Consider the following 70,271-nt stretch of genomic DNA (forward strand, 5'->3'; position numbering starts at 1 on the left):
AGGATAGAAGTGACCATACCATCACTGCTCTTCAACATTGTGTGGGAGAATTTAATCACCACAGTGTAGCAAGAAAAAGGAAAAAAGGACAGGAAGATACCGCACTGTCATGACTTACAGACTCTATGATTATTTGCACAGCGAATTCAAGAGAACCTACAAACTTAATAGAATTGAAAAAGAGTTCAATTTTGCTGGCTATAAGATTACATAAAAACCAACTGCATTTCAATAGCCATCTGTCAATTATAAAATAAAAATTTGAAAGTACAATTAACAATAGTTCTAAAAATTGTAAGATAGGAAGGACTAAGTCTGACAAAAACACCAAAAGAATTAATCCATCAGTTTTTATTTGGTGGATAGAAGCCCTGAGAGGGGAAATGACTCTTTCAAGGACACTCAGTAAGTCAGAGACAATTCTGGATTTTCAGTGGCACCAAATTCTGGAAATCTGAGTATTGGGTAATTTTGGTATTGTCTTCCTATTTAAACAAACAAACAAACAAACAAACAAAAAACCAACAAAACCTAGAGTGCAGAGGGGCGGGGTGGGGTGCAAAAAAAAGAAAAACCAAAACTCACTGTATTTTTCTGATTATAAATTCAATACTCATGTGTTCTGATTATAAATTCAATATGCATGAAAATTCGGAAGAACACTAAGAAGCAATGTCATTAACATTCCCATACTATTATCTTGAACATGATGATCAACGGTTTGATATATTTCCTTCAAAATTTTTGTCTGTGTATATTTATGTTTTAAAAAATAAAATCAGGATTATATCATGTATACTAGTTTGTGTATTGATCATTTTCACACACATTTCCCTGTATTCTCACCTACTCTTTGTGAAGTTGATCATGTAGCACTCAGTTATGTTGATGAAGCATATGTCATTTATTTAACCTATCAATTTGAGCTTTTGGAGAAAAATCAAGTATCAAATATGACTGTGATGATGCTGCTGATACAATTTCAGTCCCAGAGCCAGCTCACACACATGCAGATGTGAAACCCAAGTGAGTTTCTAAGGCCAGTGGTTATTCTGGTGGAGAAGCGGAAACAGCAAACCCACCATCAGGGAACTGGCTTCACCGGAAGGGGACAGCGATCTGGCTAGCAGGAAGCGAATGAGACTTGGAACAAATGGACGCATGGAGACCAATGAGCCCTGAGGCCTTAGGAGCTGCCCATCCTCTGCAGCCTTGGTCTCCTTCCTGGTGAAGTGGGGACAATACCAGCGCCGGCCTCGTCTAGCGCGGAGCTCCTCCAGGCCCCAGAGCCTTTGCACAGGTCGTTTTGTCTGCTGAGGTGGCTCTGCCCTCCTCTCCACTTGGCTGCCCATATTGCTGAGCCTCTGGGCCCAGCTGTTCTTTGCTGTTCTGCCCTCCAAGCCAGATGGGTGGCCCTGGAGGCTTGCTCACAGCCCTCATCGCAGGGTGGTCTCCTCAATGCAGGGCAGGCAGAAGGGGCTCTGGCCGCAGGTCCGGGTCCAGGTCTTCCTTGGCGACTGCGTTTGAAGCAGAGGCCCCCTTCCCTTCTGCTCCATCAAATCCTCTAATCACTCCCCTTCCAACACTTCTGATCATAACCTGTCATTATTTTGTCTACTAGCTGTTTCCTTGAGTCTTGTCTGTCTTGTCCTTCCATTAGGACCCGCCTCCGTCTTGGTGGGCGCTATATCTCCTAAACCCCCAGGCCTGAGATATAGTGGGGCCCCATACAAGTTCGTGAAATGATTGAGGAGAAACAGCTGTGCAGACACCAGCCCTAAGGACGCAGTGGGCCTGGGGCTGGGCGGACCCCAGGCTGTGGGCGGAGGCTGGACGTAGGGGTGGGGTTTCGGGGCGGAGCCTAGGGCCCCGGACTGGGGCTTCGGGGCGGGGCTTTGGGGCTGCGGTGGTGTGGTCTTAACCGCGCGGCTCCGGCTGCGCTCGCTGAGTTCCCCAGGCCGCCGGTCCCTTTAGCTTCCCGCCCGCGCCGCCGTTAGGGGGCGCCTGCGCTCGTGGCGCCGCGGCTCTGCTGGGAAGGCGCCGCCCGCGCCGGGCAGCTGGAGCCGCAACTCCGGGCGCGGGCTCAGTCGTCCCTTCTGCCGCCGCCGCCGCCACCGCCGTCGCCGGGCGCGGGCTTGCTCGTCCCCGCGCTCGCGCTGTCCGGCCGCGGGCAGCTCCCGGCCCGGCCGACGCCGCCGCGCAGTGAGTGGGGCTGGCGCTGGGCTTGCGGGGCCGGGGCTTGGGAGGGCCAGGTTTCCGGAGATGCCTGAGCCGAGCGGAGAGGGGAGCGGGGCTGAGGAGGATCTGGCCGGGGAAGCCTGGAACCGGGCGGCGGTGGAGCCGCGCTGAGGGGACCGCGCGTCCAGAGGCTGGCACGAGCCCGCGGCGGAGGTGCCCGCGGTCGGGCCTGGGCGGGGGTTCCGGGGCCCGCCCGGCGGGGACGCGCAATTTAGGCGCGCCCCTCGTCCGGGCCCGGAGCATCGCCCGCCCTACCCCTGGTGGGGTCGGGTTGCGGGGGCTTTGCTGGCGGGGCAGCAGCGAAGCGCAGCCCAGACGGGGACATTCGGAGTGTGCTCGCAAATGATTGATTTTGGGAGATGGCGCTTATTAGCCACCAATTGCCCTAGTTTAAAGCGTGAGGCAGGGCTCAAAACCCTGCCTGTGGGATTTTCTGCCCTGAAGAGACACTCAGATTGCAGCTGAGTTCTTTATGCTTAGATTTGTGTGTATGGTGGCATTTTTAATGCTTGATGTCAGATGTGATGAATGACCGTGGTAATGGGGAGCCCCTGCAGCACCTGCTGGACTGACAGCGGTGGAGGCTGTGTCTGGGGGTGGGACGGGGAAATGAAACGTGACAGAGATCCTGTTTGGATATTCTGCTGAAGTTATCATGTTTCTGTTCAAGTATACCAGTTCTAGAACAAGTTGATGGATCCAATTTTAGGACTTTGTGATAAAGGAGGTTTGGGTGGCAAAGTGGCCTGGGATGACCTGGCTCGGCTAAGCAGATTTGGAGTAGCCCAAGTATCTCTCCATATCCCCCTGGCATGTTCTTTTTTTCCACTGTCACAAATGCCCTATTACTTGAATCATCCTGGGTTAGGAAAGAAGCTTGGGGACAGCATGTGACACAGTCCTGAGCCCAAGATTGAGATGTTTTCAAATGAACAAATGTGTACCTAGGAAAAGGAAAATGTTTTTGTCAGCAGGGTTGGTAGGTTGAGAGAATTTTCTCTTTGGCCGAAAACCATCAGTCCATACTGATACTTGATTTTGTGCTTTGCCTTAGATATGAAGGATGCAGTGGTCAGGGTAGTCATGGATGCTATTCCTAAGTTTTGTGATTTGAATTTTCATAAATCATATTTTAACCCAAGTATCACTACTTAAAGGACTCTTAGGGTGAACCCTATGAATCCTTCAGTGTGTTTGGATTTTGATGTTTGGGTCCATTTAAAATGGAGTACATGTATTTATTTGGATTCAGCTTTACGTTGGAGATAATCCTGAGTCATGCTTTAAAGAAGTTCCTTCTGAGATCTAGAACTCAGATGTCTGGTGATCTCTGGAAAAGCTAGACACTCCCCTTTACCTGTATGTACTTCTCCCTTCTGGAGCTCTGGGAAAAGGAGCACCTAGGGAGATTTGAAGCAAATTAAGAGGCTGCCTCCTCCATATTTGCCCTGTCTCCAGGCCAGTGCTCTAAATTACTTGTGTTCACACTCAGGTTTCTCATGTTAACATAGAAATTTTGTTTATGCTGCTGCCACTAGTGTTTTCATATTTGTTTAATACTTGCCAATTTACAGATGGTTTTACATTCATGATTTCACTTATTTCCTCCATTTCCCCAAAGGAGAAGTTGGGCATAAAGAATGATTTTCTTAGGGTCTCATAATCAGTAATGGAGCAGAATTCGACCTCCCAGGGAACTGTTCTTTTCTTTGTATTGATATGTTACTCTTAGAGGCCAATTTTTGCCTTTCTTTTGTGCCTAAATGGTGTAATTACTTTTGAGAAGGTGGTATTATCCTGTTTTTTCTTGTGGAAACTGAGAGTTAAAAGGAGTGTTATGATTTTGTGACTATCTATGACAGTTTTTTTTCATATTAGGTCACTTTTCAACCTATAGCTCCTCTCTTTTAGACCACATGGTTGAGAGGGGAGAAAGAGAAAATGATTACTTTTCCTGCAGTCATATGGTTAAGGATAATCTAATACCGTAATCACATTATCCTTGTATGCCTGGCTACTTGTGCTGGCCTGTGTGTGAATGTTAACCCCAAAGACTCCTTTAGATGTCGCTGAACTAGTTACTATAAAAAGTATTTCACTTTCAAACTCCCACATTTCGAGAAGAGCAAAACTCAGTACAAAGGCAATTTTGAAGGTAAGTATAGAAAGAGGAAGTTTATTGAGTCTTTTCTGAATGCCAGACGCAAAAAGGTTTCAGTAGAAAAGCATTTTAAAGGGCTGCCTGGAAACTCTGGGAAGGTAGTAGTTGGAGGTTTTTATTATTCATTGAAGTTTGGAGGTTTATATTGCAACATGTAAGTTGTTACATAGGATTAGGACTTTTGCCCTGGAGAATTCTTAGTCTATAGCAGAAATGATAAACCCAGAATATTTTTGTTAAGTTAGTTCATCATAACCTTTAAGCCTGTAATTGCAGTTTTACAGTGGTAGGGAGAATTGCATTTAAGGGTTCTTAGGTTACTTTTTAAGCTATTAACTTATTGAATTATGCATTCTTCAGATATGCTACTTTAGAAAATTAATACTTTCTTTTAAGGCTTCTATAAATTCTTCAGTATGTGTTTTCTTAAGCTTAATTACCTGCTAACATGACACCGTCAGAATTTATACATTAGTCGCGATAACTTTTGAAGCTTAAACATGGGTGAATTTTCAGCACTGCTTTATATTCTTTGGGGAATGGTCGGTGGTGTTTTCACAAGAATTTTATTTGCATCAAAGGTTAAATCTTTTCAGGTGAACTGATTTTACAGCGTCAGAGACTTCTTTGAACTTTGTAGCTGTTTGTGCTTGGTTGCATTTGCTGTCTTTCAAAACCATCATTAGTTTTAGTAAGGAAAGTCACTGTAAAGGAAAGTTTTTTCATTTTTCATTTGTTACCACTTCTGGCAGATTTTCTGAAATATTAGATATTTCTTTGCCTTCATCTAGTAAAACAGGTCTGTTTGATGCCCATTTCAAGATCTTCCTTCTGCTGCCTATCTTGTGGTCATTTAACTTCTCATTAGCCCTCCACTGGAGACTGTGCCAGAAGGGAGAGAAGATGAAAAGCAAATGAATCATTTTCTAATTGTTAGCAGCTCTGGAAAATGATTTAGTAGAAGAGATTGAAACCATTCTGGAAATTCTTTGGGATTATGTTATATTTCATTCATCTGCATCATTTCAGAGATGTTCCTAATGGTCATCAATTCAGAATTCAGAAGCTGATTATTATCCAGCTATTGAATAATAGCTTTGTGCCTTTTAAAAAATTTGTTTCTTGCTGTATTTAAGTATCTCTACAGAAGATATTTAGAAGCAGGTAGAGATAAAATTTAAACTAATCAATACTATTTTTGCCCTTTGAACTCTTTAATGAACAATTTGATTTCTTTAGACAGTTTAGTCATTGTTATTGGAAATAACTAATAGTGACTTTGCTTCAGTTTATTTTGATGTATCTTATATACAAGTATAGGAAGGCTTTTGGGTACTTTTTAAGAAGTGTGGGCTCTAGATTCCCATAATTGCTTTCCTGATTTATTAAGCGTGAGGTTTCATTACATCTTTGTACCAGAACTTTTGCTTTTGCTGTGGATCAGATTCAGGGACATCATCTAATTTTCTTTTCTTTTTCTTTCTTTTTTTTTTTTTTTTTTAATAACTGCTCAAGAAGTTACCTTGTTTTGATTTAGCAGTAAAAAAGAAAAAAAAGATTAATAGTAGACAGACTTTTCATTAACAGCTGTAACATTGATGTATGCTTTTTTTCTTGTCTTTGGTCTTCTGTTTCTCATTTAATCATTTGGATATTCATGGATTGGAGTTCTTTATTTCTGAGACAGAGTCTCGCTCTGTCACCCAGCTTGGGTGGTGCAATCTCGGCTCACTACAACCTCTGCCCACTACAACCTCCACCTCCCAAGTGATTCTTCTGCCTCAACCTCCTGAGTAGTTGGGACTACAGGCGCATGCCACCACACCCAGCTAATTTTTGTATTTTTAATAGAAATGGGGTTTCTCCATGTTGGTCAGGCTCGTCTTGAACTCCTGACCTCGTGATCCACCGGCATCCGGCCTCCCAAGTGCTGGGATTACAGACGTGAGCCACTGTGCCCGGCCCTGGATTGGAGTTCTTTATGTCACTGCAGACAGAGGATGGCAGCCATTTTTCACACTAATTGAATGGGTTCCTGTCTTTTTTTGTGGAGGGGTTGCTCAGGAGAATTTTTACAAACCCATGTGTCTGTTTAGTTAGGCTGTTACTGTAAAATTTGTAAATAAAACCCTACTGGGTGGATAGGGTTAATAGATGGCTATTAGAGAGTTTAAAGTTAATCTTTTTCAATTTCTTGTCTCTTGGATTTTGTTTTTTCAATTTCTACCCTAGGAGGGGATTTATGGAAAAATCTAGACTAAGAGTCAGAACATGCAAGTTCTTATCGAGTTACTTCCCAGCTGTGATGCCTTCAGCTAGTCACTTAATCTGCCCTGTTTCTCTGTTTTGCATCTCTAAGATGAGGATAGTAATCTATGCTCGCCTACTGGTGTCAGGAATGTTGTAGGGGAAAGAAAGTCTTTCATACCCCTGTCTATTAAATTGTTTCTTCATTCTAGAATCCCTTAGGTTGTCCAGATTTTCTTTCAAGGATTCAACTGAGTGAACTCTTCCCAGAAGTCCTCCATTTTCCCATTTGGAATCTCGCTTTTCCCCTCTCATGGGCCTCTGCTGGTCCATCTGTTATATGGCACTTTGAGTTCTGTTCTGTACTTCAGTCATTGCATGTTGCCTTCCATTATAGATGGAAAGCTCCATGAGGGCAAAGACTGTACTTTTCCTATTTCTGTGTGTCCATGTTGCACATAGGCACCCCCTCCACCCCAGAGGTGATCCGCAATAATTGTTGGCTGAATGAATTATTATTGAGGCTGTCAGGAATGAATACTTTGGATGATGAGAAAATGCCAAAGATGAGCCTCTTACCAGAACTTTTGGATGAGTGGCCTTTTAAATTGCTCAGTTACTAATCTGTTGTTATCAGTAACTGAATCAGATCCTGGCAAGACAAATTGGCAAAGCCTGTTTCTTGGTTCTGTTTACTTCGGATACTATTTGTGAAGCAAGTCAGAGGAATGAAAGACTGCCATAACAATCTTGAATTTGACATTTGTTCCATTTCTTGCCCCATAGCATGTGGAGGCCTATCTATATCCAACTGCTCTGTGTAAAGAATAAAAACTGATTGCCCAGAGCCTGGTCCACATTTTAGTTTGTGTGCTTTGAAGAATTTGCAAGGTAGAGAAATAGATGCTTCAGGCTCTGATTTCAGCCCATGCTGTGCTATGCAAATGTTCTCTACATGCCTGAGTGACCTTTTGAGAAAGAGCCTTTGTGATCTTCTGTAACCAGGGCTTGTTCTGGGAATTCTGTGCCAGATTCCTCTAAAAGTGGGAAAAGTGGATCTGTTCAAGGACCACATAAAAAAAAAACTGCTTTTCCTGGATGAATACCGATAAGTCCATGTTTCTTACCATCTCTTGCCAGAGCTTTTGAAATTTGTTCTGCAGTTTGTTTTGCAGGTTGATTTGGGATTGAAGTGTGTGAGAGGGAATTGACTAAGGCAGTACAGTAGCTGGGAAACTGTTTGTTTAAGTGCTTTTGAGTTGTAGGTAAAAATAAATTCACATTGGCATCATTAGTATCTGAGCATTTCTCAGCCAGTCTTAAGGCTGGCTCTCCATGAGTGCTGGCTGATTGACTCTCATCTATATTGATAAGGTTCTCTTTGCCCCAAATTGTGCTCTTAACAGTTTGGCATTTAAATTGCTATTTGTTTTAATTATTGTACAAAGAGAAATACATTATTATTTAAAAACATCATATTTCTTAATATTATAATACACTATTCTGATGTATTTCTCTTGGAAAGGGATGCTGGTATCCTGGGAGGTTTATGATTTTGAAGCTTTTACTCAGATGATTGGTTTGTATATAGCTGGAATGCTGATGAGGAGAGGTTTCCCCTTCTCCCTTTTTCTTAAATGACCTCTTTGGTGAGGACCATTATAGTTTTGTACCAGGATAAGGTTGTAGAGTTAATCATAATGTTCTCTTATATAAATTCTAAAAATTGATTTTCCAAGAAGAGAGGTAGAATTTGAATGACCGGGTTACTTCCTAGACTATTCCTCCTACTCTTAAGTACAGGAAAGTTCTTTCTCTGAAAATCTTCAGTCTGTTAGTTCCAGATGGGTTCTCTGTGGTAAGAATACAGGACACGTAGAAGGCCCTAAGGGAATGCTTTCTTTCCCAGATCTTTGCCCTGTAGTAGGTTTCAGCTGAGCAAAGATGAGTAGTTTTTCTGGTGTTTGGCCTCCTTTGTTGGGTGGAAAAAACCTTTCTTCTCTATTTTCATAGTCATATATGCTATCGTATGTCTGTTTTTCTCCTCTTGAAGTTTTCCTGAAACCTGGGCTCCTGAAGACGCAGCACTGGAGCAGATGGATAATGGAGACTGGGGCTATATGGTGAGTGGTTCTTGGAGATGTGTTTTAAAGGCTGGGGAATTATTTTTCTGTGTCTTTTTACCCTTATGTATTTTTAGGTATAATATATCTTATAAGAAAAGAAAATTGTGAATTTGTGTAACCTCTCTGCCCCCTTTTACTTAGTTTAGATGTATTTTTGGGGCATTTTTGTCTTGTGTGGGTTTCTTTTTTTTTTTTTTTTTGAGGCAGAGTCTTGCTCTGTCGCCTAGCCTGGAGTTCAGTGGGGCAATCTCGGCTCACTGCAGTCTCAGCCTCCTCGGTTCAAGCGATTCTCCTGGCTCAGCCTCCCACGTAGCTGGGACTACAGGTGCGTGCCACCACATCTGGCTAATTTTTGTATTTTTTATTAGAGATGGGGTTTCACTATGTTGGCCAAAACGATCTTGATCTCCTGACCTCATGATCCACCTGCCTCGGCCTCCCAAAGTGCTGGGATTATAGGCGTGAGCCACCACGCCTGGCCTTGTGTGTTTTTTAAAATTTTTTATGTGGAGTTTCACTCTGTTGCCCAGGCTGAGGTACAGTGGCGTGATCTTGGCTCACTGCAACCTTCTCCCAAGTTCAAGTGATTCTCCTGCCTCAGCCTCCCGAGTAGCTGGGATTACCAGCGTGTGCCACCACATCCAGCTGATTTTTGTATTTTCAGTAGAGATGGGGTTTCACCATTTTGGCCAGGCTGGTCTTGAACTCCTGACCTCAAACCATCCTCCCACCTTTATTTGGTGTTTTAATGGAAGCAAACTCAAAATTGATTCTCCAAATACTTTTTATAATCACTGGAGAGATAACGTGATTTTTTATTTTTTAAAGTATGTTCCTCTGAAAACGCTCCATGAATGGTGACTACAAAAGCATCTAGTGAATAATGATATGAGGATATTTTGTTGTGGTTTGGGAGTGCCTCCTTTCCCACATGCATTTTTTGTGTGTGTGCATATGTCTCCCTATTTTTCTATTCCTTTGATGTAAGGTATATTTTACTTGCCTAGTACTTGAAGTCCTTTCTCTCTCTCTCTCTCTCTTTTTTGACAGGGTCTTGTTCTTTTGCCCAGGCTGGAGCGCAGTGACGCTATCTCGGCTCATCACTTTACAAGCTCAGGTGATTGTCCCACCTCAGCCTCCCGAGTAGCTGAGACTACAGGTGTTCACCACCATGCGTAGCTCATAGTTTGTATTTTTTGTAGAGACGGGGTTTTGTCATGTTGCCCAGGCTGGTCAGGAACTCCTGGGCTCAAGTGATCTACCCTCCATGGCCTCCCGAAGTGCTGGGATTATAGGTGTGAACCACCACACCTGGTCTATTTTTTTTTCTTTTTTTTGAGATGGCGTCTTGCTCTGTCACATAGGCTGGAGTACAGTGGCACAGTGTTGGCTCACTGCAACCTCTGCCTCCTGGGTTCAAGCAATTCTTCTGCCTCAGCCTCCTGAGTAACTGGGATTACGGGGTGTGCCACCATGCCCAGCTAATTTTTGTAGCTTTAGTAGAGACGTGGTTTCGCCATATTGGCCAGGCTGGTTTCAAACTCCTGACCTTGTGATCTGCCCACCTTGGCCTCCCAAAGTGCTGGGATTACAGGCATGAACCACAGCCTTTTTCTTAAATAATATTTCTAAAACTGAAGGTTTGTTTTTTAAGAGAAGCTTGCTTCTCAAAAATTAAAGGGCAGATTGCAACATTAATGCTACAAAAGTGAATACACTATCAGATTATGAAATGTTATGGCTGCTGTTAGCCTTTGGGTATGTGATGCTTTTGTGGCTAGGTTGTATTGACTAAACTGTCTGTTTTAACTTAGCATTTGAAACTATCACTTCCATGAAAAAGTTACCAAGATTAGGTCTGCACAATTTTTAATTTAATTTAATTAATTTATTATTATTTTTTTGAGATAGAATCTCTCTGTGTTACCCAGGCTGAAATGAAGTGGTGTGATCTTGGCTCACTGCAGCCTCTGCCTCCCGGGTTCAAGTGATTCTCATATCTCAGCCTCCCAAGTAGCTAGGACTACGCATGCACCACCATGCCCAGCTAATTTTTTTTTTTTTTGTATTTTAGTAGAGATGGGGTTTTGCCGTGTTGCTGAGGCTGGTCTTGAACTGCTGAGCTCAGGCTATCTGCCTACCTTGGCCTTGTAAAGTACTAGATTACAGGCATGAACCGCTGCACCCCGCCCAAATTTTTATTTTAAAAACAAATTTCATAGTTTGTTTCTTTTGTTTGGGGGGGGGAACCCAAAAATATGTCTATATTATTAGATCATTTTAATTCTATCTTATGTTAAATTCAGAAGAATGCAAGCCTTTAAAAACAAGTCAGAAAAAAAAAGTATATTTTAACTTGGCTTTTTCCTTCCCATAATATATTCTGACCTGAAAACTCTATAGATAATGGGCCTGAAATGATGTGACTCTGGAAGTCATGCCCTGTATTCTTAGAGTAAGTCTTCAAAGAATTGGATTTATCCTTTATTTTATTTTTTTATTGAAAGCAAATGTCAGATTTTTTCATCTGGGTGGGTTTATTGCTGGAAGTAAAGTCATTTTGCATTAGAGGATTACTAAATAGATTATAGCCTGAAAGAATCTTAGGCTTTGCTCAGTATCACTTATTTATTTATTTATTTTTTGAGACAGAGTCTTGCTGTGTTGCCAGGCTAGAGTTTGCAGTGGCGCAATCTTGGCTCACTGCAACCTCCGCCTCCCCGGTTCAAGTGATTCTCCTGCCTCAGCCTCCCGAGTACCTGGGACTACAGGCGTACGCCACCACCCCCAGGCAATTTTTTGTATTTTTAGTAGAGACAGAGTTTCATCATGTTGGCCAGGATGGTCTTGATCTCTTGACCTCGTGATCTGCCCGCCTTAGCCTCCCAAAGTGCTGGGATTACAGGTGTGAGCCACCATGCCCGGCCTCACTTATTTTCTTAAATTGTCAAAGTTAGTATTTAAATATTTCAGATGACTGATCATTTCTTTAAAAATTTCAGATGACTGACCCAGTCACGTTAAATGTAGGTGGACACTTGTATACAACGTCTCTCACCACATTGACGCGTTACCCGGATTCCATGCTTGGAGCTATGTTTGGGGGGGACTTCCCCACAGCTCGAGACCCTCAAGGCAATTACTTTATTGATCGAGATGGACCTCTTTTCCGATATGTCCTCAACTTCTTAAGAACTTCAGAGTTGACCTTACCATTGGATTTTAAGGAATTTGATCTGCTTCGGAAAGAAGCAGATTTTTACCAGATTGAGCCCTTGATTCAGTGTCTCAATGATCCTAAGCCTTTGTATCCCATGGATACTTTTGAGGAAGTTGTGGAGCTGTCTAGTACTCGGAAGCTTTCTAAGTACTCCAACCCAGTGGCTGTCATCATAACCCAACTAACCATCACCACCAAGGTCCATTCCTTACTAGAAGGCATCTCAAATTATTTTACCAAGTGGAATAAGCATATGATGGACACCAGAGACTGCCAGGTTTCCTTTACTTTTGGACCCTGTGATTACCACCAGGAAGTTTCTCTTAGGGTCCACCTGATGGAATACATTACAAAACAAGGTTTCACGATCCGAAACACCCGGGTGCATCACATGAGTGAGCGGGCCAATGAAAACACAGTGGAGCACAACTGGACTTTCTGTAGGCTAGCCCGGAAGACAGATGACTGATCTCCGACCCTGCCACAGGTTCCTGGAAATAGACTCTCCAGGAAATGGAAGATACGGATTTTTCTTTTTTTAATCACAGTGTGAAATTTTTTTTTCTTTTAAATATTTGTATTTATTTGAAAGCAGTGAGGACTAGAAGGAAGTTTTGTGCTTTCGCAGACTCCTCCATGTTTTCTTCCCTTCCCCTTGAGTATGCATGTGCCTGTTCAGAGTCTCCAGATACCTTTTTTATAAAAAGAAGTCTGAAAATCATTATGGTCTATAATCTACCCTTAACAGAGCTTTTTTTATTACAGTGCTAAAATGATTTCTGATAAAATGGTCCCTAACTCAACTAGAAGGCTAAACATACAAGAATGAAAGAATAAGTAGAGTACTCATGATGCCTTTGAGAAAAATCAAAAGATCATGTAGGGTGACCTAGTTTCCAAACCAATAAGTAGTATTGTAATATTAAAGGAAAACTGTTCCAATCATTTAAAAGTACTTATTAAGTACTGCTTTTTACAGTTATGACAACTGTTTCTTTCTATGCATATAAATCAAGGAACCAAATATCTGTAGCCATGGAAATGTCTGACTAGAAATATTTATATTGAATTCTGAATACAAAATGTCCCTGTGGTAGAAATCTTACTCTTTATGCCTGGTGCAGTATAATTCTCAAGTGTACTGTCTACCAGAAAAAAAAAACTAATAAAAAATGAAATATGAAAGTTAAGTTTGTATTTATTGATTATTATCACTTAAGGGGGGGAATCATATTCCTTGTCTAAAAACTGCCTATAGCACATTAGTATTTGATTTGAGAGGACACAGTGGGACCTTAGGTTGCAGTTTATAGGAACTCTGTTGCGTCATTGAAGTAAGGATGGATGGAATTATTAATTTTGACTAAAAGGGCACATGTTTGAACAGTGAACATACAGTTTTTCACATTTTTAAAAATGGAATTTATGTTGAAGATTACAGATTTTTCTTTAATTGCCCACAGTTCTATGACCATTATTTCAGTTTTGTGCTAAGCACAGGGACAAAATGACTCTAGCTCTTTATGCTCATGTTTTATGGTAACTCACAAATGTATTTTGTTATCAAAGTTAAGATTATTTCTGAAGAGAAGAAACAAACTGCAGTGAATGAAGGACCTAGAACACCTGGAGAAATACACCTACTTTTATTTATTTCACGGTAGTCTTATTTTGCATGGATCATTTGCTTCTATTTCTTGAAAGTAACTCATGGGAAGGATCATTTTAATTATACTGAGACTTCCTAGTTTGTTAGACCACCATATTAAAGGAAGTCATGTAATTTATTCCCTATTTTCTTGGGGAAGAGTGGAGCTCTGAGGCTGTGTGCCCTGAGGCAGGCAGGCCACTCCTTTTCTCTTTCTCTCTTTGAGAATATTCTGAGGTTCTTTCTCTGCAAGGAAGATGACGACACTTCCTTATGTCTATTTTTACCCATGTCTCTGAAAATTTATTTTAAAATTTGACAAATGACCAATATCCAGAAATCTATAATTACCCTATTTTCACCATCTTCAAACTAAGATCCCTTGATTTTTTTTTTTTTTTTTTGGACTCATCTGAATTTAATAATAATTTTGGGGGTGCTTTGTCCTGGGGCTAATTTTAGGACAAGTTCTCTTTTCAGAAAGAGAAACACTAGGTATGACTAGTATCCCTTTTGCATATAATCACTTTGTGAGGTGGCAGATAGTTCTAGGTTAGGAGTTCCCAAGCTCTAGTCTACTTTGAACACTCTTCAGACCTTAGTAGGAAGTTAGCCCTTTTCTAAGAACAAAGTGGGTGCCCAGGAACAAATTCAGGTATGTTTGGTCAAGATAGGCCTGCTCAAAGCAATGCAAATGGCAACTAAAAGGGACAGCCAAGGTTGTCACATAGTGATCAAGATGCTCCGTCTACCAGTTACATAGATAGAAAAGTTCACTTTCATGCAGTTGGTTCAGTCCTTTGGGGTTAAAGGCAGATAAATAGTGTCTTCCTTACTGAACAGGCCTGTTAAGTGAATACCTTGGAAGCTGGCTTTTGCTTTCCTTTCATTTCAGTTAGCATCAGGAACTCACTGTTACAGATCTTTGGGCTCTAGACCTCATTGGGCTAGATCTTTCCCAATTCTGTCTTCAGAAGAGTCTGTTACTAAGAAATGCTTAAGCGTCCATTTTTTTAGGTGACTGAGAAAAGCAGGAAAATTAGTGTTCACAGTAAGAAAATACTGTCATTGTGCTTCCACGTGTTCAGAGTACCCCCTTTCCAGAATGAGTTATTCAGCTGTGTGGGAATGGCTCTTGTTCATCCAGCTTTGGCAAGGGGATATTACCTGGAGGGGCCACAACGTACTCCTCCACGACACGATGGGAGTTTTGTAGTAATTCATCAGCACAGTTGCCTTCTACTACATTGCCGGATCTCAGGTATAGACATCTGTCCTCCAGGACCGACTCCATGGGCTCCACCCCGGCAGTGTCCACGGCGTGTAGCTGGTCGGGGAAGGCAATGGCTTTCTCCAGCCGCGCTACTGCCTCCCGGCCGCTGAAGTCCACAAGTGCTAGACGCTCCAGGTGCTCGATCACCTCGGCCATGATTCGGCCACTGCCCTTAGGATCTGTCTTAGAGGTGAAGCCCCGGGGCCCGCCCAGCAGGGCCCGAAGGCCCAGCCACAATGCCCGCACCCACATTTCTTCCTTCCTTGGCCCCTGTAGTGCAGATCCTTTGATGTTATTGACAGGTTGCTGTGGTTTCAGTAAATCAATATATGAGTACAAATTTATCATTTTGGAAAATTATCTTGTATTTAAAATTGATTGATAGTTACCTTAAAAAAAAAAGGCCCAACCAGTTATGTGTTGTTGAGCTTGCTGAGGTCAATATGAAATAAAATGATTTGGGTTGAAAACAGGTGTGGAAATAGGAATAATGCTAGTTCCCAGTTTTAATTTTAATTTTAATTTATTTATTTTTGAGATGGAGTCTCATTCTTGTTGCCCAGGCTGCAGTGCAATGGTGCCACTTGGCTCACTGCAATTGCCTCCCAGTTTCAAGTGATTCTCCTGCTGCAGCCTCCTGAGTAGCTGGGATTACCAGCATGTAACAGCATGCCTAGCTAATTTTTGTATTTTTAGTAGAGATGGGGTTTCACCATGTTTGCCAGCCTAGTCTTGAACTCTTTTTTTTTTTTTTCAATGCCACTAATATCCCAATGGGTCTTGAACTCTTGACCTCAGGTGATCCACCTGCCCTGGCCTCCCAAAGTGCTGGGACTACAGGCGTGAGCCACCGTACCCAACCCAAGATTTTAAAAGTTAAAAACTTATCAGGCCTCTTCCTTGTCCTGCTTACTGGAGATGTTTGCTTTTGGTAAATTTTCTCAAATTTACTAATTATTAACAATAAAATGATTGTTTATATGAGTAAATTAGGAAAACTAGCCAGCTGAGATTTTTTTTTTTTTTTTTTTTTTTTGCCGTTTTATTTGTCTAATGACATTTAGAGTGTTTTGTCTAGTTGGGTAATTGAAAATGATATGAAAAATGTAGCTTGATTACATTTGGGTAATTTGAGACAGTTATGTCTTTTAATGAAATTTTAAATCATTTTCACTGTGGAAGAGTTGATTTTTAAAAGTTGATACTTAGTTGCATTCTTAGAGCTGTATTTTATTTAGATTACAGCAAGTATAATCACTTAGGAGGATTGTGTGTGTGTATGTATGTGTGTCCCTTTAAACCCAAGGATACATGTCTGCTAAAGAACACAGTGACAACTAATGAGCCTATTGGCTTTTGCCAGATCTAAAGCAAAATCCTGGTATTTAACCAAATAGATGCTGTAAATGGATAGTGGTACTGTTTTTTACTGTGGGAAATTTCTTTTTCTTTTTTGAGACAGGTTCTTACTCTGTTGCCCAGGCTGGAATGCAGTGGTGTGATCATGGCTTTCTGCAACCTCAAACTCCTGGGCTCAAGCAATCAGCCTCCCAATAGCTGGCACCACAGGCATGTACCCCCATGCCTAATTTTTTATTATTATTTTTGTAGAGATGGCATCTCTCTCTGTTGCTCAGGCTGGTCTTGAACGTCTAGGCTCAAGTGATCCTCCCATCTTGACCTCCCAATGTGTTGGGATTACAGGCATGACCCATTGTACCCCACTGGAAATTTCAAACACATTCAGAGGTAGAGAGAATAGTGTAATGAAGACCCATGTACCTGCCCGTTGACCAGCTTCAACAACTATTCACTTTGCCTTTTTTCTCCTATAGATTATTTCAAAGTAAATCACAGATATTATTTCACATCAGATATTATTTCACATATATCACTTCAGACTGTATCTAAAAGATAATGACTAAAACATAAATATCTAATTTAAAATTTTAATTTTGCATATATGCCATAGTACCATCATCACATAATTGTGCTGGTTGCTTCTTGAATACTGTTGGTTATTTCATAGCTTGGATCTCCAACTTTGTAATAGTGGTCTTATATATTCCTCATAGGCAGGGTTCTCCTGTTTGTACAAAGAAACACGTTATTAAGACAGTGCATTTCTGCCAGGATTAATGACTTTTTCTTTCAAATTAAGTCTTTAGCTTCAAAAAGTAACATTACATAAGATTCTTAATTTTAAAAATTATTTCTAAAACTCATTTTGTGTGAACATATGGAGAAACATTTTTTCCAAAGGGCATCCTTCCTTTTCTCATGCAGATTTTAAATTGTGGATGCAGGTGGCCAATTAAAAACACAGCTTATCACTTGCTTTTGGAATTTAATACAAATAAAAGGCTTGACTCTTTGAGGCTCTCTGAAATTGAACATTAATCGCAAAGCAAGGAACCAGATAGTGGGATCACATAAGCAGTATTCTAGGTCTGACTAGGTTATCCTCATTATGCTGTAATTCAGTGTCTTGATTCTTTGTTTCTTAGTTCTAGTCTCATCTTTTATAATATTTACTTTGTGTGTATGTGTGTGTGCCTGTCTACATTAAAACTGTAAGCTCCTTGAACACTGGGCTTATGACTTTTTTTTTTTTTTTTGAGACTAGGGTATGGCTCTGTTGCCCAGGCTGGAGTGCAGTGGTGCGGGGATCTTGGCTCACTGCAACCTCTGCCTCCCAGCTTCAAGCAATTCTCGTGTCTCAGCCTCCTGAGTAGCTGGGATTACAGGTGTACACCATCACACCTGGCTAATTTTTGTATTTTTAATAGAGACAGTTTGGCCAGGTTGGTCTCAAACGCCTGACCTCAAGTGAGCCACCTGCCTCAGCCTCCCAAAGTGCTGGGATTACAGGTGTGAGCCACTGCATTCAGCCTAGGTTTATGACTCTTGTTCTGCAGTGTATCTTCAGTATCTAGAATAGTTTCTGGCATAAACATGTACTTAGTAAATATTTGTTGAATTATTGAATGAATGAATCAGTAGATGTATTAAATGCATCTTGGACAAATTTTTACAATAGAATAATTGGGGAAAAACAAGATTTTTGTTTTGAAATTATCCCCAATGATTACTCCCTTAAACCAAGAAAGCATATCATCCTCTCCAGGGATAAAGCTCATCAGTGCCCCAGATAGAAGAGAGCCTCTCATTTGATTGTAAGATGTTTACCTTAGCATAGAACTTTTCTTTTGGTAGAAAAATGTCAGTGAAATTTATTCCTGTTTGTACTTTTGTGTTTACAGGGCATGTTTCAACACAGCTGCTCTTTTATTTAAAATATATGCCGGGTGTGGTGGCTCATGCCTATAATCCTAGCACACTTTGAGAGGCTGAGGCAGGTGGATCATTTGAGGTCAGGAGTTCGAGATCAGCCTGGCCAACATGGTGAAAGCCCGTCTCTACTAATAAAAAATACAAAAATTAGCTGGATGTGATGGTACGTGCCTGTAATCCCAGCTACTCAGGAGGTTGAGGCAGGAGAATTGCTTGAACCTGGGAGGCCAAGGTTGCAGTGAGCCGTGATTGTGCCACTGCACTTCAGTCTGGGTGACAGAGCAAGACTCCATCTCAAAAAAAAATAAAATGTATACATAAAATATCTGTAGTGTGCCTTTATTAGTGCAAATGAGGAAAGCATCTCTTATTGCAGGTTCAACATTAAGGCATTATATCTTAAGGGTAGGGTTAAAAATTATCCACAGGAGATTAGAAAAATACATTTTAAAAGTACTATTTTGGTGATCTCTAAAGGAGCCGGAAATGTAAGATCATGTGGCTATATGTCAGCAGGCAGCCTCGTGTCATTTTAACTAACTGGAAACAGTTCACTAAGATCATTTGTAACTTCACATTCCCAAATTGTCACGTGTGAAAGATCCAGTGCTATACCTGTCACCTGTTTAGGAAGGTAATATAAGCTAAGATGACAAGAGTCTGTGGCACTACGTATGCAGCAGGTTCCTTCTTCTCGCTGCATAGGTCATAAAACCGTGTTCATTTATTCCATAAACGTAGAGTGTCTACTCCGTGATAAATCCTGGCATTGAACGGTGAAGACACCGTTGTTGTTCAAGGTCAAGTGGAAGGAGATAGAAGTGAATGGGATGACGTGCATCAATGTTTTCCCAAATGTGTTGAGCCTCTGGGTCAGTCATTCCTCTCGTTTACATAAACATGCTCTCATGTACTATCCAGATTAAAGTCTTTAAAAATAATATTAAAACCAAACTAAAACACAAGAAAGCCCCCGCCATTCTCTCTAGAGAAGCCAGAATGTTTCCTGTGCTGCCAGTAAAACAGGTTTGAGCTATATCTGTCAGCATTTCTGACAGGTGTTATAGCAGGGCGGGTTTTTCTCTGGAGCACCAAAGGGCATACATTTATCTTTAGACCATGGGAGCTAGTCTGGAGTGGGAGGAGTGCTGTATTTTTATGCCAAGATTTAAATGTTAGAAAGTAGATCTAATCATTAGAAAAAGTAACACACTGGAAGTAGGTTAACTACTAAAGCTGTGAATGTATACCTTCCTTAGGTAAATTGTTTCTATTTCCTTGAGTTAAAAGGATGTCTTTCTGGGGACAAGGAGTGACCAAGATGGGTTGGTTGTGTTGTAACTTCAGATAATCATGTTAAATTAAGCTATGTGGTATGACAGGCTGCAAATTGTTAAGAGCAAGTCTAACACCATGCTAAGTGTGAATGAAAGCTTGAGACTTGCCAATTTGATGTGGCGTTAAGACACCTTTTCTGAAATTGGACCAAAGAGGTAAGAAAGGAAGCTTCACCAGCTGAATAATATATTTGCACTATAAAATTTAAAATAATCTGTTGTGTACCTATAGACTTTGTTTTGATCATCTGTGTAAAATCTGCTATTAAATAATTGGTTCCTCATATTCTAAATACAGGGTTTATTTCTTCACTCCTGTTAAACATATTCATTGACATTTGCAACTTTTCCCAAAGAGGCTCATCAGCAGAGAGCTGTGAGCATACCCTGGCCCTAGAGTGTTGGGACCTTATGAGTCCTCCCTGTCTTCTCGCTGTTAATGATGTAGAGTTCTGGTGTGCTCTCCTAGGATGGCTGGGGATTTTTTTGGCATGACCCTTGTAATTGTCACTTATATGGCTTTCCTGGGCTACTGATGTCAGTGCAACTGCTTTTTTGCTCCTTGAATTGTATTCCTTAGAGTGAAGAGGAGAGGGTATCATCTCTAGCAGGCAATCAGGTCTGAGAGAGACATTCCTCAAGCTTCCGATCACTTGCGAATACCCCCTTTTATCTACACAAAACTGAAAGTTAAAAGGCTGAAAATAAGGTAGTTAAATCACCGCAGTGATTTATCTCCTTCTTTTTGTTACTTAAAAGCCAGTTTACTACTCTGTGTGTATGCCCTTGGGTCTGTCAAGCCATGATTTAGCACGTCGGCCTTCCTCTTAATTCCCTTTACCAAGTTCTGAGCAGTGCATTTTGCTGATTATAGCCTAGGCTCAGAGTTCCTGCCAGGCCATACCACCACTCCGGGTTTCTTTTATGTGTTCTCTAAAAATATTTTAGACAGACATGCTACGCCAAGTGATTTCCAACCTAATGGGAATCAGTTAAAATGGGAAAACATAAAGGTGTATTCACTGCCTGTTCTCTGCTTTCTTATGTAATTTATAATTCCACTCAACTACCTGAGTATTGGTTGGTGACTTCTGAGCCCACTGGAACAGGCGTTCATAGACATTTCCATCATAACAGCCAAGCGCTGAATTTAAACACTCATCGGTGAAGTCAAAAGCATCAGTTAACAGGATGGCATCCTTCCTGGGAGAGGAAACAAGAGTTTGTGAGTGTTTCAGATTGCTCTTATGAATCAAACTAGTCTTGGATGGTGAATAACAATATCTAATTAAAGGTTGTGTGATTATTTGATTTTCAAACAATTCAGCATTTAAAAAAGTTTTTAAATCAGTTATATATATATATGCATAGTATAATGAGTCAAAGAGTTCCTTAAGGCTTGTTTAAAAAAACGCTGTCTGATTTCCACTTCTTTCTCCCCAGAGGCGATTTCAATCTTTTAGATGATATTTCAGTATTTATCTGAATGTCGAAATATCTTGTTTATATTGCTGCTTCTTGATGGTTCAGTTTTAGATAGTATTTGTTGATTCTTCATTCAAAAGGTAAGGATTTATATTTATCACCCTTCTCTTCACTCCTACCTCCCCCTGTTCCCACTCTTCCCCCTCCTGGCTTCCCGGCCTGCCAATATAGTTATAATTTTGGCCAGACCAATATTCATTATTGACATTATCATGACTGTGCGTCATTAAAGCATTGGAGGTAACTTGGATACTGTATCCAATTTAATCCTTTCTTGATGATCCCCATCACATTTGAGCCCTATTGCTAATTGAATGTCCCCCTGCCCCCTTGTGGTCTCACTTCATTCCTTATCCAGCTGAAATTCCATGCTTTATTACTCTCTCAAAAATATATTCGACAGGTTGGGTGCGATGGCTCACACCTGTAATGCCAGCATTTTGGGAGGCCCAGGTGGATGGATCAGCTGAGGTCAGGCGTTGGAGACCAGCCTGGCCAACATGGCAAAACCCTGTCTACTAAAAATACAAAAATTAGCTAGGTGTGGTGGCTAATTTTTCAGCTGTAGTTTCAGCTACTGGGAAGGCTGAGGTGGGAGAATCGCTTGAACTTGGGAGGCAGAGGTTGCAGTGAGCCAAGATTGTGTCACTGCATTCCAGCTTGGGCAACAGAGCAAGACTCCCTCTCAAAAAAAAAAAAAAAAAAAAAAAAAAATACACACACACACACACACACTCACAACAGTTTTTCTTGCTTTGTCATACCTGTTTAGCAAAATGCATACTTCTTTGTCTTTAATTTTCCACCCACTTTGTGCCACCACTTTTGTAGCTATACATGGCTGGAAAAACCAATCATAACTGGGGTAATAAGGGCTCAGGTGGGCCCAGTTGCAGCTCAGCAATCGTATTACATTGCTATATTTACTCATTGTTCACTTACTCTTTCCTTCTCCTAGATGGTTATTTCATACCATCTCTTTGATCCTCAGATCGACACTGTCCACCTTTGCCATCTCTCTTGCCTGAATGGCTTTGCATCCTATTTCACTGATGAAGTGGAAAAGTAAGAGAATCTGTATAAGTTCCCACCTTTGCATTTATATGTACAGTACCTTCTCTCTTAGTACAGGTTAGCTGTCCAGGCTCCCAGCTTAGGCCTCAGTCCCTCCTTGTCTACTAGATGTCTTTTCCTCTTGCCTACTGGAGAACAAAATTCTCCTGCCTTTCCCCTATAACATCAAAATTCCCCTCTCAGAGGTGAATGGTTAGTGGAAATGCCCTTCTTTTGTTTTTACTATAGGCCTGGCTGGTTGCTGTCAAAATGGGCATGCTCATGAAACCTGGGAAAGTGGTACTAGTCCTGGCTGTATGCTATTCCGGACGCAAAGCCATCATTGTGAAGAGCATTGATGACGGCACCTGAGTCCATTCTTACAGTCAGGCTTTGGTAGCTGGAACTGACTGCTAGCCTCACAAATTGACAGCTGCCATAGGCAAGAAGATCTCCAAGAGGTCCAAGATCAAGTCTTTTTCAAAAGCTTACAACTGCAGTCACCTCATGCCCACAAGGTACTCTGTGGATATCCTCTTGGACAAACTGTCAACAACAAGGATCTCTTCAAAGACCTTGCTCTTAAACACAAAGCCTGACGGGAGGCCAAGATCAAGTTCAAAGAGAGGTACAATTAAAAAAAATCCCCTCTCTACTGGATCATTTCCTTCAGTATACAAACAGAAAGTCATTTCTGCCATCTTAAACACAAGCTTTTGACTCTATTTCCTTCTCCATCATCTTGGCTCCCCTTTAGGACAAACCTCCCTGAAAGTGTTATGCCTGTTTATTCTCTCGTGAACTAGATCAATTCATGTAAAAACATGACTTCATGACTCCACAGAAATAGCTCTTGTCATTGTTACTTCCTTACTATCTTTTGAGGGTCTGACGACTCAGTACTTGGACCTCTTCTCTTCATGCACTCCTTGTGATAGTCCTCCTCATGGCTTTAAATATCAACCACATGCCAATGACTTCCAAATTCATTCCTCCAGTGTCCCCTGCTTACCAACATCTGTACTTGGATTTCTGACAGGCTCTTCAAATGTAATGTGTCTGAACCCAAACTCCTGGTTGGCCAGATCTTTCCTGTCCATCCTGCCCAAACCTGGCCCTCCTGTAGTCTTCCCCATTTATGGTAAATGGCAGCTTTGTTCTTCTGACCAAAAACCTTGATTCCTCTCCTTTCTTACCCTACATCTAATTTGTCAGCAAATCCTGTTCTGCCTTCAAGATATATTCAACCTTCAACCACTTCCTACCACCTCCATCACTATCACTGGTCCAATCCACTACCATCATTCACTTGGATTATTGCATTAGCCATTCAGCTGATCTCCCTGCTTTTCACTCTTAGTTCTTTTTTTGTTTGTTTGTTTTTGTTTTGAGATGGAGTCTCACTCTGTTGCCAGGCTGGAGTGCAGTGGTGCAATCTTGACTTACTACAACCTCCACGTCCTGGGTTCAAGAGATTCTCCTGCTTCAGCCTCCCAGGTAGCTGGGACTACAGGCGTGTGCCACCACATCTGGCTAATTTTTTTGTATTTTTAGTAGAGAAGAGGTTTCACCACATTGGCCAGGATGGTCTCAATCTCTTGACCTTGTCATCTGCCCACCGGGGCCTCCCAAAGTGCTGGGATTACAGGCGTGAGCCACCGCGCCTGGCCTCACTCTTAGTTCTTAATATGGCAGCTGGAGAGGGCCTTTAAAAATATTCATAAGATTCTTTCAGGTTGTATCTATCCAATACTCAAAACCCTCCCATTCTATCCCGTGCTCAAAACCTTCACATTGTAAGTCTTTGCAAGGATCTACCTTATCCTCTCTTCCTACCCCCACTGTACTCCCTTAACTCTCTGCCCTCTGCCCTCATTTTCCACCGCAGTCATGCCATTCTTGCCCCTGTGACCTCTTCTGTGTTCTCTGGATGGATATGCCAAGCACACTCTGACCTCCAACATTTGTACCATCATGCACTGCATAATGATGATGTTTTGGTCAATGATGGACCGTGTATATGATGGTGGTCCCATGACATTATGATAGAGCTGAAAAATTCCTGTTGCTTAGTGATTTATGTTAGAATTGCCTACGATATTGAGTATAGCCACATGCTTTGCAGGGGTCAGCCTACGAGCAATAGGCTATACCATTTAGGCTTGGGTAAGTACACTCTGTGATGTTCACACGATGGCAGAGTCACCTGAAGACACATTTCTCAGAACGGATCCTCCCATCGTTAAGTGAAGTATGACTGTATGATGTTCTGCCTGTAATGCTCTTTCCCTAGCAGCCACAACAGCTTCTCCTTACCTTCTCCCCAGGTTTCTCCTTAACTGTGACCCTCTCAGGGAGGCCTTCTCTAGCCTATTTAAAACTGCAGCTCCCCCTCCCCTCAACTGACCTCCAGCATTCTTTCCCCCGCTTCCTGCTACCCTTTGCTTCATAGCAGGTATTACCATTTCACATGGTATACAGTGTGACTTATTTTATGCATATGTGTGCCTGTCTCCTCTCCTCTAGTCTGTAGGTATCTGTGATCCTTTTTAACCTGAAACTCATATCCTTCATTTGAGGAATGTTTTCTTGAATTGTTTTATTAATGATTTGCTTCCTTCTGTTTTCTCTGTCTTCTTTCTAGACCTGTTCTTCAGATGATGAACAGCTAAGATTGGTCCTCTTACTTTTTAAAAGTCCTATTTTTTTGTGTTTTTCTTTCTTTCTGTGAGATTTCTGCAACTTTATCTTCCAGTGTTTATATTGAGTTTTGATTTCCACTATCATTTTTTAATTTCAAGGAGCTCTTTTTTTAGGTTCTCTGAATATTAGTTTTAAATAATGGCATTTAGGTTTTTATTTTGTGGTTGCAATATCTTCTCTTAACTCTGAGATATCACTGTTTTTTTTTTTTTTAAGTTTTCTTCTCCCTGTGGATTCTCTGGTGTCCTCTGAATTGCCTTGTTTTGCTTGATTTGGTCTCCATTTTTTATGTTAGGGGCATTCTTCAGGTGTCTGGTGATCCCTGAGTGTCTGATCACAGCTAAGAGTAAGACATTAACTAGCTGATTACAAACCTGTGGCTATGCTTGCTAATGTGGGGTTCACTATGGAGTGAATTGGGTAGACCATTGGGAGACTCTGATGCCAGTGTCTTTAGCTCCTTCTCCTTGGGTTGGTCAGATTCTCCAGAGAAGAATCATCTTATCATCTTCTTGCAGGGTACTAGTCTGGCTGGCAGTTTCTTAGGAACCAGTGGGAAAAAAGGTCTGGGGAGGGAGGTGTCAGCATTTGGCCTATAAAGACCCCTGTCTTCTGAAGGTTAGTCTTATTATCAACTATGCCTGATGCTCCCTAGTCCACAGACCCTCCGTTTACCCTTCTGCCAGGGCAGAGTCAAGGAAAGTCTTAAAATTATTCACAATGGCCAGGTGTGGTAGCTTATGCATGTAATCCCAGAACTTTGGGAGGCTGAGGTAGGAGGATCCCTTGAGCTCAGGAGTTTAGGACCAGTCTGGACAACATAGGGAGACCCCATCTTTAAAAACAAAAACAAAGCTCCTAAATAAATACTCACAGATGAGGAGGGGACCTGGGGATTCAGCTCCTTCTGAAATAGACTTTTAACCCCTCCTGTCATTCTTACCCTCACCCCCACTGCCAGAGGTACACAGTGCTGCTAGTTCCTGGGGTTCTTTGGTGTAACTTGTCTGCTAAATCACTAGTCTGCCAAGTATGTCCATCTATTCTCCAGCTTTCATGTTTTCTCTCCTGTTCTCTTTCTCTTTGTGGGTGTGTGCCTTTTAAAAAATTTCAGTCCATTCACTGATGTTTCAGTAGGGTTTCAGGAAAGAACAAAAGTGAATGCGTATGTTTAATCTGCTATCTTTACCTGGAAGTCTCCCAACTGAGGTTTTAGGACCACTTAAACAACTAAAAACTGTTTGGGTCAGTTAACATTACAGAGAGCTGGTTCTTGGCATCCTTAGAATACTATGCCACCCTTCATTTTTCATCTCAGAAATCTTAGGGAGATAGTGACTAATCAAGGCAGGGAACTGTGACCCCGAATAATGATATGCATAGAATCTGTTATGTACCTAATTACCCTGCAGTAGTAAGGTTACTTAGGAACCATCATGTAAGTAAATCCATTTCTGGGTTTGATGCATGAGTAAGTTGGCAGTTTGCATCAGGGCTGTCTATCTTGTCTTGAATTGTAAGTTTCTGGAGCCAAGGCAAGCACTTAGAAATGCTGTTTGCAAATTAAAAAAACATGCTTATAGGGTATTAAGGTGATCTTTTGCATCATCATTGTTAACCAGAGCTCGAACATTATTTTCATGTACTTTTAAATACCGAGGGTTTCAGAAAGATAGACACCCTTGGGCTTGAACTGTGCAGTACTTAATTATGCTCTTAATAGTTTTCACCACTGGATTCCTTGTATTAGGGAAAGTTTAATACCTGGGACATAATTGTATCAAATGTATTTTTTGACAGTTTTTGATGCTTTAACTGAACAAACTTTTTTTTTTTGAGATGGAGTCTCACTCTTGTCACCAAGACTGGAGTGCAGTGGTGCAGTCTCGGCTCACTGCAACCTCTGCTTCCTGGGTTAAAGTGATTCTCCTGCCTCAGCCTCCCAAGTAGCTGGGATTACAGGTGCCTGCAACCACACCTGGCTAATTTTTGTATTTTTAGTAGAGACGGGGTTTCAACCATCTTGGCCAGGCTGGTCTCAAACTCTTGACCTCAGATGATTCACCTGCCTTGGCCTCCCAAAATGTTGGGATTACAGGTGTGAGCCACCGTGCCTAGCCTGAACAAACATTTTTTTAACCACCAGCTATGTGTCACATGCTATGAGTAGTCATAAAGGGCATGTAACACATTGCATATTGTTAGAAATAAAAGGAATTTGGTCTAGTTTTTAAAAAACCTGTCTTAAAAATCTTATTTTTAAAATTACAAATCTTATTTTCTTTATATATATGTGTGTGTGTTTGTGTGTATATGTATATATTTAAATTTTAGAGATGGTGTCTCACTGTGGTACCCAAGCTAGTCTTGAACTCTTTGCCTCAAGTGATCCTCCCACCTTGGCCTCCCAAAGTGCTGGGGTTACAGGTGTGAGCCACTGCTCCCAGCCTCTTTTTTCTTTTTATTAGTCTTGTTTATATGAGAATTATTGGAAATTCTAGGAGTCAACCCTCACCCCATGCAATAGGCATCATATTTTCTGCCTAGTGAGGTCTCAAGAAGGTTATATTCTCAAGTTAGTCCATTTTTTTAATCTTACAGACACTGGTAAATAATTTGCAATGTTTTCTTTTCTTTCCTTTTTTTTTTGAGACTTTGTTGCTCAGGCTGGAGTGCAGTGGTGGGATCATAGCTCACTACAACCTCAACCTCCTGGGATCAATCAATCCTCCTACCTCAGCCTCCCGAGTAGCTGAGACTACAGGTGTGTGCCACAATGCTCGATTCATTTTTTTGTAGAGATGGAGTTTCTCCATGTTGCTCAGGCTTTTTATTTTTCTTTATTGTTTTTATTTCTATTTTTTCTAGAACCCTGATCAGGTTGGGCTTTGGTTTTGAGATGTTTTTACAGCAATCATTTAGATTATAGAATAACAGTGTGAAGGCACTGCATTAGTATTTCATGACCCTACATAGCACTGCATTCATGCTGCATTTAAAAACTTTGTGTTATTATTTTACAAATCAATATATGAATTACAGAGTTTTTAAAAAATTTCATCTTGAAGCTGAGGGAGGATAAGGTAAGTTTACTAATTTTGGTAAGAATTTGCTTAAGCACATTCAACAAAAAGACAAGGATGTGTTTGAAGTAAGTAAGACCTCAACCTTAATTTTAACATACAGGTTAAGAGTGCATGCTCAGGGGCCAGACCTGAAATTGTAACCGGCTCCTCCTCTGGCTGATTGTGTGACACTGGGCAACTTAACTCCCATCAGCCTGAATTTCCTTTCCAATAAAATGAGGAGATTAATAGTACTCATTTCAAAGGGCTATAAGGATTAAATGAGATGTATGTAAGTTAAAGAGCACTTATGAGGGACAGGGCCTGTCACATAAGTGCTCTTTAAGGGTTAACTATGGCTGGGAGTGATGGTTCACACCTGAATCCCAGCACTTTGGGAGGCTGAGGCAGGTGGATCACTTGAGGTCAGGAGTTTAAGACCAGCCTGGCCACCATGGTGAAACCCCGCCTCTAAAAAAGAAAAACAAAAAAACCCAAAAGAACCCTGCCTGTAATCCCAGCTACTCGGGAGGCTGAGGCAGGAGAATCACTTGAACCAGGAGGCAGAGGTTGCAGTGAGCTGAGATCATACTACTGCACTTCAGCCCGGACAACAGGGCAAGACCCTGTCTCAAAAAAAAAAAAAAAAAAAAGGCTAGCCATGATTGAGACTATTATCATTAGCACATTAGCACATATCATTCATATGTAGCATGCTTTGTGTTATTCATTTTCCTTAGATACTGTTCCTATTTCCTTGACAATGTTGAAGAGTTCAATTGAGGTAGCTAATTTATTCTTAAGTATTTTTATTATTTATCACTTTTCCCATTGTTTCTTTCATTAATTCATAATGCTTTATGTTGGTGTAATGATAATAGGGTGTAAACCTCTCCATGGCTGTTGCTGCTCTGCCCATTAGCAAGGGTTTGGAGTTGGTAGTGACCTGTGAACAAGGGTGTAGGGTTATTCTCTGAAGGCCAACATGGTTTGAAGCCTCAGCCACTCACCGGATCAGGCAGAGCAGGTCCAGGTAGGCTGTTCTTGCCATGTCCACTTGGGCACCAGACAGGAAGGAATCATGGAGAAAGTCACCCGAGTTAGTCAAGATTCCATGTATGGCATGGAGGTCACAGAGACGCTTGAGCACCTGCTGAATCGCTGGTTCATTTTCTAGTTTCTCCAGAGCTTCTGCAAAACCCTTCACAGTGACATAGTAGCAGTGTGCCTACAAACACACAAAGAGACGTTCTCCTGATTTCTGATTTTCTACTCTAGAAGTCATCCTGTAAGCTTGGCCAGATGGCTGGAATAAACTTGAGGCAGGCATGTGCTTCCCAGCAGGCTGATGAGCCGCTGCCTTTTTTCCTAGCTCACTCCGGGTCTGATCGAGCCTTTTTGATGGCATGTATATGTTCGTGTGTGTGTGTGTTGGGGGGCTGGTGGACTTTGAAACATGGCTCTTGTTTTCTTCATTTTGCTTGGAGCAGTTTCAAGTAGGTTGGAAAGTGGAGAGAAAGAATACAGGCGTATTGGAGGCTGGCCTGGGGAAGGTGGAGGACAGCACCACTGTTCTTAAGAAAATAGGTATTTTAAACCCAGTGCAGTGGCTCACACCTGTAATCTCAGCACTTTGGGAGGCCAAGGTGGGTGGATCACCTGAGGTCAGGAGTTCAAGATGAGCCTGACCAACATGGTGAAACCCTGTCTCTACTAAAAATACAAAAATTAGCCCAGCATGGTGGTGCATGCCTATAATCCCAGCTACTTGGGAGGCTGAGGCAGGAGAGTCATTTGAACCCAGGAGGCGGAGGTTGCAGTGAACCAAAATTGGGTCATTGCACTTCAGCTTGGGAAACAAGAGTGAAACTCCATCTCAAAAAAAACAATAGCTATTTGTTGTCTGCCATGTTCAAGTCAGTGATGTATGTATGTGCACACGTGTGTGCACTGTGGGGTGAGAAAATAAGAGTTCAAGATGTATATGAAATTTATTCCAGCTAGAGTATAAACTTCTTAAGGTAAGCAGTGCTGTTATTTAGCGCATATGTAATGGTCTGGGTGTGTCAGTTGTTAAGATAATACTTTAATACCAGTTGGCAAGTGTCCACTGCCATCGACCCTGTGAGAGCTCCTTCTGCCAGATGGACTCCTTCCCGAAGACCCCCTCCTTCTCTCCACAGCCCAGCAACTAAAGGATTAATGCTTGACCCAGCAGAAGGCCTTCAGGACCTTGCTTCCCCTAGGCCTGAAGTCCAGTTGATCGGTTGGTGCCTTGTCCTATGGGTTGTTAATATTTTGAATAGTCCCCATCTCGTCAAGACAAGCACATGTAATTATTTTGTCAGGTAGGATATATGAGCTCCTCAAGGGAGAGCGAGGAAGAGAGGGAGTGTAAAGCAGTGCTTCTCAATTTTACTTTTCATTTTTGAGATGGAATCTCACTCTGTCACCCAGGCTGAATTACAGTGTTGTGATCTCGGCTCACTGCAACCTCTGCCCCGCTGGGCTCAAGCAATTCTCCCATCTCAGCCTCCCAAGTAGTTGGGGCCACAGGCACATACCACCATGCCAGGCTATATTTTTTTTGTATTTTTAGTAGAGACAAGGGTCTTGCCATGTTGCCCACACTGGTCTTGGACTCCTGAGCTCAAGTGATCCTCCTTCCTTGGCTTCCCAAAGTGCTGGGATTACAGGCGTGAGCCTCTGGGCCCAGCCAGCTTCTCAGTTGTTTGTGTGCATATAGATCACCTGGGGATCTTGTCAAAATGCAGATTCCAAGGCAGGGGCTAAGACTGTACATTTCTTTTTTTTGAGACGGAGTTTCGTTCTTGTTGTCCGGGCTGGAATGCAATGGTGCGATCTTGGCTCACTGCAACCTCCGCCTCCTGAGTTCAAATGATTCTCCTGTCTCAGCCTCCTGAGTGGCTGGGATGACAGGCATCTACCACCACACCCTGATAATTTTGTATTTTTTACTAGAGAGGGGTTTCTCCATGTTGGTCAGGCTGGTCTTGAACTCCTGACCTCAGGTGATCTGCCCGCCTCAGCCTCCCAAACTGCTGGGATTACAAGCATGAGCCACCGCGCCTGGCCTAAGACTGTGCATTTCTAATGAGGTCTCCTGTGATGCCCGTACTGCTGTAGTGATTTTCAGTGGCAAGACTTAGAGTGTTTTGGGGGGTTCGGCTGGATACTGTGGCTCACACCTGTAATCCCAGCACTTTGGGAAGCTGAGGTGGGTGGATCACTTGAGGTCAGGAATTCAAGACCAGCCTGGCCAACATGGCGAAACCCTGCCTCTACAAAAATACAAAAATTAGCCAGGTGTGTTGGTGCATACCTGTAATTCTGGCTACTTGGGAGGCTGAGGCACAAGAATCGCTTGTGCCTGGGAGGTAGAGGTTGCAGTGAGTTGAGATGGTGCCACTGCACTCCAGCCTGGGTGACAGAGTGAGACCCTGTCTTAAAAAAAAGAGCATCTTGGGGTTTCAAAGGAGTTCACCCAAGGGGACATGAATTGGGGGAAAGGTCATTCCAGGCAGGGGGAACATTTTGTGCAAAAGGCTGTACTTTCAGGAAGCTGCAGGCAATTTAATGAGGCTGAAGTGTGGGGGTATAATGAGGTGATGATGGGGAACTATGGAGGTTAGGGTGGACCCATACCTGGGGCCCAGGTCAGTGAAGGGGCTGTGAATGATAGAGTCTGGATTTGTTCTGTGGGACCGGGAGTCTTCAGCAGGACAGTGACCCGATTTGTTTTCTCACTTGGAAAGAACCTGTGTTTCCTAGGGGGCTCTCACACAGGTGCTGACAACTCCACTTTGCCATGCAGACATGGTGTGCTGACAGCCTGCTGAGCTTGCAGCATTTGGCTGTGGGAGGTGAGCAGATGTGCTACGTTGCCTCTGCTGGCTCCATTAGCCTTTGCTGCTCAGACTGGGTTCAGCTTGGCAGAACTGCAGACTCACGCTCCTTTTCCTGTCCTAACCCGAGAGCCTCATCCTCAAATGCTCAAGGCTCTGAGTTGAGGGGTGGAGTGATGGAGAGCTGCCCAAGGGTCTGGGCCTCCGCCTTAAAAAGCAGGATGAGGATCAGAGACAGAGGTGACCTCTACGCTTTGGGGAAGAGCTGAGCCAAACCTTGGCCCCATGCTCTGAGCACAGTGAACATTATTTACATTGTGTGTGTTGGTTTAAATCTTGCCTCCTGTCTAATTTGGGTGTAGGGGTGTGATATATAGCACTTACATGCTAGCTGCCTCTCTTAAATTTTACATGTATTAACTCATTTAATCATCATCAGAATCCTACAAAGTAAGTACTGTTATTAGTTCCATCTTGCAGACAAAGAGACAGAGGCTCTGAGAGATTAAGTTTTTTGCCCAAGGTGATGGCTAGAAAGCGGTGGCAGTGAGATCCACACCAGGGCTGTATTCCTAACCCTGTGTGGCCAAAGCCACAGGAGAGCGGCTGGATTATAATGAGGCCAGCATTTGTTCCGGTCGTCCTGGGGACTGACATCTCTTCTGGTCAGTCTGAATTATAGGATCAGAGCCTGTCAGAGTCTAAAGGGCTCTTCCATGCCCCTTTGTTTACAGACAGGGAAGTTAAAGCCCAGAGAAGGAAGGGGTGCTTGAGGTCACACAGAGCTGGGACCAGAATTTAGCCTGTGGCTCCCCCTTGTCTACTTTTCTGTCAATATCATCCCCCCTTCCCCCAAGTTGCGGTTATCTCTACCTGCACATTTATGGTTTCCAGATGGGGCCCAGTTGGGTGCTGAAGCTTTCTGTAGACTAGATAACCCCACAAAGCACAGAGTACAGAAAGCCCTATCCATTATGACCTTGGAGAATTAGCTGGGGCACCACCTCTCCAGGAAACTGTCAGGGATGTGTTCTTCCCCCGCAGGCTGGCTGGCTGCCACCCTCCGTCCCCCCTGAGTTTGTTGCTCACCTCCGTCACTCATCACACCCTTGGTGGTGTGGGAAGGGAAAGCAACTGGACTCAGCCATTTCCTACCTCTGGGACCTAACTCCTGAGTTCTCTTTCCTCACCCTTGACGTGGAGATGATGTCAGTCTCCCTCCCAGGTTGTGTGGATTAAATGAAGTAACCCTGGCAAGCAGCATCTGGTCCATTTGAAGGCAGGCCATACGTTTCACGGAAAATGGATGAGTTGATAATGGGAGACTGTGGTTCCTGTTTTGGTGATCCAGTGAAGGCACAAAGCCTTGGCTAACCCTCTGTGTTGACAGGACAGTTAGCACAGCAGGGGATGCCCTTGCTGTGCGCTGAGCAGAACTGAGGACTGCAGTTAATACCGGCACCTGCGGTGTGGTGGAGGTGGTGGTTCACGTGGTGATGCTCACGCCCAGCCTGCCCCACCAGCCCTGTCCCATGAGGGCGTCTGCAGCCCTTCAGGGCTCTCCTGTTCCAAGGCTGCCATTTTCTGGGTCTGAGGCCTGAGGTCTTTAGTTTTCCAGTTATTGGCAGGGCCAGAGTCCCAGGTGCCTAAGCTAGAACTCGGGAGCTGTTCTTCCCTGTTTCCCACCCCAGCACTCTGAGGGCCGTCCCTGCCTTCTTTCGCCTGAGCATCTCTGATCTACCCACTTGTCTCCAGGCTCTCTGCCATGCTCATGGTCCGGACCACCCTCAGTCCTGGCCCAGACTTGTTCCCTTCTAACTGGCCTCTAGCCTCCCATCCATTCCTCCCCCTGCAGCCTGCGTGATTCTTCTAGAATGAAACTGATTACCCCACCTCCAAACAAACTCAGCACAGGCATTGCAATGAAAACAAACCCCCAACTTTTCACAGTAGTACAAAAGGTCAGAGGAGGCCTTGCCTGCCTCTCCTCCCCCTGTCTCAGACCCCCTCCTTAGGTCCTCCTTGGGAGATTTGCACTTCCTCCCAAGCACGCCAGGCTGCTTCTTGCTGCCTCCTTTGGCACACGCAGCTCCCTTTGCCTGGAAACTCTTCTCTCCGAAGCTGCTGCCCCACCGTTTGGCTAATTTCAGCTTATCCTTGAAGTCTTAGCCTATATGCCACTTTCTGACTCCTCCAGGTGGGCAGAAGGGTAGCTGCTCTGGGATTCCACAGCAGTCTGTATTTCCCTGCCATGGTGCTTCCTTGATTGTAGCTGTGTATGGGCAGTGGCTTCACTGTTGAGCACCCAGCTCAGTGCCTAGTGCAGAGTGGGTGCTCAAATATTTGCCGACTGACTGTGAATTATGCACAAACACAAAACAGAGTGGAAATTGAATCAGATATCCAAGGATTGCCTGTGGGGCTAAGGGGAGACTTGACCTGCTTTTCTATCTGGGAGGAAATATTTGAACAACCTGAAGCAAATCCAATAACACTGCCTCATTACCTTTTCCCGTAAGAGCTGCCAGCAAGATTGCTTTGGAGTTAAGTCCTTTAATTAAAATACCCTGGACTAAAGCCTTAGAAGTGAAATGAGGGCAGCCGCTGGCAGAGCAGAGTTTGGGAATAATGGCAGAACCTGGATTTTCCCAGCAGGGTAGCCTGCCTGGGAAACAAAAACGGATCCCTTTTAGCTTCAGCTGGCGGGAGCTCACCTTAGCAGCCTGGAGGTGTATGACAGTGGTCTGGTTCCAGGCCTCGTGCTGGTCAGCTCCGGATTGCGTCAGGGTCTGTAAATGGTGCACTGAGTCCTTTATCAGCCTGAAGGACAAAGAAAAAAAGGTTCAGCTTCCTGACTGAGTGGAAAAGACAACTGATGGGCTTCCTGTGGTTCCTCAGAAGTAGAAATAATGCCTATTTATTGACCACTTGTGTGCCATCAAGCTAAATGATTGATATTCACTATCTCTTTAACTCTTTTAAGGGCAGGTACCCCCCAGTTTGTAGTGGGGAAAACTGAGTCCCAGAGAGGTTAACTAATTTGTCTAGGGTCACACAGCTAATAAGGAGCAGAGCCAGGATTTTGACTTGTTCTTTTTTCTTTTTTTTTTTTTCTGAGTCAGAGTCTCACTCTGTCCCCCAGGCTGGAGTGCAGTGGTGGAATCTCGGCTTACTGCAACCTCTGTCTCCCGGGCTTAAGTAATTCTCCTGCCTCAGCCCCCTGAGTAGCTAGGATTACAGGTGCGCGCCACCATGCCCAGCTAATTTTTGTATTTTTAGTAGAGATAGGGTTTCACCATGTTGACCAGCTGGCCTCGAACTCCTGATCTCGTGATCTGCCTGCCTCAGCCTCCCAAAGTGCTGGGATTACAGGCGTGAGCCATCGTGCCGGCCTTGACTTAATCACCATGTTATAAAGCTTCAGAGCCATAGGCCAGGAGCTGTACCCTATTTCTAATGCAGATTCCAGCCTGACACCAGTATGTTCAGGCTTTTCTGTTGACTGACATCCTATGGCCTGAGCAAGGAGAATGGTTTTTCTGTAAAGGCCAGAGGGGCCTGTCGGTCACCTAGCCTGTTGTAGGTTCTACCCAAGGAACCTAAAAACAAAAACAGAAAACCAACCTTTGTCCTGCAAACCACTAAATTGGTCATTTGCCATTTTACTAACCTTTAATCCCTCTTATTTTTTCATTCCCTGCCCGTCCATCCATGACCCTTGGAATTTGTGTGTAAAGCAAACTGTTTATTAAGCAATGTTTTTTGCTTTGCCAGGGAATAGATAAGCAGAGGTCACATTGAGTTTCAAGCAAGGAGAACTATCATGACACTTTAATTACCTTGAGCAGCCTTATAGTCCCCTCCTCAAATCTCCCAATTGAAATGTTAGCTTGGTGAGGTCTGGGGTGTTTATTGGACCTATTTACTGATAGGTCCCTAATGCCTAGAACAGTGCATGCCATGTTATAGGCAGTTAATAAATATTTTTGGAATAAATAAATGAATGTTCCAAGTTGCTTGTGATCTTGAAATAACTATTAACCATCCTTGGGACCACAGGCTGGGCTATAAGGCCTCTGATTATATACTGAAAATATGTTTTTCCAGTTTGTTTTTGGTGTTTCATTTTTTTTTAATTAAATTTTTTTTTGTATTTTTAGTAGAAGTGGGGTTTCACCATGTTGCCCAAGCTGGTCTCAGACTCCTGAGCTCAAGCAATCCACCCGCCTTGACCTCCCAAAGTCCTGGAATTATGAGTGTAAGCCACCAGGCCCAGCCTGTTTTTGGTGTTTTAATTTGGGGCAGGGTTCAAAAGGTTTTCTTTTTAGGTAGTTAAATCTCTCCAGCTTTTCCATGGTGGTGTCGGTATTTGGTCAGGATCTCTTTTTATTTCCTGCCCCTGGCATATTTGGTCATTCCTAACAAACACATAGTAGGTAGTGAAGAATATTTGTTGAATGACAGAATGGATGGGTCCTTGGTTTTGTCCATGTTCCCTGGAGCCTCCTAGACCCTGGAAATAAATGAATTCTATCCCGTGGTGTAGTCATATTTTCAAAAATTATTTTTAGATTGTGGGATATTTCAAACATATGAGTATTGCTTTATTGGTATTTGCATATCAATACATTTGTAGTATTTACATATGGGTACATTTATTGTATTGCATATCACCATAGGACCCTAGAGATTTAAAAGATATCTCACTGGCCAGAGGTGTGATGTCCTTCTACTACTGTGACCAGGATGGGGAAGTAATGGGGGTCCATGGCTGATGGGGGGGACTTCTCCTCTCTCTGCGCATGGTGGCAGGAACTAAGAGGACCGGGGAGGCTAGGCACAGGGTGGTTTTTAGAACTGAATCCACGAATATCCAACCAACCAATCCCAAAGGCCCTAGTGTGGCATGGAGCCTGTCCCCAGGAGGGATGGCTGATTTCTCAGCACTGGCTTACCTTGCTGCCACGTGTGCCCAGGCCGTGGTGTAGAGCTCCGGGCAGAGGAAGTCGGCTGCCCTCTGGGCTGGACACCTGGCCAGGACAGGTGCGGTGAGATAGGCGACAGATGGAGGGAGAGATCTCTGTGGCGCGGAGCCAGGGGACATCTGAGTCTGCAGGTAGTTCTTCACCAGAAACCTGGGGGGTGGAAGGGGAGGCAGGGAGAGGGGAGAGACTCTGTGGGACAGCCCAGCACCCCTCACTCCCAGAGACAGGCACGCTCATGCCGGGTCCCAGCCTTCCCGTGGGAGAGCCCCATCACCCGGCCTCCGCCTGGTCTCCTGCCTGAGGGTTTCCCCTTGGGTCCTCCTGCCTCGAGGCCCTCAGTGAGGCACACCCCAGGACCTGTGGAGCTGGGCCTGACACTCTCAGATCCTGAACATAAACCCTTCTGTGATCTGAGCAAACAGAATTTTCCATCAGAACATTGCGATTTGGGGATTTATAATGACTTGTACAGTGACTGGGTAGAAATTAAAGTTTCTTAGCTGAAAAAAGAAGGATAGAGGCAAGAATGCTAACAGGAATAAGAGGATTATAGGTGACTCTCAGCTGCTGCTTTAGGCTAATCCAGTGGTTACGGGTCCTGGGCTCAGACAGCCCTGGATTCCCATGCAGCCCTGCCGAGACCTGTGTGATGCTGCAGAAGTAGCTCCACTTCCCAAGGCTCAGCTTCTCCAGTTCTAGGTGGGGAGGACAGTTCTCATCTGATGGGGGGTTATGAAGCGGAATGAGATGATATTTGTAGCGTGCTTGGCACAGTGCAGGGCCCAGAGTACATAATATGTGCTATTATATTCCTTTTGTAATTTGGAAAAAAACCAAGGGATGTTATATGTTTTTAAAAATCCAATAAATGTATTTCATATTTGCCAGTGAACTTCTTTCTCCTTGCATACGGAAGCATTTACCCTGTTTGGTCACCTGAGAACAGGTGAGCATGAGGTTCTGTCGGCCTCAAGGTCCCACAGACCTAAAAGGGATCAAAAGAAGCTACCTGTGTGGAGGAGGCTGACTTGGCAGTTGCTTCCTGCCTCTGGGGTTGGAGCCTCTGTGTGCAGGCTCTGCACCAAGCCTGCGCGATGCTGCAGTGAGCAAGGTGGGGGTAGTCCCTGCCCTCGGGGAGCTCTTAGTCTAGTTGGAGAGCAGAGCTAAAAAGGCAAACAAAAAAATGAGATGATGATAGACTGTGAAACTGCTCCAAAGGAAACAGGGCCATGTTGGGAGGAAAGGGAGCAAATGCAAAGGCCTTCTGGACAGAAAGAAGTGTGTGGCTGGCAGAAGTGAGCTGAGGTGGCCCGGCGCAGTGGCTCACGCCTGTAATCCCAGCACTTTGGGAGGCCGAGGCAGGCAGATCACAAGGTCAAGAGATCGAGACCATCCTGGCCAACATGGTGAAACCCCATCTCTTCTAAAAATACAAAAATTAGCCAGGCATGGTGGTATGTGCCTGTAATCCCAGCTACTCGGGAGGCTGAGGCAGGAGAATCACTTGAACCCAGGGAGTGGAGGTTGCAGTGAGCTGAGATTGTGCCACTGCACCCCAGACTGGGAGACAGAGTGAGACTCCAACTAAAAAAAAAAAAAAGGAAAAAAGAAGTGAGCAGAGGTAGGAGGTGGTGAGAGCAGGATGGACAGGGAGGCAGGGTTCAGGTCTCACGGTCCTTGCAGGCCATAGCATAGAATGTGGCATTTTCCTACAAGCACTGGGAAGCCGTTGAATTTCAAACCAGAGAAAGATGTGATCTTCCCTAGGCTCTGAAAAGATCCCTGTGGGTCCCTGTGGAGAAGCGGAGAAGGGCAGAAGCAAGAGACGAGGGAGGAGTCTGAGGCTGTGGTGAATGTGAGAGAGGATGGTGTCCTAGAAATGGGTAGCTTGGTCATATTGGGGGAATTAGACAGCTCCCAAATGGTGCTTCCCAAAGCCTGCTCCCTTTATGGGCATCAGATAGAACCCTCCACCCAGCAGTAGCTTGGTGGGTCCCCAAGGGCTTGGGCAAAGGCCTGGTAAGTCTGGATCTTACCTGGCCACCTGCAGGTAGAGCACTGTGTTCTCACCCTCATAGGTGCAAGAGGCAGACACTTTGGTGACCAGTGATGGCAGGCCACTCAGCTTGGAGTAGCCGTGTCCGCCACAGGCCCTGCGGCACATCTCAGCCCCCTGGGTGCAGAAGTCTGACATCATGGCTTTCATGCCCGTGCTCAGTGCATGGAGCTGTGAGAACATAGAGGGGTTGGGCAGTGTAAAGGGACCTTCACCATGGGAGCCAACCCTGTGCACCACTTACAGAACATCTACTGCATGCCCAGCTCAGCTCTGAAGCAAGAAGTGTTTCCTCTGCTCACAACTTTATGAATGAGAAGGTGGGGACTCAGGTTATATGACTCACCCAGAGGCACACAATTAGGCAATGTAGCTGTAGGGGCATAAGAGCAAAGGAGCTGGGCACAGTGGCTCACATCTGTAATCCCAGCACTTTGGGAGGCTGAGGCGGGTGGATCACGAGGTCGGGAGTTTGAGACCATCCTGGCCAACGTGGTGAAACTCCATCTCTACTAAAAATACAAAAATTAGTGGGGTGTGGTGGTATGTGTCTGTAATCCCAGCTACTTGGGAGGCTGAGGCAGGAGAATAGCTTGAACCTGGGAGTGCAGGGGTGCAGAGGTTGCAGTGAGCCAAGATTGTGCCACTGCACTCAGGCAAGACTCTGTCTCAAAAAAAAAAAAAAAAAAAAAAAAGAAGAGCAAAGGAAAACCTGGCCTGGCCAGTGTCTCCAGGATTGGGAAGAGGGTGCTGCCTGGAGTGAGCCCACAAGCCACCAGGAGTTATGAATTTTGCTGGAATGGGTTTTAGAAAGCTGGCCTGTGAGGATGGGTGTCCACGGTCAGCCCATTTATGGGTGGTAGGAGGGTGATAGGGTCTGAAATTCTTACGTAGAAATCCTAGCCCTCAAGGCAATGGTATTAGGGGGTGGGGCCTTCAGGAGGTGATTAGGTCAAGAGGGTGGAGCCTTCATGAATGGGATCAGTGCCCTCATGAAAGAGGCCACTTCTACCATATGAGGTCATAGCAAAAAGCCATCCATGAACCAAGAAGCAGGCCCTCACCTGACACCAAATGCGCTAGAGCCTCAACCTTGGACTTCCCAGCCTCCAGAATTGTGAGAAATAATTTTTTTTTTTTTAGACAGTCTCACTCTGTTGCTCAGGCTGGACTGGAGTGCAGTGGAACAGTCATAGCTCGCTGCATCCTCGAACTCCTGGGCTCAAGGAATCCTCCCACTGCAGCCTCCTAAGTAGTATTTGGGACTGCAGGTGTGTGCCACCACACCTGACTAATTTTTCAATTTTTTTGTGTGGAGATTGGTTCTCACCATCTTGCTGAGGCTGGTCTCAAGCAATCGCCCTGCCCTGGCCTCCTAAAGTGCTGAGATTACAGGTGTGAGCCACCATGCCTGGCCAGTTTCTGTTGTTTATAAACCACTGCTTTATGGTATTTTGTTACAGCAGCCCAACAGAGACAGAGGCTGGCAGGCAGCAGCCTGGTTTGAGATTTTGGTTCTTGAAGCCCCTACCTATCTTTGGAACTTTCAAGTCCTTGGGAGGAACGTTGTTTCCCTTGATCTCTGTGCCTCAATTGCAGTTGGAAGGGTTAACAGTGCTTATAGAGTGTGCTGCCTGGACAGACCGAATCTAACTGCCTATGTAAGGCCACAATGCTTTACCGGAGACCTGTGAACCAGATGTATTTAGGAATCAGAGTAACTTTCGAATTGTAGACAGGCAACTGGTGTTTAAGGTATATTATATATAATAGCCCCAGTGGGGTTTGGGGTAGCCTTAGTGATTAAACACATTAATAATTTGACTGCAAAATGTATTCACACTTAGACGGATTAATCAGGTCAGTTCAGGTCCAACTATGCCACCAAATGAGTTCCAAACAACTGTTTATCTGGGCTTTTTGGGTTTCAAATACACATCAGGGGTTGTGGACCTGTGTTCTCTATACTAGGTGTGAGTGTTTCCTCTTAGCATGCTTGTGGCTCTCTGGGGGCCAGTTGTGGGTAAATTTATTTATCAGGGTACTGTTCAGCCAGACGCCCTGGGATGCTAGAAGCTGGGAGAGGTGGGGGTGGGGAGTGCCCATGGGGATGGGGTTATGGCTGCTCCCCAGTGGGTGGAACAGTCTTAGCTGCTCCCCCTCGCCCCGCCAGCACGTGCCCCTCTGCAGACAGCAGGTACCTCAGGCAGGATGCTGAAGTCTCTGTTCAGAATGGCACTGTAGGAGTGCTGGAAGAACTCCAAGAGGCTGACCGCCAGGAAATGGAAGGCATAACTGATGGCCAGCTGAGGAAAGAGTTTCTGTTGCTGCGTCTGGTAGTCCAGGACCTTCGCCTCTTGGTCACTGAGGGGAAAAGAAGAGGAAGATTTACATCGCTACGTGCTGTATCCACCTTTCCCTATCTCTAACACCATAAAAGCCTTAAAAACAGACGGTTCCTTAGAACTCATTGCAAAACTTGACCTGAACTGACATGAGTCTATGGATGATCCTTTAAGAATCCCATCTAACGTGAACATCCACATATTTCACTGCAGAAATATTGACACGTTTGCTGGTGGTAATGCCCCTTGTTAAGGGAGGCTTACAGAATTCCGGCAACTACAAGGTATTATCCTAAAACCTGAAAAGTTCTGAATTCCAGCACATCCGGTCCCAAGATTTCAGGTGAAGAGCTGTGGCCCTGCACCCCTGACGATCTGAACCTGTGACCTTCCACTGCCCGTGTGCACTTGCCGTGTGCTGAGGACTATGTCAAACCTAAACAGTAACTCTTAGGTGTAAACTCGGGTCTGATGGAACCCCAAGGAAAGGAAAACCTGGTCTGGCCAGCGTCTCCAGGATTGGGAAGAGGGTGGGAGTGTGTCTGCCTTATCCACTGCCATGTCCTCAGTGCCCGAGACTGTGTCCAGCACTTAGGAGCTTGCAGTAACGGGATTGAAAGAGCATGTGATTACAAGAGGCCTCCTCTCTGGGCAGCAGCTGCTCACCTGATGCATCCTTCTTATAACCTCCCTGGGGACACTTCTGCAGCCCAGATAAATGGGCCATGGGCAGGACAGCAGCCACAGCCCCTTCTTCCCAGTGGCCCCATCCTCCAGAGAACACTCCCAGCCTGGATTCTGAAGCCCAGGCCAACCGAGGACGCTGTGGGCTTGCCAGAGGAAAGGACCCTGGGCTGAGGGCCTAGTGCACGTTACTGCATTTCACCCTCCACATCCCCCTGGAAGGACGCTTCTGACCGCCCCTTTCGTAGTTGAGGAAGTTGAGAGATGAAGTGAAGTGGCCGAGCTGAGTGTGCACAGAGGGTTCGGCCCTTGCTGTTCTGTGCTGTGGGGTGGAGGGAGTGGTAGCAACACAACCAATTGCAACAAAAGGGATCCAGACGTAGACATACCACAGTCAGATGCTGACAGCACAGCCAGGCAGAACGAGTTCAGCCACACACAGTCGATATGACATTGGGTTTTGCTAGGCTTGGCCTGACAGAATCAACTCAGCCAGCCAGAGTCTGACGCAGCCAGCAACTGGCTGGCCCAGACCCACCCAGCCCATCATAGCCACACAGCACACAGCTGGACTCAGACAGACACGGAGTCAGACAGACCTGGTACTACAGGACCAAAGACACAGTCACATAGAGCCCGAGGGGGCCAGGCACTGGGGACACAGGTTAGGCCGGTTGGTCAGTCCTGATAGAGGGAGCCAGAGAGGCTCCTCTGACATGGCCAGATGGGACCAGGCCTGTGCAGATTTTGTGTGTGTGTGTGTGTGTGTGTGTTGGTGGGGGCAGTGCCTGCCTCCAGCACTCTGGCTCTGGCAGAAGGGTGGGGTCGGGGAAGGCACTGTGGGACTGAGAGGCGATATGTCTGCGGTGGTCAGCCGCTGGGCACCCCTTGCCTGGGCCGGAGCTGGGATTGGCGGCGGATGACGGAGTAGCGCATGGCGATGACACAGGCCTTCTGCAGTAGAGGGAGGACCTCGCCCAGCAGCAGCTCCACCCGCACCACCACCATGGGAAGGTAGTTGCTCTGTGCTGTTCCGAGTTTGACGTAGGTGCCATCTGGCAAGACCTGTTGGAACAAGGACAGGCACAGGGTCTGAGCCCAGGCTCCCCAGGATTCCCCCCACTTCCCAGAGCTGTGGGGCTCCACACATGGAGGGCGTCTCACCCTCAACCCGCTCATGTGGAGTTGGAATGTTCAAATACCAGGCCACTTCCCCAGGTGCCCTGGTTCACAGCGCCTCTCCTGGGACACCCTGACCTCCCCACAATCCATAACTAAAAGGGTGATGGCTGGCAGAATTGGGACCTTCAGAACTCCTGCTGGCACTCTGGCTGGTGTGTATTCAGGCCTCACTGTGGGTAAATATGCAGATCACCTCAGCTCCGTCCTCTCCTGGGGCTGCCACCCAATGCCGTGATTGCTCCGTTGGCCCATGTGATGAGCATTTCTGCATGAGAAGTCTGAGGCTCTGTGGCCAAGATCATACTGCTCCTGAGCTGGGGTTTCACCCCAGTCTGTGGGATGTCAGAGCCTCTCTTGGGGGAGGGGGTTATGTGGCCCAAACTCAGCTCTATGGAGGACCTAGACCCAGCCTGGACAAAGCACAGGTCCCCTCTCCAGGAAGTACAAATCCCTGGCCTTCCCAGGCCCCTAACCTGTGCAAAGCGACTCAGCATGTTCTCCCTGGGGACCCGCACACGGTTCAGCTGCAGAAAGCCATTGTCCGTTTGATCAAAGTCCATCTTGGGCCCAATGTCCCCAACGATGATTCCTTGAAGGAGATGGAGATGAAGACACCTATCAGTTGAGGGAGTGCTTGCTATGTGCCAGGTATCACATACACATTCCAGCTCACAGTAGCCTGTGACACTGGGGTTATTGTACCCATTTTGCAGGCGAACAAGCTGAGGTCAGACAGATGCTGAATCAGATGCTCGAGGTCACCTAGCCAGTTAGCACCAAGTCTGTCCAACTGGACCCCTCCCTGCCTAAGGGAGACATGTCCCAGCTTCTCCTGTGGCCCTCTGGGGCCCCAGTCCAGGGAGGCCACACGGGGTCGCCTCCTGGCAGGAGTCCTTGAGGGAGCACTATGGGCTTACCTGGCAGCGGGGTGTGGTCCTTGAGACTCCGGATGGGCACAATAAAAGCGTGCATGCCCCGCCGGGCTCCTGAGCAGATCAGCTGGGCCTGGACCAGGGCGTGGGTGGCTGACCGTCCTACTGAGGGCAGAAAGAGGAGAGGCCCATCACAGGAATACCTATGCGTTGCTTTTCCCACCCAGCTTCCTGGGGCTGGGGTTTTGGACGGGTACCTCTGGGGCCCTGAAAAGTCAGTGATCACAGACAGGGGAAATTGCCCCCAAAGAACCAAGCAAACCTAGCAGCAACTTAGCAAAGGCACTGTGAAATGATCCACCTTTTTTTTTTGCCCCCCACCCCCCAACTATTAATGAATTGCTCTCATCAACTTTACAATAGTGAATATGGATAATTATCATTTATCAAAATCCAGGTGGCACTAGACCCTGTGATAGATGCTTTCCAGTTCTTGCAGGGGAGGGATGATGATGAGTCCCATTTTCCAGATAAGGAAACAGGCTCAGAGAGTAGAGTGACACACTGAAGTTCACTGGCCTGGAGGGGCAGAGCTGATTCATCTGTACCCTGGTCTGTCTGATCTTAAAGGCTGGTTTCTTTTGTCTTCATTTTTTGACAGTGGTCATTCATTTTCTATCTTGTTTTCTCTCATTTCTCTCTCTCTCTTGTTTTTTTTTTTTTTTTTTTTTGAGACAGTCTCATTCGGTGGCCCAGGCTGGAGTGCAGTGGTGTGATCTTGGCTCACGGCAACCTCTGCCTTCCAGGTTCAACCAATTCTCATGCCTCAGCCTCCTAAGTAGCTGGGATTACAGGTGTGCGCCATCATGCCTGGCTGATTTTTATAATTTTAGTAAAGACAGGGTTTCACCTTGTTGGCCAGGCTGGTCTCAAACTCCTGACCTCAAGTGATCCACCTGCGTCAGCCTCTCAAAATGCTGGGATTACAGGCGTGAGCCACCACTTCTGGCTCGTGTCTCTCTCTTATGTTTCTGGTCTCTGCCTGTCTCCCTCTCTCTGTGTCTTTCATCTCTGTTACTCTCCTGTTTTAGTTGGACTCCTCCTATTTGTTTTACTTTTTTCCACACAAGGTATGGGTTCCCAGGTGCCACAGATGTGTCTTCAGAAGTAAATTCTCAAGTTTGAAGAAGGAGAGAACCCCTTCTTGGGGCTTGGTAAATCACCGAGCCTCAGGGACGCTTGATGTGGCCGCCACCTGGTGGCCACGATGGGAGGTACGGCGTTGGTGGCCTGACTGGTGGTGGTGGTGGGCGTGAGCCTTCCTGGATGTCTGTGTGTGTGTGTGTGTGTGTGTATGTGTGAGTGTGAGGCCTTGTCTCTCATTTGTCGATTGCCTCCTCTACTTCAAAGTTCTTTTGGGACTTTCCAGCCACTCACTAATGAAATGATTAATATCCCACCAATTTTACAGAGTAAGAACATGAGGCTCAGGGAGGTGAACTGACTTGCCCAAGGTCAGCAGCTTAGAACAGAAAATCAATCTGAGGGTTGTTGGACCTCAAAGCCAGTGCTATTCTACCCTCAACATTGCTCTACTTGGGGAGAGATAAGGAAGGGAGGGTGGATGGATACTCACAATCTCCAGGCCACCATTTGGTGGCAGTCAGTGTGGGGCTGTGTATCACAAACTCCTGGGTGGCTGCGTCATAGGTGGCTTCAGTCTCCAGGCCCCGAAGGTATGTCCCTTAGGATCAAGGAGGGGTGTTAGACATTGGCCCGAGGTGAGGTTCTTACCTGGGAAGCTGCTTGTAGGTGGGCCTGAGCTCTTAGGCATCAGCAAAGTATGGAGTGGGGCTCAGCTCCCAGCTGTACTTACAGACAGTTCTCCCCTTTCATCTGCGGGTTGTGTGACAGACACAGAGTCCCCTCTAGCCAGTCTATGACAAGGGATGGTTGCTGATGTTTCCGGAAGGAATGACTTGCCCCACAGACAGCTCATACAATATGTGCAAATTAGAAGGCGGCACCCCTTCCTCAAGCCCCTTGACTGCCATCTGCTGGAATGTTTTCATAGGAAACATATGTCCCTCAGAGCATACGAACCTATGGCTACTGAGATGTGAATGGGCCCTCTGGAGTTTTGCAGTGCACAACCTACACACCACATGCAGCAGCCCTGGCTCACCATGTCCCAACTCGGTCTGAGCATATGTTCCGATGATCTGAATGTTTTTGCAGAGTGGCTCCCATTTGGCAATCTGCTCCTCTGTGCCCAGACTCCTGAGGGCTTTCAGGAAGACTCTGTGTATATTTAAGGCCACGTCTCCAGAAAGGGCTCTGTTGGGGAGAGATGCTGTAGTTGAGTAGCCTATTGGAGACAGGGGCCCAGGTACACACTGCCTGAGCAGAGTAAAGGAGATAAGGGACACCTCCATCCTGGTTTCTTAGTAAGTCTTTCCTTTGTTGGGAAAAATGGCTCATGGGGCTGGGGGATTTCCAGGTGATCCCAGGTATATCCCTCTCTAGTGGAGCTGCCCCAGGAGTGAGTACCTGTAAGCATAGCCTAATTCACGACCATCTGCCAACCAACCCAGGCGCTGTGCTATCAATCGGATGTGGAATGCCCTCCGCATGGCAGCCTTATAACGCTCATTCTGGGTCATGAAATAATCGTCCTTACGGCTAAACTCTGGATAACTGTGGATGATGCTCTCTACAGAGGACAGAGAACAGAGGGCTTAGGGACCTGGGGTGAGGTTTCTGGCACCTTCAAATCTTCTCACCCACTTGCCTCATGGATCTGGAAAGTAAATCAGACGTTATTGTTATTTTACAGATGACAAAACTGAGGACCAGTGGTGGGAAAGTGAATTGTCCAAGGTTACAAAGCTATGCAGTGGCAGAATTTTAGGACCAGAATCCAGGTTTTCTGCCGCCCAGGACTCTTCTATCCCTCAGGTGGGCTCAGGCAATGTTGGCATGTAAAGATTGTCTTTACAGTTCAAAGGAATGAATCTCTAACAGTGGAATTTCAAGGGCAAAATTTGTTATTTGGAGGCAGGACTGCTAATGAAGGACTCTTACCAGAGAAGCCTGGGGCATAAAGCAGATGTCCCATTCCCCAGCTTCCCCTTACCAACTTTCCTCCGGAGCGCAGTGTTCTGGGCACCTCCATCAAGGATGTTGGTGAGCCGTTCCACATCAAAGGACTGTATATGCCTCTCGCTCTCTATGTCAGGGTGCATTTGTCTGCTCCAGGTATCCCCCAATGATACTCGGTGCACTGGGCTGCCCATCCTATCCTGGATCTGTCTGGTGACTGAGGAGAGACACTTCCGACCCGGCTGCTTCGAGGGTCTGCTCTGAGCTTGGGCAGTGCAAAAAACCTGTGTGTGAGAGGAACTGCCTAGGGCTGGGTGTCAGCCAGGGCTGGTTGGTAGAAGAAAGACATCCCTAAGTACTTGAATGCCACTCCGCTTCCACACTCGCCCTGTGGACGCTGGCTGTGGAACAGGCACTGTGTGCAGGGTAGGCATGGTATGCAGTCATTGCTTGGTACCTGTTTGTTCAACACTTGTTAGCCAAGATTGGACAGGGCCTGACCCCAAAGACTGGGCTCTATCCACTGCAATTTGTGTTACCTGCATTGCCTTGGGCAGTCTTCACAAAGAGTCAGTGAAGGTTACACCTGAAGAAAACAATCCTGGAGAGGCTGAGTGGCCCCTAGCCACGCAGCTGGAGACGGCCAGGATTTGGATGGGGTCTCACCACAAAGCACACGCTTTGTCCACACTGCAGCTCCACTGCGGAGAATGACTGGGAGCACCTTGGTATCGTTCAGCTGCTTGTAAGTTCTAGGATAATTCAGCCCCGTTTCTATGAGCCCTGCAGGTGTTTTGTGGAACTGAGGGTGGAAGCCTGCTCCCTGCTTGTGAATGTTCCCCTAAAACCCCTGTGTCTTTCATAGCCAGGGCAGGCCCTGCCTCCTTCACAACAAAAGCTTGGCCTCTGAGAAGCCCCCATTCCTCCACAGTGAGGCAACCGCGAGGTGCAGTCCCTCCTACCTCGCAGGTCTCTTGAGTCTATCTGCTCTTGCTGTCTCCTTGGCTAGCACCCAGGCCACTGTCATCTCTTACTTGGCCTCAGTGTCCCTCTTGTCTGTTCTCCCAGCTGCCAGGTGAAGTCTTGCAAATCACATTGTTTTCCTCTCCGGCTTGGAGTCTGCTCCTCGGGGCCGCCGTTTGTGGAATGGAGTCCTTGCTGTGTCTACCCGCCTCCCACTCCGCTCGCCTCTCTCCTGTGGCAACTCACCGCCCTCATCGCGGGCCTCTACTCTCTTCCTACCCTTTGCCCCTGCTGCTCCCTCTCGGCAAGGTCCAGCTCCATGGCCCCTGGGTGTTCTTAGCGTTAGGAACAAGTTCTTATTTACTTACATGTTGCTCCTACAAGGCCTAGGAGGCCAGCTCTGCGCTTCCTAGCTTGCAGCAGGCGTTCTGTGCATCTTTCCCGCAGGCTGCCATGCTTTTCATCCCCTTCCTTCCTCACCTCAACCTGACAGATGCACTACTGTTATTACCATTTTATGGAGAGGACGTGGGCCTTGGAAAGGGAGGAGACTTTATAAGATCATGCAGCCACATGTAGCAAGTGAGATTCATACGCAGGCTTTCAAACCAATACCCCTAGCAGGCTGTGGGGGTGCTGGCAAGGAGCCCCCATCCTCTGCCCCCGGGAGTCCAGTGCGGCTCTTCTCTTCCCGCCTTACCTCTCCTTGCTCCGCTGCCCCTGCCTCCTTGCTGTTCTGAATGCCCCAGGCCTCCCTGCCACTGCCAGCTTTTGCTGGGGCTGCTCCCCCTGCCCAGAGCCCCGTTTCTTCAAATCTCTATGGCTCTTTGCATTGAGCCTCATTTAACCTGAAAGAGGCCACCCTCTTTAAAACCCCAAGCCCCCACCCGCAGCGTTCCCTGTCCTCACTCCGCTCTCCTTTTTCTCTTTTCAGTTACCCCCTTCTGACATTCGAGGTCATCTACTTATTTCACATGTTCTTGTTTACTTCCGTCTTCCCGCTACTAACACGGAAACTGCAAGAGGGCCGTGATCTTTGTCACTGTCACGCTGTAACCCTGACACTTAGTGCAGGGCCTGGTTTGCAGGAGGTGCCCAGTAAAGGAAGACTTGCCCAGGGTCCCTCGGAGCTGCGGACAAGGTCATCGCGAGGGCGCTGCGTCCTCGGGGCTCTCCCGGTCCGTCCCCGCCCCGCAGCCTGGCTCACCTGGCTCCCCTCTGTCCTGTGTCGGGTTGGCCTTTCCTCCTGACTGCAGGCCGCAGCCTCTGGCAGGCTTGCGGTCCTGCCCTTCTCTCCTCCCACAGAGGGGCTGGAACGCAGAAGCTGAGAGCCCTGTTTGGCCCGCGCTCCGCCTGTCTGGGCTTGCTGAGCTCGACTCTTTCCTCCCTCTCTTCCTGCATGGGTGTGACCTCCGCGCCAGGGGCTGGGGCTGCTCCGGAGGACTGCTGCGTGTGGAGCTCTTCCCTCTCAAAGCCAGGGATTCCTGTGTTACTACTTGTACCAAAAACTGTGTATACCCCAGCAGTGTTTCCAAAGTGATATCCCGGTCTTTGCTGATCTTTCATTGTGTGCCCTTTAGGGACTCAAGCTGTTAATATCACACGAGCTTAATAGGCTCCCTTCAGAAGGTCCTTACATGAAAGGGTTGCTCTGTAAGGTGTATGATTTTCCTCTCTCCCATGTTTCTGCTCTAACATGTAGCTTGTCTTATGCTTAGCATCCCCTGACATTCCGTAGACAAATATTTGTGGAGCATCCATCTGTAGTGTGTGGGATCCAGATGGGAGCCGGTCTTAGTGAGAGGGATGAGAGGCTTAGAGGTTCCCTCCCTGCATAACCACCTTGGAAAGTCAGATGCAGCTCCCCATTTTGCAGGTAAGGAAACAAGCTCAGGGAGGGGATGTCACTTTGTTCTGGTTTGCACTGTAAATAGATTACGTAACGCATTTGTGTAAGATTGGGAAAGAAATCAGGAGGCCAGTGGGAGATCAAGGCTCCTGTTCTGGCAGGACTTCTGAGCTGTGTTGACTGTGAGCAGGTGTCCTCCCTTTCTAGGCCTTGGCCTCCCCTATAATGTGAGGTATTTGCTCAATAAGGAACCTCACAGCACCCCATCATATCCCCAAGGTAGTGTCTAGCTTGTGTCTGCAGGAGGAGGCAGGATCTGTGGCCAAGCTTTGAGACTTATCACCTAATAGATCCTCCTGGAGCTGTGGGGCTCAGCTTCCTGGCAGTTCTCATTGCCATGGGCAGTGGTTTCAGGGAAGGTGGCCTTGGCCTCACTGTTTGGAGGTGAAAGTTCTCACTTCCAACTGGATTCGCCTCTGCCAAGGAGTTACGCTATCACCGACCATGGCAATGATTTAGTTTCTCTCTGCCATAGAGAAAGGCCTGGATCACAGGAGGTGCCCAGTGAAGAAAGCCTTGCTCAGTGGCCCGTGGAGCAAGGCTTTTTAATAATCTCTCTATGTTTAAATTGTTTTTTCATCCACTTTGAGGCTGACCCTGTTCTGTGTGTTTTGGATGTGATCATTTTGAGTTGTTGCACGTTCACTCTTGAATTCTCTAGCTTAAAAGGCTTTTAAAATTACAAAATATTTCAAACTTGCACAAAAGTGGAGAGAAAAATATACTGAATCCACACATGCCTAATACCCAGCACTAACAACGGTCACACATACCTCCTTGTTCTTTGTTTTTAACTTTTTATTTTGAAATAGCTTTAGACTTTCAGAAAAGTTACACAAAGTTCTTGCATATCCTTCACTCAGCTTCTTCTAAGGTACGATTATGAAACCAAGACATTAACACTGCTGCAATATTGTTAGCTAATCTTCAGAGCTTATTTGAGTGTGTCAGAAGTTCTCCAAGTTTAACCTCAGGTCCTGTGATTTTCTAGGAAGACTCACAGAACTTAGATACTGTTGTACTGAGCCAGGCACAGTGGCTCACGCCTGTAGTCCCAGTGCTTTGGGAGGCTGAGATGGGAGGATAGTTGAGGCCAGGAGTGTGAGACCAGCTTGGGCAACATAGCAAGACCCTGTCTCTACCAAAAAACATGTAAAAATTAGCCAGATGTGGTGGTGTGTGCCTGTAGTTCTACCTACTTGGGAGGATGAGGTGGAAGGATTGCTTGGGCCCAGGAGTTTGAGGCTGCAGTGAGCTGTGATGGAGCCACTGTACTCTAGCCTGGGTGACAGAGTGAGACCTTGCCTCTAGAACAAACAAGAAGAAACTGTAATACTCATGAGTACAGTTTATTACAGCAAAAGTTTACAGATTAAAATCAGTAGAAGAAAAAGGTACATAGTGTGACGTCTCGGAGCGAATGGACTGAGCTTCCAGGTGTCTTCCCCCAGTGGTGTTCTATGGACAGCACGTAATTCTCCCAGCAATGATGAGTATGATATGCATGAAGTACTGACAACCAGGGAAGCGCACTTTTGTGGCAGGAGAACAGCAGAGGGAACTGAAGGTTGGATAAAGGGCGGAATGAGTGAAAGCAGAAGCCAGGTGAAGGGCGAGTGAGCAAGAAGCAAGCAAAGAAGCAGAAGTTAAGCAGCCAAATCAAAAGTAAGATAAAAAAGTGAATAAAGAGACCTATGGCCAGCCAGATGCTGACCAAACTGGTAAGTGAGGGGAACAGCTCTCAGAGATGGGCATGCGCATTAGAGAGAAAAAGTATCCTTGACATCACCCCAGATGATAATCAGCTCATTAAAGCTCATGCATATGAACTGCATATCATGCATGTGGTTGAGATTATGGGACAGAGGTAACGCGCAAGTGCACAAGGGCCAAAGTAACTAAGCAACACACCTATCAATCAAAAGGCAGACACTGGCTAGAGATTAGGCAGCCTTGGGAAAAGAAGGGGGAAAAAAAACCACATAAAAAGACCACAAGTACATTAAACTGATGCTGATCTCATCTCGCAGAGTTCAGCCCACTCTCCCCACTTTGAGAGTATAATGCTGTGCTTAATAAATTTTGCTTCTGGCTTTGCTACTTGTGTGTGTCATGTCCAGTTTTTTTTTGTTGTTGTTTGTTTGTTTTTGAGACAGAGCCCAGGCTGGAGTGTAGTGGTGTGATCCTGACTCACTGCAACCTCTACCTCCTGGGTTCAAGTGATTTTCCTGCCTCAGCCTCCTGAGTAGCTGGGATTACAGGCATGTGCCACCATACCTGGCTAAATTTTGTATTTTTAGTAGAGACAGAGTTTCACCATGTTGGTCAGGCTGGTCTCGAACTCCTGACCTCAGGTGATCTGCCCGCCTCGGCCTCCCAAAGTGCTGGGATTACAGGCGTGAGCCACCGTGCCTGGCCCGGTCCAGTATTTTTGTTTGGGACACCAAGAGCCTGGAACTGCACGGCACCATCCGGTAACACCTTGGTGGTCAGAGTGCAGTCATCACAGAGCCATGGGATGCTGGTGTGGCTGCCCTTAGTTACTCAGTCTCCATCACCTCCAGATGTGAAACTGATAGAGTGTGGCCCGAGGACCCACTTGGAATCACATTATTAGTATAAACTGCCTGGCATGGACCAAGGGCCCAGATATACAAAGATTCTGTTTTCAGGCAGGATATTCCAAAGGCATAGAGGTTCTCTCTCAGGAGCTGTCAAGGACCAGTCCTTTCTTTGGACTATGCAGGGCTTGAAATATTGCTGAGTTAACGTTTTTCTGTATGTTGTTTTGCTAGTTTTCCCACTAATGTCCCTTTTCTGGTTTAGGATTGAATCCAGGATCTCACATTACATTTCGTTGTCCTATCTACATGAAATGCTATAGTTCCTCAGTCTTTCTTTGTCTCTTATAACCGTGATACTTTGAAGAATACTCAAGGTGTTTTGTAAAATGTCTTTCAATTTGAATTTGTCTGCTGTTTTCTTATGATTGGATTGAAATTAAGTTCTTGGTGTTTTCTTAATATTTGCTTTATCATGCCCTATGAACAGAAAGTTTTTTTTTTTGTCTATTGAAATGCATCCACTTGTCACATGATATTCTGTTTTGCTGATAGTTAGAAGTTTGATTCCTCATGGGTAGCATTAAAATGCTATTTTGCATTCTTTCTTTTTTATACTTTAAAAATATTTAACTTATTTATAATTGACAAATAAAGATAGTATATATTTATCGTGGACAATAAGGTGTTTTGAAATATGTATATGCATTATGGAATGGCTAAATCAAGCTAATTAACATACTCATTGCCTCGCACATTTGTTTTTTTGTGGCAAGAACCCTTAAAATCTACTCTTTTAGCAATATTCAAGTACATAATATATTAATCACAGTCACCATGTGGTACTTATGATATCATGTTATTGAAATCACCTTTGCAAAAATTATAACTGAGAAAATCATCATGATGAAAGAAATCTGACCTAACTGACTCCATCTTGCTTCTAACTTCCAAACTCTCCTTGTTCTTTCCTGGACATAGGCCGAACTGACTTTGGGAGGAACTGAGTTTATAGTTTAACTTTGAACAAAGACGATAACAGCCCTTTCCCAGAATAAACCCCCTTCTTGCCTGGGGACTAGACTGCCTTTGCAGGACTAACAACTAGTTACAAGATTAGGAATTATGGTTTAGGGGTCATGCAGCTGGACTCCTAAGCCTGTGTGTGTGTGTGTGTGTGTGTGTGTGTGTGTGTATTCTGACATTGTGTGCATATGTGGTTATTGTATCCTCTTGATGAATTGACCTATCACTTTATAATGATCTTTGTCTCTTTTTACAGTTTTTGACTTAAAGTCTATTTTATCAGATACAAGTATGACTTTCCCTGCACTCTTTTGGTTTCCATTAGCATGGAATGTCTTTTTCCACCCCTTTCACCCCTTCCACACTCTCAGAATGTGTGTATTTTTGTGTGCACGTGTGTGTGGCAGGGTCTCACTCTGCTGCCCCGGCTGGAGTGCAGTGGCACGAACTCGGCTCACTGAAACCTCCATCTCCCGGGCTCAAGTGATTCTCATGCCTCAGCATGAGATTACAGGTACCCAGCACCATGCCCTGCTAACTTTTGTATTTTTAGTAGAAATGGGGTTTTGCTACTGTTGGCCAGGCTGGTCTCGAGCTCCTGACTTCAAGTGATTTGCCCACTCAGCCTCCCAAAGTGCTGGGAGAGAGGTTGAGCCACTACACCCGGCCCTCTAGTGACCTTCCTTGTCTCTTTTTACATTCTTTGATTTGAAGTCTATTTTGTCTGATATAAGTATAGCGACTCCTGCTGTTTTTTGTTTTTCCTTTGTGTGGTATATCTTTTTCCATTTCTTCACTTTCAGTCTACGTGTGTCTTTAATGGTGAAGTGAGTTTCTTGTAGGCAGTATATAGTAGTTGGGTCTTGTTTTCTTAATCCATTTAGCCACTCTATGTCTTTTTATTGTTATTTATTTATTAAGATGGAGTTTCATTCTTGTTGCCTGGGCTGGACTGCCATGGTGCGGTCTCGGCTCACTGCAACCTCTGCCTCCTGGGTTCAAGTGATTCTCCTGCCTCAGCCTCCCAAGTAGCTGGGGTTATAGGCGTCCACACCATACCTGGCTAATTTTTGTATTGTTAGTAGATACAGGATTTCACTATGTTGACCAGGTTGGTCTCGAACTCCTGACCTTAGGTGATCCACCTGCCTTGGCCTCCCAAAGTGCTGAGATTACAGGCATGAGCCTCTGCACCTGGTCCTTCTCTATGTCTTTTAAAAATTAAATTAAAAAAAAATTTTTTAAGGCAGGGTCTCACTGTGATCCCCAGCTGGTCTTGAACTCCTGGGCTCAAGTGATCTGCTGGCCTCAGCCTCCCAAAGGGCTGGGATTACAGGTGTGAGCCACTGCAGCCAGCACTATGTCTTTTTCATTTTTAGAGCTGGGGTCTCTCTTGGTCGTCCAGCATGGTTTTGAACTCCTGGGCTCAAGCAGTCTTCCTACCTCAGCCTTCCAAGTAGCTGAGGCTACAGGTGCATACCACAGCACCTGGCTTCCATGTCTTTTAATTGGCAAATTCAGTCAATTTACATTGAATTTTATTAATAGGTAAGAATGTACTACTGCCAATTTGTTACTTATTTTCTGTTTTGTAACTCCTCTCTTTCTTTCTACTGCCTTACTTTGGGGTTAAGTCATTTTCTCTGAAAGTATGTTTTAATTTGTTGCCTTTTATTTTTAGTGTATCTATTAAAGATTTTTGCTTGTGGTGACTATGAGACTTACAAAACACATCCTGTAGATATAACAAGTTATTTTAAACAGATGACAATGTAACTTTGATCACAAAGAAAAGAAACAAAGAGAAACTAAAAAACTCTACACATTAACTCCATCTTCCCACGTTTTCCTTTTTGTCATTTCAAGTTACATGTTTTTGTATTGCCTATCTTTTAACAGGTTGCAGTAGTTATTATTTTAATAGATTTTTCTTTTAGTATTTACATCAGAGATATGAGTGGATTATACATCATAAATATATTAGTAAAGTATTCTGAATTCGTTTGCCTACAAACTTTTGCAGTGAGTTTTATACCTTCGAATTTTTATGTTTTGCACATTAGCATTCTTTTCTTTCAGATTAAAGAACTCCCTTTAGCATTTCTTGTAAGATGGGTCTAGTGGTGATGAATTTCCTCAGCTTTTGTTTGTCTGGGAAATACTTTTTTCTTTTTATAGATTAAGGGATCCAAGTGCACTTTAGTTACATGGATAATGGATATTTCATGGAGTTGGAAAGTCTGGACTTTTAGTGTACTCATTACCCTAATAGTGTACATTGTACTCAGTAGGTAATTTTTCACCCTCACCCCATCCCACCCTCCCACCTTTTGGAGTCTCCAATGTTCATTATTCTACTGTGTATGTCCATGTGCACCCATTGTTTAGCTCCCACTTACAAGTTAGAACACGCAGTATTTGACTTTTTAAGTAATTTCACTTATGATAACGGACTCCAGTTCCATCTGTGTTGCTGCAAAAAAAATTTCATTCTTTTTTATGGATAAGTAGTGTTCTGTTATATATATATATATATAGTGTAGTATAGATGCAAATAACTTATGATTAAGTCCTCAAAAACAAATTCAACAAAAACATATGTGTTTTAATATATATATGTTTTTGTGAAAAACATAAATACATCACATTTCCTTTATTTAATAATCTGTGGATGGATGCTTAGTTTGATTTTATGACTTAGCTATTGTGACGAATGCTGCAATAAACATAAAAATGCAGGTATGTTTTTAGTATAATGACTTCTTTTCCTTTGGGTAAATACCTAGTAGTGGGATTGCTGTATTGAATGGTAGTTTTATTGTTAGTTCTTTGAGGAATTTCCATACTGTTTTCTGTAGAGGTTGTACTAATTTACAGTCCAGCCAACAGTGTGCAAGTGTTCCCTTTTCTTTGCATCCTTGCCAACATCTGTTGATTTTTGACTTTTAAATAATAGCCATTCTGTCTGGTGTAAGATGGTGTCTCATTGTGGCTTTAATTTGTCTTACTCTGTTGATTAGTGATGTTCAGCACTTTTTTCATGTTTGTTGGCCACTTGTGTGTCTTCTTTTGAAAAATGTCTGTTCATGTCCTTTGCCCACTTTTTAATGGGATTGTTTGTTTTTTTCTTGTTGAGTTGATTGAGTTTCTTGTAGATTCTGTCTGTTAGCTCTTTGTTGGATATCATTTACAAATATATTTTTTCCCCATTCTGTAGGTTGTCTGTTTAGTCTGTCGTTTCTTTTGCTGTACAGAACTTTTTAGCTTAATTAAGTCCCATTTGTATATTTTTGTTTTTGTTGAGTTGGTTTTTAAGGACTTAGTCATAAATTCTTTGCCTAGGACAATGCCCAGAAGAGTTTTTCTCAAATTTTCTTGTAGGATTTTTATAGTTTCAGGTCTTATATTTAAATCTTTAATGTATCTTAAGTCTTTGTATACCATTTTTGTATATGGTAAGAGGTACAGGTCTAGCTTCATTCTTCTGCATATGGCTATCCAACTTTCCCAGCACCATTTATTGACTAGGGCATTCTTTCCCTACCGTATATTTTTGCCAACTTTGTTGAAGATCAGTTGTTTGTAGGTATGTGGTCTTATTTCTGGAGTGTCTTGTCTATTTTATAGACCCTTGTGTCTGTTTTTATACCAATACCATGCTATTTTGGTTACTATAGCCTTGCAGTATAATTTGAAGTCAAGTAATGTCCAGCTTTGTCTGTTTGCTTAGGATTGCCTTAGCTATTCAGGCTCTTTTTGGTTCCATATACATTTTAAGATTTTTAAAAATTACATGAAAAATGACATTGATAACTTCATAGGAATTGTGTGACTCTGTAGATTGCTGTGGGCAGTATGGCTATTTTAATGATATTGATTCTTTCAGTCCATGAGTATGGAATGCTTTTCCATTTGTGTCATCTATAATTCCTTTTATCAATATTTTGTAGTTCTTTTTATCGAGATCTTTCATTTCCTTTGTTGATGTATTTCTAGATATATTTTTTGTAGCTACTGTAAATGGAATTGAATTCTGAATTTGGTTCTCAGCTTGACTGTTAACGTATACAAATGCTAGTGATTTTTGTACATTGTTTTGTATCCTGAAACTTTATGAAATATGAGTCTTTCAAAGGAGTCTTTAGGGTTTTCTAGGGATAAGATTGTGTCAGCAAACAGAGATAATCTGACTTCCTCTTTTCCAGTTTGGATGCCTCTTATTTCTTTCTGTTGCATGATTACTCTGGCTAGGACTTCCAGTACTATGTTGAATAGGAGTGGTGCAAGTAGGTATCTTTACCTTGTTCCAGTTCTTAGCGGGAATGATTTCAACTTTTTTCCCATTCAGTATGAGGTTGGCTATGGATTTGTTGTATACAGCTTTTATTATTTTGAAGTATGTTCCTTTGATGCCTAGTTTGTTGAGTTTTTTTCCCCCGTATTAAAGGGATGCTGGCTTTTATGGAATGTTTTTTCTGCATCGATTGAGGTGATCACATAGTTTTAAATTCTATTTGTGTGGTGAATAACATTTCTGTATTTCTGTACGTCAAACCATCTTTGCATCCTCAGAATAAAACTCACTTGATTGTGGTGTATTATCTTTTCAAAGTGCTCTTAGATTCAGTTTGCTAGTATTTTGACAGGGATTTCTGTATCTATTTCATCAGGGATATTGGCCTGTAGTTTTCTTTTTTTGTGTGTGTGTGCGTCTTTACCTGGCGTTGGTATCAGGGTAATAGCAGCATTATATAATGGTTAGGGAGGATTTCCTCCTCCTCGATTTTTTGGAATAGTTTCAGTAGGATTGGTAGCAGATTTTTGTATGTTGGTAAAATTTGGCTGTGAAGCTATCTAGTCCTGGGTTTTTGTTTTTATTGGAGATTAGAAAACAATATTGACTTTACTACTCATTATTGGTCGGTTAAGGATTTCTGCTTCTTCCCGATTCAGCCTTGGGAAGTTGTATATTTCCAGGAATTTACCTACTTCCTTCAGTTTTTTTAGTTTGTGCATGTAGAGATGCTCATAGTAGTCTCTGATAGTCTTTTGTATTTCTTTTTTTTTTTTGAGATGGAGTCTCACTCTGTCGCCCAGGCTGGAGTGTAGTGGCTTGATCTTGGCTCACTGCAAGCTCTGCCTCCTGGGTTCATGCAATTCTCCTGCCTCAGCCTTTCCAGTAGCTGGGACTACAGGCGTGTGCCACCATGCCCAGCTAATTTTTTTTTTTTTTTTTTTTTAAGTGGAGACAGGGTTTCACCATGTTGGTCAGGCTGGTCTCAAACTCCTGACCTCAAGTGATCCACCCCCCTTGGCCTCCCAAGTGCTGGGATTACAGGCATGAGCCACCACGCCCGGCCTATATTTCTGTGACATCAGTTGTGACTCTACCTTTATCATTTTGGATTGTGTTTATTTGAATATTTTTCCCCCTTGTTTAATCTAGCTAGTGGCTTATCAATTTTGCTTATCTTTTCAATAAACCAAATTTTTGTTTCATCAATCCTTTGTATTTTTTTTAGTCTCAATATCAATTAGTTATGCTCTAATCTTTATTTCTTTTCTTCTGCTAGCTTTGGGTTTAGTTTGTTCTTGCTTTTCTAGTTATTGGTGATATGTTAGGTTGTTCATTTGAGATTGTTCTTTTTGAGGCAGGTGTTTAATGCTTTATACTTTCCTCTTAGTATTGCTTTTGTTGTATCTCAGAGGCTTTGATATGTCATGTCTCTATTTTCTCCTTGTCTCTCTGTCTCTGTCTCTCTCTCCCCCTCTCGACAGGGTCTCACTCTGGTTTCCCAGGCTGGAGTGCTAGGGATGAAATCTCGGCCCCCTGCAGCCTCAACCTCCTGGTCTCAGGTAATTCTCCCACCTCAGCCTCCTGAGCAGCTGGGACTACAGGCATGTGCCACCGTGCCCGGCTAATTTTTTGTATTTTTTGTAGAGATGGGGTTTTGCTGTGTTGCTCAGGCCAGTCTCAAACTCCTGTACTCAAGTAATGTGCCCACTTCAGTCTCCCAGAATGCTGGGATTACAGGTGTGATCCACTGCACATGGCCTCTACTTTCATTCATTAAAACATTTTGTGCTGGGCGTGTTGGCTCACACCTGTAATCCCAGAACTTTGGGAGGCCAAAGCGGGTGGATCACCTCAGGTCAGGAGTTAGAGACCAACCTGGGCAATATGGTGAAAACCCGTTTCTACTAAAAATACAAAAAATTAGCTGGGTGTAGTGGCAGGCATCTGTAATCTCAGCTACCCTGGAGGCTGAGGTAGAATAATCATTTGAACCTGTGAGGCAGAGGTTGCAGTGAGCCAAGATTGTGCCATTGCACTCTAGCCTGGACAATAAGAGTGAAACTCCATCTCAAACAGACAAACAAAGCATTTAAATTTCTGTCTTAATTTCATCATTTACCCAAAGATAGTTTCTATGTATTTGTACAGATTTGAGAGTTCCTTGGTATTGATTTCTAGTTTTATTCCATTGCAGTCCAAGAAGATATTTGATATATATTTTTTTTTTGTATTTGAGATTTGGTTTATGGCCAAGCATATGGTCTCTTTTGGAGAATATTCCATGTGCCAATGAGAAAAATGTATATTCTGCAATTTTTGGGTAGAATGTTCTGTAAATACCTATTAGATCCATTTGTTCTAGAGTCTAGTTTAAGTGCAGAGTTTCTTTATTGATTTTCTGCCTCAGTGATCTGTCTAGTGCTGTCAGTGGGGTGTTGAAGTCCCCTGCTATTATTGTATTGCTGCCCTTCTTATTTTTTAGGTCATAGTATTTGTTTTATGAATCTGGGTACTCCAGTGTTGGGTGCATATATATTTAGGATTGTTACATATTCTTGTTGAATTGATATTATATAAAAACTTTCTTTTTTTCTTTTTTTTTTTCTGTTGGTGATCTAAAGTCTGTTTTATTTGATATAACTATAGCCACATTGCTTGCCTTTGGCTTCTATCTGTGTGGAGTGTCTCTTACACTCCTTTCTTTTGAGTCTGTGAATGTCTTTACTTGTTAAGTGGGCTACTTTTAAGCAGCATATGGTTAGCTCTTGTTTATGTTTCTTAAAATGCATTCTGCCAGTCTATATTTTTTAAGTGGAGCATTTAGGCCATTTATAATGTTGATATGTGAGGATTTGTTTCTGTTATAATGTTAACTGTTACCTAGTTGGTTTGTATTCTCAATTGTGTAATTGTTTTTTAGGATCTGTGAGTTTTATACTTTTGTGTGCTTTTATGATGGAGAATATTGTCTTTTCATTTCATGTTTAAAACTCCTTTGAACATTTCTTGTAGGGCTGGTCAAGTGGTGGTGAATTTCCTTAGGGCTTGCTTGTCTGGAAAAGATTTTATTTTTCCTTCATTTAAAAAGCTCAGTTTAGCAGAATACAAAATGTGTGGCTGGCAGTTTTTTTCTTCTTTAAGACTAAAAATAGAACCCAGTATCTTCTGGCTTGTAAGTTTTCTACTGAGGAATCTTCTTAATCTGTTGAGATTGCCTTTATAAGTGATTAGATGCTTCTTTCTGTCTTGCTGCTTTTAGAATTTTTTTCTTCACATTGAGTTTGAATAGTCTGATACCTTGATGATGTTTGTCTTGCAAAGTATCTGCCGGGTATTCTCTAAACTTCTTACCTATGTGTGTCTACTTCTCTAGCAAGACCAAGGAAGTTTTTCTGAATTATTCCCTTTAATAGATTTTCCAAACTTTTTACTTTTTCTTCTTTCTCAGAAATTCCTATAACTTGTAGATTTGGTTACTTTACACACAATCTCATATTTCTCAAAGGCTTTATTCATTTTTAAGAATTATTTTTTCTTTATTTTTTTTTCTGGTCTGCAATGAGTGCATTTCATACAGGAACTGGACCTTCTTGGGGGAGTCAGTGAAGGCTTCCTGAGTTAATTTGACAGACCCATCTTCAAGCTTTGAAATTATGTCTTCTCTGTGGTCTAGTGTACTGTTAAAATATAGCTTTCAACTATATTTTGTATTTTCTTCAATGAATTTTTCATTTCCAGTTGTTTTATTTTTCACAGTTTTAAAAAATCTAATTCTGTACTAAAATTTTCATTCATATCTTGAATTGTCTTTCTGAATTTTTTGTGTTGGTTTTCAACTTTCTCTTGGATCTCATTGAGCATCCTTATCATCCATATTTTGAATTCTTCATCTGTCATTTTAGAATTTTTATTTTGGTTCAAATCCATTGCTAGAGAACTAGTGTGATCCTTTGGGGTGTTGAAACAGTCTGTTTTTTTCATTCTGCCAGAGTCCTTATGCTTACTTATTGTCAACTGGAGAGGCTGCCATTTCTTTTCTTTTCATTTTTTTTTTCTCTTTATGAGACAGTGTCTCACTCTCACCCTGGCTGGAGTGCAGTGGCATGATCATGGCTCACTGTGGCCTTGACCTTCTGGGCTCAAGTTATCTTCCCTCCTCAGCCTCTTGAGTAGCTGGAACTACAGGCACATGCCACTGTGCCTGCGTAATTTTAAAATTTTTTTTGGAGAGACCAGATCTCACTTTGCTGCCTAGGCTGACCTCAAACTCCGGGGCTCAAGCAGTTCTCCTACCTCTGCCTCCCAAAGTATTGGGATTATAGGCATGAGCCACTGCACCCAGTTTGTCATTTCTTATTTTTGAATTTACTTTTATTTGGATGAGACTCTTCCTGCCTCCTCCTTCGGTTGAGTGTGTGACTGTAATGTATGTTGTATATGGTCATGTGGCTTCAATTCTGGGTACTTTCAGGGGACAAGCTTCTTTATGTGTTTCTTGGTTATAGACAACTTTTCTTTGGTGGCTTTCTCAAATGCTGACTGTAGTAGCAGTGTATTGGGCATATGAACAGGGTTACTATCTTCTGCAGGACTGGGGTTGCAGAGGCCTCAGGAAGCTTATCTCATTCCCTCGCACTATGTCCTTCTGTCCACAGGTTTTTTTAATTTGGTTGTGTGGTTTAATCTCTAGATCAGTGTTGTCACTTACAGGTAAGAGGTGGTTTGCCCTTGGATACCCCAATGGTGATCAGAAGCACCTCCTCTAATGGGTGTCATGGAGGGAGATCCTGGTGAAATGTGCTAAGGTCTCTGTTAGGATTGGGGGTAGCAGAGGGGGCTTCATCAGCCCCATGTCCTGGGCATGCAGAAATGTGACCAGTTTCCCTATTACACCCTTGTCCTAGGGCTCATGATTTTCAGTTCATATAGACACTGTCTTTTATCTCCAGGCTGCAAGGCGGCTGAGGACCACAGAAAACCCCTATCCTATGGCAATCGCTGAAATGATCTTGGGGCGAAACCTCTTTCCTCAGAAAACAGACAGCTCTGTAGTTCATTTGTACTTCAATGCCGAAGTGTTGCCTCTCCACATAGGCAGACTGGGTTCTGCTCTTTGGGTAATCCCGGGCTGGTGAACACACTGTCAGTGGGAGTGCAGCTGCCCCTAAATAGCCCTGGAAAGGCTGTTCCCAGGCATTCCCATGCCGATCCCTGGCAGGAACAGCCACAGCTGCATTCACAGCAATGGTGGGGGAGGTAGAAGTGCTCCTTTCCATGTCTGTTCCCAGACACTGGTGCCACCTGCCCTCTGGGGGCAGAACTACACTCCTCTCCTACAGAGCCTGGCACCACACCGGCGTCTCCACTGGGAGGGACACAGTCACCTTCTGCTCATAGGCAGGGAGCTCTCGGGGAGAGGAGAGCACACAATCTGGTTTTCTTTGTCCCAGGGGACACTTTGGCAGGCTGCACTCTTCCTTCTGCTGGGGGCAGACTGCCCTGAGGGGTAGACCTTTGGGAATCTGGCAGCTCTCCATGGTCCTGTTGGTCCTTTGTGGTTGTTCTGAACAGATTCTGGGGAATGTTTGTGGGGGTCAGGGTTTAGTCATGCAGAGGCACAAGGGCTGAGGCACTCTGGACAGGATAGGGGCCCACAGCAGGTACACAGCCAGTCTGGCACCTGCTGCTGCGGCTCGTGAAGGGGAGGGGGAGCAAACCTTTCAAGCTGGCCATCCAGTGCTCTGCCCTCAAGAAATCCCCCAATTGCTCCCCACAAAGTGCTTGGTCTTGTGAGGGCAGGGGGCCTCTCTGACAATTTGGCAGTCATCAGTCTGCAATAGGAATAAGAGGAGGAAAAAAAAGCTACCTACCTACGCTTTCCATGGTACTCCAAGTTCCTCCAAGTTATTCAGGGGTCTATCTCTGCCAAACTCTTTCTTCCTTCCTTTTCCTATAGATCTGTGCCCTAGCTTCTTCTTGTGGGTTCTTCAACAGGTTGCAGTACTCCTCCCTCAGTGTTCCACTCAGGACATGATTATTCACCTGTACCTTTGGTTCTCTTTCTGAGGAGAACGGGTGTCTGATGCCTCTAGTCAACCATCTTGAAAACAGAAAACTGGAAAAAACTTTCTCTCTCCTTTATGTTCAAAGGAAAGATTGATCAACTTTTTTTTTTTCCCTTTAGTACTTTGAATATGTCATTCCACTTCCTCATGGCCTGTATGGTTTCTGCTAAAAAATCTGTTGCCAGGTGAATCAGAACTCCTTTATATGACATTTTCTTCTTTCCTCTTGCTGCTTTTCCTTCCTTGTCCTTGACCTTGAGAATTTTATTATTATACGCGTTGGGATACTCTTATTTGGGTTGAATCTATTTGATCATCTCTGACTTTCCTGTACCTAGATGTTTATACCTTTCTCTAGATTTGGAAAGTTTTCTGTTGTTATTTCTTTGAATAAATTTTCTACCCCTTGCTGTTTCTCAGCTCCCTCTTGAACACCACTGACTCTGAGATTTGCTTTTTTGAGATTGTTCTCTGTATCTTGCAGGAGTTCCTTGTTCCTTTTCATTCTTTTCTTTTCTAATTATGTATTTCCAATAGCCTGTCTTTGAACTCACTGATCTTTTTTTCTCTTCTCGATCCATTCTGATAATTAGAGCCTCTAATGCATTTTTCAGTTCAGCAACTGAAAAATGAAAGTAAAAAATTTCTGAATTCCAGAATTTAGTTCATTACTTTTTAAAAAAATTATTTAAATCACTTTGTTAATCCTTTGCTAGCAGAATTTCACAAAGTCCTTGATTCAATGACTGAGTGCAGCCCTCTGGAAGAATGCCCCGAAGATGATAAGCAGCACCAGTTCTTATATCTCTTGCCTGAATCACTGCATTTTTAGAAAGATGAGATCAATGATTGTGGGCCTTGCCTTTTCCTGTACATAAGATAATGTCTGACGGAATTAATAATTATGCTTCTGTAATCTATAACCAGATATACCCTCACACTTAAACTTTGATGAGACTTTGCTCTGATATTCTGAGCATGTTTGCTGTACCTTCTGAGCACACGCAGAATCTCCACCGCTTGGCTGCTTTGGAGCAGTCTAACAGAAACTCTCTGAAAGACTCTCCCCGGTTGTAATCCCCAGTAAGACTCCGAATAAAACAAACTTTAACTCTTTAATAAATAAATAATTCTCTTTGTCAAGTTTCTCTGATGAATTTCTTAATTGCTCTTCTGTATCATCTTGGAGTTTGTTCAATCTCCTTAGAATCGTTATTTTGAATTCTTGATTAAGAACGTACACACTGTGGTCTTGTCAGGTCAGTCACTGGCTTCTTGCTTTGTCCATTGTGGAGGTTACGTTTCTGTTTTTCCTATTGTTTCTTGTAAACATGTATCTATAGTTTCACATTGAAGGAGTAGTCATTTATTCCAGTCTTCTCTGTCTGGCTTATTTTGGTCTTTCTAGAATATGTTTGCTTAAAGGTTCTTTGCAGTTACCATGAGTCCCTTTAATCCTAGATCATTGCATTTTTTTTTTTTTTTTTTTTTTTTTTTTTTTTTTGTGCAGTAGATGGTGCCTTAAGCTAAGGTTTCTCCTGACTCTTGCAAATGTTCAGAGCACTACCCATCCTAAATGGGGGCTTCTCAAAAGCAATATCTCAGCTGTTGGGGAAGGCTGGCTAGGGGTTCATGCCCAGAAGACCTATGGTGTGTACCTCCTACAGCATGGTGCTGGTGAACAGCCACTCTGATTCACTGTCTCCTTTGGCTGAGACGAAGAGCAGTTTCATGGACTGGAGTTTTTAGTCTTACCTCTCCTTTTTGTTACTAGCTTCCTTTAGGGGTTTTTCTTCTTATGGGCACTTGGGATGCTGCTTGAAGCAGGAATGGTTTTTCTTCAAGGGAACCCAAGATGGTGGGGAAGCTGGCTGGCTGCCTCAATCTTACTTTTTCCAGTGTAGAAACTGTGAGTCAGGGAGAAAGTGTCATGGATAAAGAAGTTTGTTTCTCTTACTGTCTCCTCAGAGTTTTTCACTTTTCTGTGGCCCCAGGGGTTGTCTCAGCCTCTGATTTGAGTTCTGGGATGGTGTTGATAACATTTGTGTTGGAAATCTTTGTTGGTTTTCAGTGGAGGAGAGAGAAGTGCTTCCACTTTACCATTTTGATGAAGTTACTCTGTTTTATGTTTTTGATGTCATGATTTGCATCTTTTAATATTATGTAACTCTGTGTTAGTCAATTTTCACACTGCTATAGAGAACTACCTGAGACTGGGTAATTTGTTAAGAAAAGAGGTTTAACTGACTCACAGGTCTGCATGGCTGGGGAGGCAACTTACAATCATAGTGGAAGGTGAAGGAGAGGCAAGGCACATCTTACATGGTGGCGGGAGAGGGAGAGGGAGAGAGAGAGAGAGAGAGCGAGAGAGAGAGCAAGAGCGAGAGTGAGCAAAGGGGAAGTGCCATACTTTTAAACCATTAGATCTGGTGAGAACTCACTGTCATGAGAACAGCATGAGGGAAATTCACTTCCATGATCCAATCACTTCCCACCAGGTCCCTCCCCTGACACATGGGGATTACAATTTGACATGAGATTTGGGTGGGGACACAGAGTCATTCCACCCCAGGCCCCTCCCAAATCTCTTGTCCTTCTCACATTTCAAAACTAGTCATGCTTTCCCAACAGTCCCCCAAAGCCTTAAGTCATTCCAGCATTAATTCAAAATTTCAAGTCCAAAGTCTCATCTGAGACAAGGCAAGTCCCTTCTGCCTATGAGACTGTAAAATCAAAAACAGGTTAGTTATTGCCAAGATACAATGTTAATACAGGCATTGGGTAAATGCTCCCATTCCAAATGGGAGAAATTGGCTAAAATAAAGGGGTTACAGGCCTTATGCAAATCCAAAACCCAGCAGGGCAGTCATTAAATCTTAAAGCTTCAAAATAATCTCCTTTGACTCCTTGTCTCACGTCCAGGCCACACTGATGCAAAGGGTGGGCTTCCAAGGCCTTGGGCAGTTCTGCCCCTGTGGCTTTGCAGGGTACAGTTCCTGAGGGTGTTTCCATGGGCTGGCATTGAGTGTCTGTGGCTTTTCCGGGTGGATGGTGCAAGCTGTTGGTGGATCTACCATTCTGGGTTATGGAGTATGGTGGCTCTCTTTTCACAGCTTCACTAGGCAATGTTTCAGTGGGGACTCTGTGTGGGTGCTCCAGCCCCACATTTTCTCTCAGCACTGCCCTAGCAGAGGTTCCATGAGGGCTCTGCTCCTGCAGCAGACTTCTGTGTGGACATCCATTTATTTCCATACATTCTCTGAAATCTAGGTGGATGTTCCCAAAGCTCAATTCTCACCTTCTGCACACCCACAGGCCTAACATCATGTGGAAGGTGCCAACGCTTGGGGCTTGCATCCTCTGAAGTCACGGCCCAAGCTGTACCTCGGCCCCTTTTAGCTGTGGCTGGAGCTGGAGCAGCTGGGCTGCACAGAGCAGCAGGGGTCTGGCCATGATCCATGAAACCAATTTTCCCTCCTAGGCTTCCGGGCCTGTGATGGGAGGGGTTGCCATGATGGTCTCTGACATGCCCAGAAGACAGTTTCTCCATTGTCTTGGCTATTAACATTCAGCTTCTCTCTTATTTATTTATTTATTTATTTAGAGATGAAGTCTTGCTCTGTTGCCCAGGCTGGAGTGCAGTGACATGATTTTGATTCACTGCAACCTCAGTCCAAATTGCTGGGTTCAAGCAATTCTCCTGCCTCCCAAGTAGCAGAGGTTACATGCGCCCACCACCACACCCAGCTAATTTTTGTATTTTTAGTAGAGATGGAGTTTCACCATGTTGGCCAGGCTGGTCTCGAACTCCTGACCTCAGGCAATCCACCTGCCTTGGCCTCCAAAAGTTCTGGGATTACAGGTGTGAGCCACTGTGCCTGGTCTTAGCTTCTCTTTACTTATGGAAGTTTCTGTAGCTGGCTTTAATTTCTCCTCAGAAAATGGGTTTTTCTTTTCTACCACATGGTCACGCTGCAACTTTTTCAAACTTTGATGCTCTGCTTCCTTTTTAAACATAATTTTCAATTTCAGACCATCTCTTTGTGAACACATGGCTTTATGCTGTTAGAAACAGCCAGGTTAAATCTTCAATGCTTTGCTACTTAGATTTTTTTTTCCACCAGATACCCTAAATCATCTCTCTCAAGTTCAAAGTTTCGTAGATTTCTAAGGCAGGGGCAAAATGCTGCCAGTCTCTTTGCTAAAGCATAGCAAAAGAGTGACCTTTACTCCACTTCCCAATAAGTCCCTCATCTCCATCTGAGACCACCTCAGCCTGGACTTCATCGTCCATATCATTATCAGGATTTTTGTCAAAACCATTCAACAAGTCTCTAAATTTTCCCACATCCTCCTGTCTTCTTCTGAGCTCTCTAAACTGTTATGACCTCTGCCCATAATCCAGTTCCAAAGTCACTTCCACATTTTCAGGTGTCTTTATAGCAATGCCCCACTCTCCTGATACCAATTTTCTGAGTGGGGAAGCTGGCTATCTGACTCAATCTTACTTTTCCTAATGTAGAAACTGTGAATCAGGGAGAAATGTCTGTGCACAGTTATTTCAGACTGAGGGAAGGGTGTCATGGTTAGAGAAGTTTGTTTCTCTTGCTATCAGTTCAGAGTTTTTAACTTCTCTTGGCCCCAGGGATTGTCTCAGCCTCAGATTTGAGTTCTGAAATGTTGATGACACTGGCGTTGGATATTTGTTTTTGGTTTTCAGTGGAGGAGAGTGAAGTCAGACTTCTTCTACTTCATCGTTTTGGTGACAACGTTTCATTTTATGTGTTCAATGTCACAATTTGCATCTTTTTATATTATGTATCCCTTAACAAGTATTGTAGCTATAACTATTTTTAGTTTTGTCTTTTAAACTTTATACTAAAGTGCTTTAAATATAAATGGTTTAACAGTATTGGAGTACTCTGAATTTAACTACATACTTACTTTTACCAGTGATTTTTATCCTTTCCTATGTTTTCATGTTACTAATTAGCATTAGTTTCTTTCAGCTTGAAGAACTCATTTTAGCATTTATTTTAGCGCAGGTTTAGTGATGATAAAAAGCTTGTTTTTCTTGGAAAGTCTTTATCTCTCTTTCATTTCTGAAGGATAGCTTTACTAAGGAAAGTATTCCTGGTTGGCAGGTTTTTTTTCTTTGGCACTTTGAATATATCATCCCACTTTTTCCTGGCCTGTAAAGTTTTTGCTGAGAAATCTGCTGATAGCTTTATGGGCATTCCCTTGTAAGTGATACACGTATTTTCTCTAGCTGCTTTCAGGATTCTCTCTTTGTCTTTGATTTTTTACAATTTGACTATAATGTTTTGATGCAGTATTATCTGAATTGAACCTGATTGAAGACCTTTGAGCTTCCTGTACCTGGATATTTGTATCGTTTCCCATATTTGGGAAGTTTTCTATCATTATTTTTAAAAATAAACTTTCTTCCTTTTCTTTTTCTTTGCTCCTTCTGGTGCATCTATGATGGATATATTGGTTCATTTGATGGTAGCCCATATTTAATTTCATTTGGAATGTTTTCTGTGTATGGTATAAGGTATGCATCTAAATTAATTTTTAAATTTAATATTGTTATTCTCTTACAGAGACATCTAATATTTTTGTAGAAAAATTTATCTGCTAAGTGAATGAATAAATAGCAAGAATATTGTTACTTTTAGCACTTTATGTATTCACTTCTCATATTTGCTTGATTATATTTTGGAAATATCAATTCTGTGTCAGTGGTTCATTATTTCTGCCTCAACTTCCTATCATATAGTTTTATAGTTATCCTATTGTTATATGGTTTGAAATTTTAAAATTGAGTTGAGCTCATTATTTATTTGCATATTCTCTCTCTCTCTGATTTTTTCAATTTTTCCCCTTTTGGCATTCCTACCTAAGCAGGAAGCTTATTCTTCTAGATAAATTTCTGCAGTGGACCTCTATTGTTTTTGCCTGCTCAGCAACCCTCCTGCTTGTTTTGGTAAGTGAATCCTTCTTTCTTGTGAAGATGCCACATGCTTTGGGTGGCCTGTCTGTCTTCCTACCTCCCTGGAGACATATGGGTGGGCATGTGGCCATTCATAGTATCTCGCCTCCCTGGTGAAGAGTGATTGGCTCAGGAATGAACACGTGATCCAAACTGGGCCAATCATAGAGCTTTCTCTCTGAACACCCACCCCCAAATTGCTCCTAGGGCAATTTGGGACAGACTGTTGTGCTTGCTCAGTTGAAGGATGGGTTAGGGGCTACTAGTGTTACTTCATTAGGCAGAATGAGCTAGACTGTGCTGCACCCACACAGCACTCCCAGATCTGAGTGGCTAAGCACAAGTTTATTCCTCCCTCATGCCAAGCCCACTGCTGGCATGCTAAGCATCAGGACAGCTGTCCTCTGTGTGGTGAGTTAGCGAGCCAGGCTGTGGGACTCTATGCACCTCCATCGTAATGCTAAGCCTCCGCACTGGCCACCAAGGGGAAGAGGGAGACTTGAGGATGCCCTG

At 44.0% G+C, this 70,271-nt stretch overlaps 3 protein-coding genes across 12 annotated transcripts; 1 reads left to right on the forward strand and 2 right to left on the reverse strand.

Annotated features, from left to right (window-relative positions):
• Positions 1–2,560: 2,560 nt before the first annotated feature.
• KCTD6 (potassium channel tetramerization domain containing 6) lies at positions 2,561–13,182 on the forward strand. Of its 2 annotated transcripts, XM_012462808.3 has the most exons (4): positions 2,561–4,393; positions 8,700–8,769; positions 9,823–9,889; positions 11,775–13,182. In XM_012462808.3, the coding sequence occupies exons 2-4, from the start codon at positions 8,750–8,752 to the stop codon at positions 12,459–12,461; spliced, it is 774 nt and encodes a 257-aa protein (XP_012318231.1). In that variant the 5' UTR covers positions 2,561–4,393; positions 8,700–8,749; the 3' UTR covers positions 12,462–13,182. The 2 variants fall into 2 exon arrangements, with proteins under 2 accessions (XP_012318231.1, XP_012318232.1); XM_012462809.3 differs by lacking the exon at positions 9,823–9,889 and having other exon boundaries at positions 2,562–4,393.
• Positions 13,179–16,779, reverse strand: LOC135270840 (glutamyl-tRNA(Gln) amidotransferase subunit C, mitochondrial-like). The gene has a single exon (XM_064367278.1). The coding sequence runs from the start codon at positions 15,259–15,261 to the stop codon at positions 14,755–14,757; it is 507 nt and encodes a 168-aa protein (XP_064223348.1). The 5' UTR covers positions 15,262–16,779; the 3' UTR covers positions 13,179–14,754.
• A 69-nt stretch (positions 16,780–16,848) lies between these two features.
• ACOX2 (acyl-CoA oxidase 2) lies at positions 16,849–49,266 on the reverse strand. Of its 9 annotated transcripts, none has more exons than XM_012462814.2 (15): positions 49,113–49,266; positions 46,977–47,226; positions 46,391–46,553; positions 46,026–46,177; positions 45,477–45,584; positions 43,886–44,005; positions 43,442–43,557; positions 42,679–42,851; positions 40,959–41,121; positions 38,738–38,928; positions 36,672–36,851; positions 34,431–34,536; positions 28,861–29,078; positions 20,615–20,747; positions 16,849–16,999 (listed from the first exon to the last, which is right to left on the reverse strand). In XM_012462814.2, exons 2-15 carry the CDS (start codon positions 47,134–47,136, stop codon positions 16,937–16,939), a joined length of 2,046 nt encoding a protein of 681 aa, XP_012318237.1. In that variant the 5' UTR covers positions 47,137–47,226; positions 49,113–49,266; the 3' UTR covers positions 16,849–16,936. The 9 variants fall into 9 exon arrangements, with proteins under 9 accessions (XP_012318237.1, XP_021528059.1, XP_012318239.1 ...); XM_021672384.2 differs by having other exon boundaries at positions 46,977–48,391; XM_012462816.3 differs by lacking the exon at positions 49,113–49,266 and adding an exon at positions 48,793–48,907.
• Between the last annotated feature and the right edge of the window lie 21,005 nt (positions 49,267–70,271).

This window comes from Aotus nancymaae, unplaced genomic scaffold (assembly GCF_030222135.1).
Source record: "Aotus nancymaae isolate 86718 unplaced genomic scaffold, 86718_ANA_hifiasm-v0.15.2.pri h1tg000067l, whole genome shotgun sequence".
Taxonomy (NCBI): Eukaryota; Metazoa; Chordata; class Mammalia; order Primates; family Aotidae; genus Aotus; species Aotus nancymaae.

Coding starts and splice junctions, on each gene's coding strand:
- KCTD6 (XM_012462808.3), top strand. CDS start 8,750: ATGGAGACTGGGGCTATATG. Junction 8,770..9,822: donor ATGGAGACTGGGGCTATATG/GTGAGTGGTTCT, acceptor CTTTTTTGACAG/GGTCTTGTTCTTTTGCCCAG. Junction 9,890..11,774: donor TCATCACTTTACAAGCTCAG/GTGATTGTCCCA, acceptor TAAAAATTTCAG/ATGACTGACCCAGTCACGTT.
- LOC135270840 (XM_064367278.1), bottom strand. CDS start 15,261: ATGATAAATTTGTACTCATATATTGATTTACTGAAACCACAGCAACCT.
- ACOX2 (XM_012462814.2), bottom strand. CDS start 47,136: ATGGGCAGCCCAGTGCACCGAGTATCATTGGGGGATACCTGGAGCAGA. Junction 45,585..46,025: donor TCAGACCGAGTTGGGACATG/GTGAGCCAGGGC, acceptor CTTGATCCTAAG/GGACATACCTTCGGGGCCTG. Junction 38,929..40,958: donor ACTTCAGCATCCTGCCTGAG/GTACCTGCTGTC, acceptor ATGTTCTCACAG/CTCCATGCACTGAGCACGGG.